The 72,089-nt window shown below is 32.6% G+C and overlaps 1 protein-coding gene across 1 annotated transcript; it reads right to left on the bottom strand.

Annotated features, from left to right (window-relative positions):
- Positions 1-19,095: 19,095 nt before the first annotated feature.
- Positions 19,096-59,085, bottom strand: LOC143058009 (carboxy-terminal domain RNA polymerase II polypeptide A small phosphatase 1-like). Its single transcript, XM_076231472.1, has 8 exons — positions 58,899-59,085; positions 42,013-42,173; positions 41,260-41,364; positions 35,225-35,281; positions 23,483-23,575; positions 22,530-22,628; positions 21,822-21,908; positions 19,096-19,666 (listed from the first exon to the last, which is right to left on the bottom strand). The coding sequence occupies exons 1-8, from the start codon at positions 58,972-58,974 to the stop codon at positions 19,532-19,534; spliced, it is 813 nt and encodes a 270-aa protein (XP_076087587.1). The 5' UTR covers positions 58,975-59,085; the 3' UTR covers positions 19,096-19,531.
- Positions 59,086-72,089: the final 13,004 nt, after the last annotated feature.

Below are 72,089 nucleotides of genomic sequence, written 5' to 3'. Positions count from 1 at the left end.
TTATTTACGTCCAATGAGACGGCAATACTTGCCAAAACTACGCCCGATTGATTGTTGTCGTCTTAAATCAATGTCCAATATCAATAAATAATACATTATTGGTCACAGATAAGGCTTTTATTAGTTTTTTTGTTTGAATTGTTTTACACTGTCATTTCGGGGCCTTTTATAGTTGACTATGCGATATGGGCTTTGCGCATTGTTGAAGGCCGTATGGTGACCTATAGTTGTGAAGAGTTGTATCATTGGCAATAATACCACATCATCTTTTTTATATCAATTGTTTACACTTATACATGTACTTAATTTATTTTTCAATCCAAAATAAGTATCATGCATATTAAAGTTTATCTTGATAAAAAGTTAATCCAATTGATCCACACCAAGGAGCTTTTGCATAACTTTTCATAATAATAAATTACATGCATGTAAATGTAGGCAATTAGTAATGCAACCCAGCGACAAATAAAACCAAACGACATCTAGGAGCTTTATTCAGTCTTCATCAATAGACAAAATAAAGAAGCACGGCCAAGTGTTTTGAGAGTATTATAATTCGGGTTTTTTTTCAACAAAGTTCTGTGTTTTGCACCAGGAGTGAAAATGTTAACGCAAGATAATTGGCATTTTGTTTTTATGTTATGCTTTTACACCACTGTTCTAGGTCAAGTGCTCACACACATGTGTAACCCCCGGCATATTCTGTATGGGCCTGCAGTACATTGGTTTTCGATGGTTTATATCTGTCAGATTTGTTTTTCGGAATTGTTTTTAATATACACCGTTAATTTTCTTATTTGAATTGTTTACATTATTTATGTTGTGGTCTTTTATAGCCTTTGAGGTATGGGTTTTTATCATTGTTGAAAGCCGTATGGTGTATAATTGCTCACATCTATTTTATTTGAACTCTGGTGTATAGTTGTCCCTTTGAAAATCATACCAATCTTTGTAAAATAGAAATCACAACCTGTTTACATACTTAGTCTAGTATAATAATTTTAAAAAAAAACACACATTTCTTATTTATTCCGTATTTTACTTATAACTGGACTTAGTTTTTCTGCTAGATCTTATTTGTCTCACTCTCAGATAATATGATATGTTTAAAGGACTTCGGTCTAAATGTTTCAGCTGCTTTCGGTTCAGTTTAGTTTTGTATTTTGTGTCCAAAACGGACGTTGATTAGAGAAGCTCAAAATCGGACGTCGATTAGAAAATGCCAAAAAAAAATGGACGTCGATTAGACAGGCTTAAAATAGGCCGTCGATTTGGAATGTTATTTTATTGTGACGTCACATTTGGACGTCGATTTGATGAGCGGACGTCGATTAGAGACTGGACGTCGATCTGAGTCTTACATATATATATATATATATATATATATATATATATATATATATATATATATATATATATATATATATATATATATATATATATATATATATATATATATATATATATATATATATATATATATATATATATATATATATATATATGTTTAATGAGAAAGGGCGTCAGAGAGAAAGTAAGACGCATGAAGTAGAAAGAGAAAATTAAATAAGAGATCTTAGAAGAAAAACAAAAAGGGAAATGCACACGGAGTTTGAAAGTTTATTAAATCTACAGATTTGAGGGGAAAGAAAGCAGGTGAAAGATACGTGCATAAAAATATCATATAAATTAATGTTAGCGCATTTTCAAACTTCAGTTGAATAGCCCCTACTTGTAGTATATAAGATAGGCATTCGACCGTACTTGTAATTATGCGAGGGTAATTTTGCACATGTAAGTTAATCCTGTGGCAATATAAGGTTTGAAACCCTAATAAAAAGGTTTTTTTGGAACTATCTTTTCATTTATAGACTTTGGTGTTTTTGAAATTTGCTAGTCTCCTACAAACAAAAAATGGATTTCCTTTTCGGTTCTTTTCTGATTTTTCCTGTGAATTGTCGCTCTTTTCTATAAGTCGTCGGACCTGTTATAAAGATATGTACATGAACGTAAATTCTTGAAAATATTTGTATAATATATAATAAGTGCTAAAATAATCATGACATATCTGATAGTTATAGGTCTATTTCAATTTTAAAATATATCATAGGGTTTGTATATATTTTTAATATTGAGAATGAATTAAAAGGCTAGGGTACTGGATGTGACAGATGCTTAATAATCCTGCGTAAAGTTTCGATAAATTCCCATGTAAATTGCAAGATATATGTTGACGATATTTTGATTGATAAATGTCCGTGTTTTACCATTGGAAACCTCTAAAAATCAACTTAAGTATCAGCAAATAGTACTTCATTACCCTTTCAAATTTTATTGATTTCCATGGATTTTCTAAAATGTATGTTGATTTCAAACTAATTCATTCGTAAACATTGCTTTTTTTTCTGAAGTTTTACTTTTAGCCAGTTTTGATGGAAATCCGTCATAAAAGTAAATTAATTATTTGATATTGCCGGTGACCCCAAATTTTATTTCAATTTTACAAATTATAGACATCAAGCTTTCAAGTCATTAAAAATGAGCAATTTCTGTTCTTTTTTTTTTTTTTTGTTGTTGCTGGGAATATTCAAACAACCAAAGAAATTATATGTCTATTTTCCTTAAATATTCATGTGAAATAATCCTATATGCACCTAGAAGGCGCAAAATCTCCTGGGAGGCCGATGATCACCATTGTATTCTATAAATATCCATGCTAGAAGGCTTAACTTGTAGCACAATACAAAGATTTTTCATCCCCAATCAGACATCTTTAAACCTATGTAATTCCACTCATCCTTCTTTAAATTTTATAAATGAGGTACCAAATGAAAGAAGAATGATTAATCTTTCAAATTGTGATAATTTCATTATGACATAATTATTACATAATTAATTGTTATGTAATTAGTTGCTATATTGTGATGTCCATACTTGAATGAATTTAGCTTCTTTGTTATTCATAGCATCCCAAAATATTTTATAGATTCTTGCACAACACAGTTTGACCTCCAAAACAGTGTCTCAGATTTTTCCTATTGTATTTCATTCTCTCATAAATCTTCAATGAAGTTTGCAACATCAATTCATAAGAGATCACTAAATTCAATTGGGTATAAAATTTGTTCTATTGATGTTTTTGGAAATCTGAGACACAGTTTTGGAGGTCAAGCTGTGTTGTACAAGAAACTATAAAATATTTTGGGATGCTATGAAGAACAAAGACGCTAAATTCATTCAAGTGTGGACATCACAATATAGCAACTAATTACATAACAATTGATTATGTAATAATTATGTCATAATGAAATTATCACAATTTGAAAGATTAATCTTTCTTCTTTCTTTTGGTACTTCATTGATAAAATATAAAGAAGGATGGAATGAATTACATCAGTTTAAAGTTACCTGATTGGGAGTGAAAACATCTTTGTATTGTGCTACCTTAAGTCAACAATGCATGAGGAAAATCTGTCATTTTTTTCCATACACCAAACTACCTTGTTATACATAATATAACATTTAAAAAATGCACAATTATGCATCGTCCATTGTATACACGATGGTTGGACACTTTGTAGGTTAACTTGTGAGAGATATCTCTTTTGCCATGGCATTGTCAATTTGTTTTTGACTTATGAGTTTGAAGGTCGGTCCCTATCGGTCCCTATGATATCGGTATCTTTCGCCTCTGCTATTTTCATATCAAAATACATAAATCAGGCCGTTTTCTTGTTTGAAATGTTTTACATTGTGTCATATCTGGGACTTTTATAGGTAACTATACGGTCTAAATTTTGTTCATTGTTAAAGACCGTATAAGTCTTTGCAACGAAGTCAATTTTGAAATAAAATAATGTATTAATGAAATACAAATATAGAAATGATTCAAATATTGAAATGTTCAATTGTTCGAAAGTTCACAAATTGGCACACGGGCAAGTGATCGTACAGAGTTATATTTTTGGTCTTGACGAGTATGAATTCTGGTGGTGAATGAATTTCTTCGCCGACCACGAAGTGGAATCTCAATTTGTAATTTGTCTTTCCTATTCTTTATAGCGTCTGTGTTCCTGGTATTGTACAAGATTATTAAATGTCCATAGGATACATGTACTAACTTAGGTTTTAGGTTCCGTGTTTGAAACAAAGTTATTATTTGCCAACAGGATACATGTATCAGTTACACTGGAATAATGTTTACAAACGTAACTTTGACAATGTTCACTTCTGTAATTGTTTTATTTATTATACTAGAAATTTTCCAAAGGTTATATATTATGATTGTCAAAATAATTGTGATACCACAAGTATATTCTATTTGTAGTATATTAATTTGATTAGGGACTTTCCTTTTTGAATTTTCCTCGGAGTTCAGTATTTTTTATTTAACTTTTATCTATTAATTAGTTACACATTTGTCGTATATGTAATTAGATAATGTTCTAGTCCACATTAAGTGTGTTACATTTTCTTCCATAGCAATGAAAACGAAAGTTTGGTTTGAAATTTGATGTTCATCATGTTTCCATCTTCCTATATTGAAACAGTTATAAGTATTCTATAGTTTCTTGTCAATGATCTACCGCCACCATCATAATATACAGTTTATAAAATTATATCTCTTAAGGTTGTTCGCTACTCAGTTTCGAAATAACAAGCTTTTCATAATATTATGATATGTTAATATGGGATTAATATAGGAACTAAAAGAGCGAAAAAAATTATATAGGTCTGTGTGCTTGATTTCAAGATATTAGCCATTGAAATTTTAGCGGGAAAATGTTCTCTCTTGATTTTTAAAAGCTTGATTATTGACAAGTTTAAGTTATCAAAAACTATTAGAAATAACAAAGATTTTATAAGACTTTTACAAATGACTTATAAATATATATATGAAAAAGATTTATAAAAAGAAAATTGGGGTTAGTGGGCAAAATATTATAATTAAGGCATTCAAATGGATAAAACCCGAGAATACCGAAAATCTGACAGAAATTCCAAAACATAACAAGCGAACATCCTTGAATATCGAATTATCGGGTAAGAAAAAAAGAAGAAGAAAAAATGTCCTTGACAACTTCTACAATTTTTAGAATCGTTTAAGAATAAACATATAATAAAAACTAAATATGTTTACCAAGTCAGGAAAATGGCCATTGTTATATTATAGTTCGTTTCTTTGTAAGTAATATTCTAATGTTGTGTTCCTGTTGTGTCGTAGTTCTATTTGATGTATTCCCTCAGTTTTAGTTTGTAACCCGGATGTTTTTTCTCAATCAATTTATGAATTTCGAACTGCGGTATACTACTGTTGCCTTTATTTCAATCATTCTTATATGTAATTCTTCACCTACATAATCCTTATAAATAAAAATGATAAAAATCTTTATGTGTTACTTTGTTACCAGATGAGGTACTTGTACTTTATCTTTTCTTTTCGTTTTACTCAATCGTAACACTATAAACATGATAAACAGAGAAATATTATCACAAGCTTCGTATTTCAGCTTTTGAAATTTAACTACGGTTTTTGGCAGTTTGTTTGTGATTATATATGGCATTAGTGACAGCAACAGTGTGTGTAGACAAAATCCTTTCCCTGTAAACTTTTGAATTATTTGTATTAATGGTATATAGTCTCCTAAGCGGAACTATAAAAAGCTATAAAACCAGGTTTAATCCACCATTCTCTATATAGAATGTCTGTACCAAGCACGGGGGAGTCTCTTCCTATATGAAGGTATATACAGATGTGCCACTGGAATGGGGTGCCACTGAAATGGGTCCCTTTTTGACACATCAAATATATCCATGGATTGCGATTTCACCAAGGTTATATGTCAATGGGTCAATAATATTTTTTCATCTTTCGATTAGATTTTGATAACTGAGGAATGTATGAATGGGTTATGATTTTGCCATAAAATATGTTTATGACTCAGAATTTCACAAGATTACAATATATGAATTGGGGTGTTTTGGAAATCCCAGTTGTATTTGAGCTTTTGATTTTACCATTTGATAAGGTACTTTCCGTTTAAAATTTTTCTTGGAGGTTGGTATATTTGTTGTTTTGTTTTTATATAACTGAAAAAATAACCATTGCGTATCATTTTTATAGGTTGCAGTATGTACATGTATCTATTATGACTTCGTGTTTTTAATCATTTTGTTCTTTAACTGACCTCGGATCTTTGAAAACAATGCATTGTTGTTGCTAAGCTCATTTATAGATAATAAACGTTTCTAAAAAATCATTTTCTAAATCTTAAATCATTCTTTTTCTATTATCATTTTAACCTCTGTTGATAAACCTCACAAGTGTTATTTTCATTTTCCATTACTAGTAATACAAAGTTTCATTTTATATAAATTACTCATTTCAATTACATTTTGTTATTATACATGAAGTTCAGATATGTCTCTATCTATCTACCACACAATACATTGTACTTAACATCCTTAAGGGCAAAACATACATTTTCACCATGTCAGATCTATTTTCTGAACATATTTCTCTCTTAATCATTATTCATTATGTAATGAAGGTGTGATTTAACTTCGATAACTATTTACACCACTGGGTCGATGCCACTGCTGGTGGACGTATCACCAGCCACCTTGTACTTGTTTGGCTTTATAACTTTTTTGATCTGAGCATCACTGATGAGTCTTATGTAAACGAAACGCGCGTCTGGCGTATTAAATTATAATTCTGGTACCTTTGATAACTTTTAACTACATTTAACGACCTGTACCATTTTCATTACTTTAAATCACTTATGCTAATCATCCGAAGAAGGGATTGGATTTTAGAAATAAATAAAATTGAGAATGGAAATGGTGAATATATCAACAACCCGACCAAAAAGCAGAAAACAGCCGTTTAAGGCCACCAATGGGTCTTCAGCACAGCAAGAAAATCCTGCACCTGCTTCAGCTGGCACCTAAACAAAAATGTGTACTAATTCAGTGAAAATGGACGTCATACTAAACTCCGAAATATATAAAAGAACTAAAGTTAAAAATCACACAAGACTAACAAAGGCCAGAGGCTCCTGACTTGGGACAGGCGCAAAATCTCAACCCCCTCCCCCTATACCTCTAGTAAATGTAGACTATCCAACCTTCGAACAACTTAAACCAAATTCAACAATTGCTTTTACATCGAAACCTGTGTACGTTTAACTTTATCTACAAGAAGTTCTAATTTATTTCACTTAAGATTTTTAGGTTTAGAATTTTCGAATGTATCTTTATAAAGCAACCCATACTATCATGATATAAACTATCTTTAATGACCCCAAACATATTTACTGTAAATTTATAACTCTTTAAACGAAACACAAGGTTCTTCAAAATGTTTGTAACACATGATTATATTTTTTAAAATATAAATATTTAATCTTGTATCAAAGCTTATGCTATTATTTAAATATCAGCATTTCCTGTGTGGAAGCTTTGGTAACTATGTAACCTCAAGTTTCCAAAATATTCTATAGAAGCACAAACTAAAAAGGTTATGATGCTTTGTAACACCCAAAATACATGTATATGACTCGGAATCATTTTACTGCAATGAAATGTAGGATAAATTTCATTTTTTGTTCGACGCTTTTTCGTATGCAACCGGATGTGACGTACTATGATTTGGTGGTATTACAACTCTAAACTCGCCATTATGGTATTTGTAAATGTTACATTTATATGAACCTTTTATTTATTTTTTCAGGTAGATTTCATTTAAGTGTTCGTGGTCGTGGATTATTTCGGAAAAAGGAGATGAGATTATCTGAAATGCAAAATAACTACCGAAAAAAAGCAAAGCAAATTCAAAAAGCGTGAAGACCATGACAAAATCAAACGCTATACTATATCAAGCAACAGAACGATTGGAAAACGACTGCCTTATTCTTGAGTTGATACAGTAATTGTATTAAGACAATACTAGGTTAACCTGGTTTTATAGCTAGCAAATCTTCTAACTTGTACGATGGTTGTTAGTACCTTTATAAGCATCCATACATACATTGTCACTGGGTAAACAAGAATGTGTCCATAGTACACGGATGTCCCATCCGCGCTATCTATGTTCAGTCAACCGTTTAAATGGGTGAAAATCTCTAATTTGGCATTTAAATTAGAACAATCATATCATAGGGAACATGTGTACTAAGTTTCAAGTTGATTAGACTTCAACTTCAACAAAAACTACATCGACCAAAAACTTTAACCTGAAGCGGGACAGACGGACGGAAGTACGGACCAGAAAACATAATACCCATAAATAGGGCATAACAAATGTAAATTTCATCAGATTTCTAACTTTAAAGACTCGTACCTCCTACAAAAGAAAACAGATAAACATTTCTTTAGGATATGCACAACTACCTAATATGTCCTCATTAACTAATAAGTTTCATGAAATTTTGTTGTGTGGTTTCGGAGGAGCAGTGATTACAAACTGATGCAGTAGTATATGATTGAGTGAAATATTTATTTAACTGCAACCTGTATATATATACAACAAAAACTTGTGGATGAATGGCTTAAGTTATTAGAAGATTCAAACGTTAAAGTAAAGTTATTAAAAAGTAAAATAACAAAAATATCGAACTATGAGAAGTCACCAAAACGGAAAGACTATTATGAAATGGCAAAATCAAAACCTCAAATACATTAAGCGAATGGATAACAACTGTCATATTACTGACTTGGTACAGGCATTTTCTTATGTAGAAAACGGTGTATAAACATGGTTTTATAGCTAGAAAAACCTCTCACAGTTATGACCGTCGCATAAAAACTTCATTATATTGACACAAATTTGTGAACATAACAAACAGACAAGCTAGGTAAAAATGTCAAAAATTGGGGTACAGCAGTCAACATTGATCAGTATAAAAAAAAAAAGCCAATATGTAACAAAGAATTTTCTGCGGATACGATTACAATCCAAGGAAAATTTGGTTATGCATTATTTGTTATTATATTATTATTGCAGTTCATATAATGCAATATTTGGAAGAGGTTCATTCATCTGCAGAGAATACGTAGGATATGCATGTAGATATTAATTGTAGTCAATAGTTGATTTCTCAGCGTTTCTATAATAGACGCAAAATTGCAATTGCAAAGATTCGTTTTTCGATTTGAATGTTTCTATAGCGTCCTCGTTCGACTTCTAGTTTGAAGGAACCCCCTTCTTCTGTCGATTGCAGATTTTTGGGTCCGCGTTAAGTCTTTTCGTCCTATTTATACGACTCGACACAATATTAGGGTTTTAAATGTTTACACATCCTCAACTCTCCAAGGGACGTCGACTTTACCGTCCCAAATCTGTCCGGACGATTCTGCGTAAAATGTAAATAGTGTATATAATGTTGTTGTGTTACGATAGTTAATTTATTGTTAATTTATTTTTTTGGTGGTGGAACTGTTCGACATACGAAAGTATGGTTACCCTATAAAGGGTGTAAAGATCCAGAGAAGAAGAAGTTTATCCTACACAGTCAAACGGACACCCCACTCTGACAAGAGTTGTACTGCCGGTCGGACGTATACTCCATACATGGGTGAAGTGGGCATTTTGGTGCAAGGTGAGAAAAATTTATAATTTCAAAATTGAAATTGTCTCGTTTGTCATATTTTTCTGTTACAGAGATATTTAGTATGTATTACTGGAACCAAATCAGAAATCTTTAAATTGTTAATGGAAAGAACATCATCAATATACCTATTTGTGAAATAAAATGATCTGGCTAATCTGATTACTTGTTTTATTCAAATGACCGATGGAACTCCGACTCGTATGAAAATAAGAGAATGCCAGCCAGGAGAGGCGTACATTTTGTTCCCATATAAGTTCCGACAAACTGCTGACAAATTCTTCTTTGTAGCATTAAACAATTTTCGGCAAATAATCATGAAATATGGAAATTGTATCCCAAAAAAATGAATGAAAGTATGTTGGAAAGTCTTTTGAAGGGTTTTCAATTTTTCATGCGAGATGGTGGGGTAAAAGGTAGAAAAATCAAAGGTCTTGATGAACTTTTTAAATACTAAGGCTTTTCTAGCTCAGACATAGATTACCTTAGCTGTATTTGGCAAAACTGGTCCTCAATGCTCTTCAACTTCGTACTTTATTTAGCCTTTTTAACTTTTTTGGATTTGAGCGTCACTGATGATTCTTTTGTAGACGAAAAGCGCGTCTGGCGAATATACAAAATCTAGTCCTGGTATCTATGACGAGTTTATTGATAGAATTAATTCGGAAAATAAAAGTTTACAGAAGTTCTTCAGAGTTCCTAAAAATCAACTCATAGTAAATGCCACAATGCAAGTTACCAGCATCACAGTATTTTCTGCAATCCCTGTTACTAGGGACAAAACTTTTGTCAATTGAACTACCAATTCCTTAGTTGAACATGCAGATGATCAGGCAATGTACCATTTAATGTAAAGAGTTTATGTATATAATAGAAACAAGGCGAGTCCTCATATTTTTTTAACCATGGAGGACATGTTGTTTGACAAAATCACCTCCTTATCAAGGTTGTATTTCTGTGGGTGATATTAAGTGTGCGTTTATTTATTGCTGAATCTTAGATAGTACACTTGTAGGATTTACAGACACATATAAAAGTATTGCTTACACACATTTCATTTTAACGTTGATGGATAATTGTCTCGTTGGCAATCAAACCAGATCTCCTCTATTTTTCATATTGTTTGAGTTTTGTCCCCTTCCTTCAACAAAAACAATAAAAAAATATTAAATTTGAAAAGCATTGATTGACATTCAAAATCACTCACAAGAAAACTTTGGTAAATTTAAAAGAAATATCTTATGGTTTGGCTAGCCACAAAACCAGGTTCAACCTACCATTTTTTTTCTTAAAATGTCCTGTACCAAGTCAAGAAAATGGCAGTTGTTATCTTATATATATATATTTGTGTGTGTTGCATTTTCATTTGGTTTTTGTTGCACTTCAGTGTTTCTTTTATTTCATTGTTTTTCTATTAAAGTTGATGTGTTTTTTCTATTATAGTTGATGTGTTTTTTCTATTAAAGTTGATGTGTTTTTTCTATTAAAGTTGATGTGTTTTTTCTATTATAGTTGATGTGTTTTTTCTATTAAAGTTGATGTGTTTTTTCTATTAAAGTTGATGTGTTTTTTCTATTAAAGTTGATGTGTTTTTTCTATTAAAGTTGATGTGTTTGACTCAGTTTTAGTTTGTAACCCAGATTTGTTTTCTTTCAATTGATTTATGACTTTGAACAATGGTATACTACTGTTGCCTGTATGTTTTTGTTTTCAGGGATTAATGTTAGATAGCTGTAACTGCATTCAGCCACTTAAATCTTCAGCACTACAGAGAAATAAGGCAATATCTAATTAAAACAAATACACATTTTTATATAATAATGATTTAAGTTTATTTTCAACTGGTATTTTTTCTGAAAGAAAATATTTTCCTATACAGCCCAACACCCACTTTTGGGATTAATTAATACATTATGTATAAAAATTTAAATCATTATGTACAAACAAACAACAACATATGACTGGTTTCTATGGTAACTCCTTCGGAAATAACTAAAATGCAAGTTATGCTGCATTTTATTATGTAACTAGTCAAACTGTTTTTCTGTCCTGAAAGAAGTTCAAGTACATGTATCTGTAATTTGAATGTCTTGAAATAATTCAGAAATTTAAATTATGTGTAGTTTACATGAAAAATCTTTGAAATAACCTTTTTTTAAGGATATAAAGTTGTCGTTCTTATCTGTTATACTTTTACATCAATTACTTCACACACGTGAACTCTTTTTTATGGATAAAACTACAAGTGCTTCATAAGCAATATGTTTCATCCTTGGATGCTGATGTTTAAAATAATAAATGTAAAGATAGGTTTGTGACCTAACTTGAGTCAAAGTTACCTCCCTTGGCTGCCATTTTGGATTCTTTTTTTACTCACCAAATTGAAATGTGCTGTACAAAAACATTTGATAGAGATCCATACTAAATCGCAGTCATTGATTAAGCAAGGCTATACAAATAAAAATTGTTCAGAAAACAACATGTTTACATTTTAGAGGGCCGTATAACAACTTGAATTTGGCGGATTTAAAAAAGTATTTCTGCACATATGGCAACAAAAGGTAAGTAACACTTGCTCAAATTTTGTCAACCAACCCCTATTTTTACAACTGGTGATACATGACTTTATTCTGTGTTTACAGTTTTTTGGTAGTTACCATATAATCCAAACATTACAGTAAAATCTGTGTTAAAAGAAACAAATGCTAGGCTGTAGCAAAAGGAAAAAAGCTTCATAGTTGGCTTACAGTGAACATAAATGAAGTACTTTATGTCTAATCCAGATATCATCAAATCATTTAATCAGAAAATAACTGATGTAGTATAAGCTGTGTATCCATTTACCAAGGTATCTGGAATACCTTAAATTGGTTTCCCTATGTTATCTAATTTTAAAGTTTCAGAGATTTCTGATATGATTTCCTAATGATATTTGATGGAAAATTTCAAGAGTTCAGACAAATGTTCCACATTTTATATTTTAGATAATCTTGACAAGGCTTTCCCAAATACCACTAGTGAGTCTTCAGAAATTTCTGACAAAAGTATTCCAAAAAGCTTCTTAAGCTGATGTATGTGATTTATATCACAGGGTGTCAGAGGAAATTAGTTTTTTATTCTGCAACATGTGCAATAGCTTGCTCTTACCTGATTTTTCCAAAACGATTCCAAAATATATCCCATTTTTGAAGGAACATTAATAATTTTGTCACATTAGATGTTGTGTAGGCCTAATGGTATCAACCTGAATAAAATTTTATCAATTTTGAATATCAAATGGGGAAAAAAAAGTTGCCATATTTCCTTAGATTAAGTTTTGTTATCATAATATCTGGATTACACATAAAATAAATATCTATGACCTTTCACCAACATACTATTAATAAGTCTATATCTTCTATCAACAAAAGTCTATTTAAAAAGGGGGGTTAAAAGGGACAGCCAACATAAAAGCCCTGACTAGATTTCAGTTTTAAGATGCGAAAGGATGAAGTGCCGAAAACAAACATCATGTTTTCATTAATGAAAAAAACATGTCCTTTTTAAAGTGCAAGAAATGAATAAACGCAAACTCAGAATTTATAATAATATAAAAAAATAAATGAATAATTAAAATACATCAATGACTCCTATCTTGTTATGTACTGTTTTCTTCAAGAAGATTTAACATTGTTATCATCATATTTAGATTTTACGAGCAGATCACTACGAGGTGTCCTGAAATGACTTTTGAGCAAATTAAGAACAGGGATTCAAGTTCATAAAAAAATAGTATGGTAAATATTTGTACCATAATTTTTTTTAAAATTCACTGGATTCAATACAATTCATAATAAATGAACCTGAAACTTCGATATTAATATCTGTATTCAAACACACATATTTATGGATTTTTGTCAATTTTGTTTTCATTTTATTTCTCTGTCCTTTTTATAATTTTGAATTTTCTTTAAAGAAATGATGCATCTTCAAACCAAACAGATTTTTTTTTTATAAAACTGAGAGGAAGGTTATCTTGTTTCGCTCCTATTGACTATATTGTTTACAGTAAAATTTCTAATCAGAACTTCTTTATTCAATAAAAAATGAATTAGACATGAGTAGAGATATAAATTTTGGCTGTGTGTACTGCCCAATAAGAAGAGGCAGACATAGTCACATGATGTGTGTACTGCCCAATAAGAAGAGGCAGACATAGTCATGTGATGTGTGTACTGCCCAATAAGAAAAGGCAGACATAATCACATGATGCACTGAAACAAACAATCTATTTACAAGTATACAGGGTATATTCTCTCTATATATATCAAATTATATTCGTTTATGAGCATTCAAGGAAAATCATTAATTGTTCTGTTATAGTGCAATCTATAATTTATTCAAAATGATTTTCAAATTACAAGAATTAATATTTTGGTTTCATATCATATCAATTAATGCCCTTTCTGTAGGTATAAATTTACAATATAAAACTATAAAAGTAACTATCGATTTCTTCATTTTGTGCTTATTTGATATTCTTTAAAACAGAATTAAAATTTCTAAAATGTCTAATAAAACAAGGACAAGGGCGTATCTTCATTTTCCAATGAAATTGGTATATTATACAATATATTTTTAAACATAATTTATGAAAATGTTGATATTTGAATTAACACCATCAACATCCTTGTAACAATTCATAAAATTTCCTTAAAATGCTTATAATTTGAAACTTTATATATATATTTATATAATAATAGTATTATGGACGTAGCAAAAATAATGCTATTTCTATGTACAAATTTCATAGTGATTAACAATGTAATTATATATTTTTACATAAACACTTTTGTTTACATTATCAGCAATAAAAGAGACATAAAATGTAAAACAAACATAAACAAACAAGGAAATAAACAATCATTTATCACGGTTTCCAACTGGTTATGTCACTATCACACATAAGGGGAGATAACTAATCTGAAATGTATAAGGGGAGATAACTAAGCTGTTATACATAAGGGGAGATAACTAAGCTGTTATATATAAGGGCAGATAACTAACCTGTAATATATATAAGGGGAGATAGCTGACCTGTAGTAAAACAAATGATTTGCATACAGACTTCAGTATGTTTAAACATCTTTCAGAAACATAACTTTTCAATCAAGTATTTTGGCCCACCCCTAACTGAAAATTTAAACATGCATGTAAGGGGTGTTCCACCATTATTTGAAATTTTTAAAACTCAAAATTTATCAAGTTTGCTCCATCTCCTGTTCCCCAGCTGTGTTCAAGCTTTGAAGTATTTTACCCTGAATTAAACCAAAAAGTTCTACAAGTACGAAAGTTACCGGAACGAAATGTCTCGGCCAATTCACACTTAAGGTGCTTGCAATGTAAATCTTCCAGCTTAGTATGCTAAAATTTCACATAATTCGAAAAAAAATCTCCATCTATAGACTATACTTAATTTGCAAGGGGTGATTCACATCAAGGTTTTTTTTCTTCTCATTGTTGCAGTTAACTTGACAAAGTTTAAAAAATAATTCAACAATCAATTCTTAAAATAGAATTGCCTTATATATAGGAAAAAAGTATTTTAAATGTATAAATTAAGAAAAGAAAAAAGCTTTTTAATAGAGCCAATAATTTATTGTTTATTTAGTAAATCAATAATGATTGTCTGTAGCGAAAACTAAAAGTTGAAACCAATATTTAATTTTCTAGTAGCAAACTAAACTTTGTTGAAGAACTGATAAATAAAAGTCCTCAGGAACAGCATATCCAGATTTCAACTTTTTTGTTTCTGCGTTTGCCTTAATTTTGAAAGTGAATTTTGATGAAAATCAATTATATTTGATAATAAATAGAGAGCCACACAGTTAATTCGTATTGTATGCATACCAAAATAAAGCCTTCCTTCAAAATAAACAAAATAAAATTTCTATTCCTATAAAAAGTCCAAACATTTTTTTTTTTTAAATATACTAAAAATAATTTTCTCTGGAATATAATCGAAACTAAACGAAGGAAGGAAAAATATAATTCATATGCTAATTAATGTTTAAAGAAAAAATTAATATTGGCAAATAAATTTTATCTGTCAATATGTTTTATACTCAATCAAGTCTTCATGAACTTTTTATTACATTTGTATTAAGACTTCATGCACTTGTTAAATGTAAAATCATAAATATTCCATAAAGTTAGCTATAGGATTCCTGCCAAAAATGTGTGGTTCCTGAAGAACAGTGTCAGATTTTTTTTTATGAAGCATGGATGTCAGACTCAGAAATCAAGTTTATATTTTACTTCATCTTGTAATTGTGGTCTATCATAAATTCACTGCTACTTAAAGTCAAAATATCTATATTTTTTTGGACCATTCTTGGAAGTTACTTAAACTCTGACAAAAACAGGACTAATTTTACATTGTGACCTTGTGCACTCCTTCAGAAAACAAAAAGTTAACACAAAAGTTAGAACAATATATTTTTTCAAGTTTGAGGTATTTTGTGGATGCCATTTTAAAAGGACTCTTAAAAAATAATAAAACTAGGGACTGTCTCAATAGGTCAAAGTTATTTTTTCGAAATATCATCTTTCTTAACAAAGCAGTGTTATCCTCTCCTTAAAAGTTCATGAAAATAGATTTCTTAAACTGCTCTTCATACATATAGAAAATCGATGTCTTAAACTGCTCTCCATACATATAGAAAATAGATGTCTTAAACTGCTCTCCATACACTTATAGAAAATAGATGTCTTAAACTGCTTTCCATACATATAGAAACTTGACAGCAATAGAAATAGTCTTTGCTGATTTTGAGATATTATATTTACATGTACATGATGTTTGAAATCTAACAGTTTCAATTTCATTTCTAATTGATTCAACAATTTTAATTATTGCAAAAAAAACAACAAGTCTAAGGATTTCAATTTCAATTTATGAATGTACCTTTAACAAATATTACAGGCTCGTGTTTAATATTTATAAGATGTGTTCACATTTACGAGATATTTCAAACGAACTTTAAGTCACAAAATGTTTTGTATGAAAAAATCTTAATTCTAATATTAAACTGACATCAAAGAATATTTTTTTCTTGAAAAAAAAATTCAGATAATATTTCAGTATTTTGATATGAAACTATTTCTATTGGGTCTTGTCCACTAAAACATTGAACATGGTAAGGAAAACTATTCTTTCATATTGTCCTGCATACAATTGCATGAAACATATCAAAGAATGTCTTTCTCTCCTTAGTTTGAGACAGTCCCTTATTTTAGTTTGAGACAGTCCCTTATTTTAAATTGAGCCAGTCCCTTACTTTAAATTAAAAACATACAAACAAATATTTCATAAGATAATATTATATACAAAGTTAATAAAAACAACCCATGATAATTTCATATGTTATAAAATGTTACGTTTACAGAGGAAGCTGGGATCTATGTATGGCAAAGCTTTGATCTATGTTGCAATGAAGCCTGAATCTAAGTTATATAGAAGCTTATTTGTTTGAACTACTTAACTCTATACAGATATGTCTCTTAAGGTTATCATTAAACTGATAAAAAAGTTCATTCTTGATGGGCAATATTTTTGAGAAGTTCATAAGGAATTTTTAAATAGGTCTTCATTTTAACTCTAATGTTTCTGTTTAGAAGCTACAAAAATAGTATCTATACAAACCAGATTTTGTTTTCCTTTGACAAGGATAATTCTATAGATTAGTTGGACATTTCAACTAAGCCTAAACAATGCTGATATATTTTTGCCCATTAATTCGTAAGCCATTCTGTTTACACACATCATTTGTTTACAAACAAATATGACAAAGACACCACATAAATGATCGATGAATATAATTTAAGAATTTTACAATCAGTACATAAGGCACCATCATAGAAAAGTAATTTACATATTTAGCAATGGTTTTAACACTTTCTGTTGTCAAATAATGCCACAATTAATCAATTTATTCACACCATGATTTCATTAAAAACAATTTAAATAAGGAAAAAATTTGGGAATATTTTCACATATTAAAAATGTTATTCTGTTCGGATATGGAGAATTCATAATTAATTGTGGCACAATTTGTACAATTCCCAGGATAAATTGAATGTAATCACAAAACATCAATGTAATATTAAAAGGGTCATCTCAAAATTCCTCTAAGGACTAAAAGGGTTTTATCATAATTGTTTTCAGACACAATTCCGTTTAAGAGAACTTGAAAGATGACCTTTTAATACTGCTTATGCTTCCTTCCCTTTCACACCTTGTGACATATTCTTTTAGAGGCAACAAAAAATTTGAAACATAATTTTACACAAAACTACACTTTACCATGTTTACAGCTTATTAGTAACAAAATAAGGTACAGTTTTATAAAGTAATGATCTGCATACATAATTAGACAGAAGATAGGTTTAGAAAACTATCGCATAAGAACATTTCGTTAAAAAATTTATATAACTAAAATAGAAACATTATAAAAACTATTAAAATCACAAATTTGTTGAGGTAAAAAAACATCTTGGTACACTCAATCATCACAACATTCCAGGGTCAAGTGCAGTAAATTCTTAAAATATATTTATTTGAAAAATTATCAAACAGCAGTAAATTCTTAAGAGTATTTCTACTTGTCAAGAAAATTATTATCAATTTTGAATTTTTGTTTACTGGATATCATGGATATGCATTTCTGAAGTTGGAAATTATCATAATTAATATATGCCTTATTTTGGTTGACAAGTTTTTTTTAATTGATAGAGGGTGCACTTTTGATTGATACAAACACTTGCTTAAAGCTATTCATATAAATTTTAGAAAATACTGCACTTAAATTTTAACACACTAGCAATCTGTCAAACAGTGAGGAGCATAGGTTTCCTTCCTGAGACAAACTGTGACACTTAAACCAAGCCTATTTCTGTCACTTCATCTTCAACTCTTGTATATTGTTGTGGAAACTGTTAACTTTTGGGTTGCTGTCTCATTTGCATATATATATATATATATATTAATAAATGGAGAAAAAATAATATAATTAACACAAGCCCTGAAGGATTAATTTGCAATAGAATTATTTTTTTTATTTCACAAAAGCTAGTAATTACAATGCAGAATTTTAGAAATTTGTTTGAGGATACCCCTTTGGCTCATCATTAGATATTGATATAGATAACCTGAATTTGGATTTGGCTTCACACCAATTTTCAAAGCAAATTGGTTTTCTTGTCTAAAGACTTAAACCCTTTTCGAGTAATCAGTAATCAGACAAAATGCTTAACATTGATTTGATCTAAAGAATGTTCTATTCACCGTAATTTGATGTTTGAACTCTTAAAGATGGAGATGAGGCTTGGAAGATTTTGATGGCATATCAATTGTAAATTAACAGCCTTGTTTGTGCCTGATTTGAACATTGAAAACCAGCCTGATATAAGTACAGGAGTATTTCATGTCTCAGGAAGGAATAGCTCTGTTTAGAAGATTGACATTTTCGATGTATTTATCTATGAAATAACATAACTACATCACACGTCACATTTTTTGGCACAGTTTCAGTACCTGTCGCACAGTGTGAATGCACCTCAACATTTTTTAAATAACATGCATTTTGCTTATTGAAGCTCTGTCACATGTCACAACCTTTATAAAATTCCTTTGTCCAATCCCATTGCAGCTTACTATTCACTGCAGAGCAGCTACTTCCTGTGATGGTAATTCTTCAGCAATATATAAATTTTCTTGCATATACAAAACTGAAAATAGCACTCAGTTAATTAATAGTTATCACCATGTAGTTAGGTTTTTCTCCTTGATATTCAAGGTCAATTAGGGTTTATATCCCTAGTAACCACAATTAGGGGTTTCCACCTCTGTAACCAAGGTCAAATTAATTAAATAGCCTATACTAGGAAGAGTCTGTATTTTGTGCATTTCGTAAAAATGTATAACAATTGTCCACTTTTGCTAAAGCCTCAAAAAATGGTATAAGGTCACGTAATTCTGTGTCCTCCATATCATCAAACCAGGACTGTACAGGCACCTGTAAAAATAGGTTAAAGAATGGATTAAACTGAAACAAAACTGTACAGGCACCTGTCAAAATAGGTTAAAGAATGGATTAAAACTAAACCAAAATTGTACAGGCACCTGTCAAAATTATATAAAGGATTACAATCATAGTATGTAGTTACTTGATATAGTAAAAGATCTCTTTTTAATTTGTCATTTGGTCAATTGTTCTATTTTGTTTTTTTTTTGTTTTTAAACCAAGCTTTTTCAGAAACATATATATGTATATATCTGGTTGTGTAGTAGTCATTCTCTAAGTAAGAACTTTTTTATTGAGATAAAGTAACATGATATTGACATCACATTTTATCATGCTTCAGCCAAAATTATTTAGATGTATGGTCACTGGCCTGTTATCTACAAATCTATAATCTTCTGGAGTTATCTCCCCTTCACCTTCATCATGTTTATACATGTATTCAGTGGCAATTAAACTTTTCTATCTAATAGATAAAGATAAAGTTTCAAATAAATTTCTTTGCAAACATCCCTAGACGACTTTTGTATCATGAAATATTTTTTTCTGTTTGAATGGTTGTAATTTTTGGGGCTCTTTAGCATGTTTTGTGTAAGCCAATTGCAAGGCTCCATGTTGAACACCGTACTTTGACCTGTAATGGTTTACTTTTACACATTGTTACATTGATAGAGAGTTGTCTCATTGGCACTCATACCTCATCTTCTTGGTATCTAATATCGATTTGGTAAGATATCAGTAAATTGTATTTTCCTTCACAAGTTGCTTAACCTTGAAACCATTTTATCATGCACACAATTTGACAATATATAAAACATTCCACCAATTATCACAATGTCTGTCTACTACACCTCACCCTCAATACCCAAAACCTCCATTGTCTACTACACCCCACCCTCAATGCCCAAACCCTCCATAAGTATTGACATCATTTAACAATAGGAAGATAAAGAAGCCAGGTTCATTACTAACTTCTAAACATTTCTTTTCATTACCAAAATTTGTTAGATGGTAGATGTTAAAAATATTTTGTGCCTCTAACACAGGGGTTTCATTATCTTTCATGTTGACTGGTACTTTCCACGTTTCTAGGTGGTACTTTTCAATTTATTCCATGAATATCTTATATAAAAATTTCTACATTTAGGCGGTACTTGTCAATAGCATAGGAGGGTAGAAGTACTGGGTACCGCCTCCTAATGAATGGCCTGCTAACAAACTTTTTAGGGATTGACTTCATAAACTAATCCATGAGTCTTAAAATGAGGAAGGAGAACTATCTGCTTTCTACATTCCCCCCCTCCCCACATAACAAATACTCACAGCATTGTCTGGATGGAAGATAAAGGAGACAGGAGAATTATCTACTATCTACTTTTTACACCCCCCCCCCCCACACTTAACAAATACTCACAGCTTTGGCTGGATGGAAGATATAGGAGGAAGGATAATTATCTACACCCCCACTCCACTTTACAAATACTCACAGCATTGTCTGGATGGAAGATATAGGAGGCAGGAGAATTATCTACGGTCTCCTTTATACACCCCCCACTTAACAAATACTCACAGCTTTGGCTGGATGGAAGATATAGGAGGCAGGAGAATTATCTACTGTCTCCTTTATACACCCCCCACTTAACAAATACTCACAGCTTTGGCTGGATGGAAGATATAGGAGGCAGGAGAATTATCTACTGTCTCCTTTATACACCCCCCACTTAACAAATACTCACAGCTTTGGCTGGATGGAAGATATAGGAGGCAGGAGAATTATCTACTGTCTCCTTTATACACCCCCCACTTAACAAATACTCACAGCTTTGGCTGGATGGAAGATATAGGAGGCAGGAGAATTATCTACTGTCTCCTTTATACACCCCCCACTTAACAAATACTCACAGCATTGTCTGGATGGAAGATATAGGAGGCAGGAGAATTATCTACTGTCTCCTTTATACACCCCCACTTAACAAATACTCACAGCTTTGGCTGGATGGAAGATATAGGAGGCAGGAGAATTATCTACTGTCTCCTTTATACACCCCCCACTTAACAAATACTCACAGCTTTGGCTGGATGGAAGATATAGGAGGCAGGAGAATTATCTACTGTCTCCTTTATACACCCCCACATAACAAATACTCACAGCATTGTCTGGATGGAAGATATAGGAGGCAGGAGAATTGTCTACTATCACAACTTGGCTTAGTTCTCTTCCTAACCGACTTAAGTCCTGTTAGTAATAGAAAATTGTACATATTACTTAAATATGCAAATTAAGGAATTAAATCATGTTTTGGTTACAGAAACTATGCTCTGACATGTGTTAGTGTTTGTTTTTCTCATTTAGTTCACATGTATGTTTTCTTTCTTTCTTTCTTTTTTTTTTTTTTTTTATTTTAATATGCCATCTCTATAGGATAGGCATTGTCTTTTTCTTCTTTTGTTAACTACTTTCTTTTTATAACTTCTACTTGATCTCAGAAGCCTGTTAAATTTTTATACAAAGGAACAAAAATATCAAGTTCTCTACTTTGCCATGTATGTAACATTCTATCCCCAATACAAAAATAAATAAATGTTGATACATAGAGATTGCCAAAATTCAAATATGAAACATAACTTTTTATTCATGACTTGTTCTAGCTATTGAATTGCATGTAACATAACTATCCCAGATAGAACAATACTACACATTTGTTGGTGCATAGGGTTTTTCCTGGAAATTCAAATTGTAGGCATAATTTAGGGTTAATTCATGGCTTGAGCCAAAAGAAAGGTCAGCAAATCTACACAGTGTTTATTGATTTCAACATAAAATTGCAATTTTCATTATAATCATGATAATACATACCTTTACATAATTCCCCCGATGAAAGACACATGATTCCCTGAAGAGACGAGACCTAAAAACTCCCCATTTATCCAGTAAATCTGCTACTGGATCCGCATACTGCAAAACAAAAAACTCAACTTTATCAAAATTTTATTTTCCCTTTTTAATTTGATTTTGAAGCTATTACAAATTGAGAATAAAATAGTCCAACAAATGTTTGGTACTAAATAACAGACAAATGTTTAACTAGTCTTCAATCAAACAATCTTTTGAAACATATCCATGAGTAGCTATTAAAATATGAAGATGTATAATGCTACTTTTATGATATTATGTATTTTTCATATCAAAAGACTCATCTTTTCACTGTACAAGTGGCATGAACGACACTTAAATTGATTTTGGTGGTTTGAGGTAGCTGTCGTACTGAAGTTCACTACATACATGACATATATGACATAGCTCCTAATTATTTGTATTTTTAGTATTCATATGAAATAATTAGGGTTACATATTAACCATGTTTTAATTTGGTGTCTAGTCTTGTAATGCCCTGATACCGATACAGACATTCCTGAAGATTTACCTCACGTTCAGGGTGCTCAAAATCAAATGTTAAGAAATATTTAATCCATGCTGAAAAGATAAACCTAACCTATGCAAACTCCCTGTGCCTTATGATAGGTATGCTTGTCTTTATCTTATTTTGTTGTCTGGTGTTGCACTTCTCAAATTTTTTGGGGGTTTTGAAAACAGTCTTAACCTTTTGATAAAATTTTAAGATGCCAAAGTTATTTTGATCACAATATCATTATTTATGCAATGCAGGATCATATGTAATATATATATATATATATAAAATATCCAAAAGTAACAGATGTTAAGGAGCAATTTATCCTAGCAGTAAAAAGGGAACAAAAACCTATGATGCAGTAATTTCAGAACTCCTCTGGTTTCTACATAGTTCTTACTTTTGCTAAACTTGCAGTAAATAACACACATTCAAATAGTTCTCCCATTTTCTTTAGGTACTCATCTACATAAGGCCTCTTTAAAACATATACCTGCAAATAAAAAAAACAAATATGAAATGTTTTTATGTAACTATCGTTTCATATTCAAGTGATTGTCATAAGTAAGTAACCTGCTAAACAGTATGGGTTTTCTCTTTGTTGAAGGTCATACAATAAGTCTGATGGATAGTTGTCTCATTGGTTATTATACCATATCATCTTATTTTTTATCCTGGACAGTAGATAATTTCTATCATCTGATGTCTGTCTCATCTAAATGTTTCTGATATTTGGAGGATTGGTTTTAGACTTTTTATTGTTTCTGTTTTTATTAAAAAAAATTATGGACTTGTCATGATTAACAACTCGACATATATATAACATAGACAGTGTCTATTGCTGAGACAACACATTGCTGTTTCTGCTGGTTATTTTATTGTGTCTTTGGGTTGCTGTCTCCTTATGTAGTTACTGTATACATCACATCTCTACCTCAATCTTAAAATGTACACATCCTATTCATGCTTTATTTTAATGTACAATGTGTATTTTTTAACTGAATCATAGATTTCCTTGGCATGGCCTTATTACAATTATAAACATCCATTTAAATGAAATAATACCCTTTCCTTTTATCCCTATTATCCAAAAAAGAAAGTTAAAAACAACATTTCTCTGGTACCCATTGTTAATCAACAGACCGTAAACCAGATGGGATTACTGTATTATTCAATAGATGACACATTGTCTACTGATCTTGAACAGGGATTTACAAAAGTAACAGGAGATATCTGTACTATACACCACCATATAAAAACAAGATGAACCTTGAGCTATGCTCACTTATGATACCCTACTTCCTGTCAGAATTCCCTTAACAGGAGATATCTGCACTATTCACCACCCCAGGAATGAACAAACAAGATGAACCTTGAGCCATGGTCACTAATTAGACCCCCCTTCTGATTAGTATTCAGTTAACAGGCCTAGCAGACCTCTACACTACATATCACCCCACGATTAAAGTCACAAGATGAACCTTCAGCCATGGTCACTTAAATTATACCCCTCTTATGTTCAGTATTCAGTTAACAGGAGATACACCCCAGGAATGAAGTCACAAGATAAACCTTCAGCCATGGTCCCTCATGATACCCCTCTTATGTTCAGTATTCAGTTAACAGGAGATACACCCCAGGAATGAAGTCACAAGATAAACCTTCAGCCATGGTCCCTCATGATACCCCTCTTATGTTCAGTATTCAGTTAACAGGAGATACACCCCAGGAATGAAGTCACAAGAGAAACCTTGAGCCATGGTCCCTCATGATACCCCTCTTATGTTCAGTATTCAGTTAACAGGAGATACACCCCAGGAATGAAGTCACAAGAGAAACCTTGAGCCATAGTCCCTCATGATACCCCTCTTATGTTCAGTATTCAGTTAACAGGAGATACACCCCAGGAATGAAGTCACAAGAGAAACCTTCAGCCATGGTCCCTCATGATACCCCTCTTATGTTCAGTATTCAGTTAACAGGAGATACACCCCAGGAATGAAGTCACAAGATAAACCTTGAGCCATAGTCCCTCATGATACCATTCTTATGTTCAGTATTCAGTTAACAGGAGATACACCCCAGGAATGAAGTCACAAGATAAACCTTCAGCCATAGTCCCTCATGATACCCCTCTTATGTTCAGTATTCAGTTAACAGGAGATACATCCCAGGAATGAAGTCACAAGATAAACCTTCAGCCATAGTCCCTCATGATACCCCTCTTATGTTCAGTATTCAGTTAACAGGAGATACATCCCAGGAATGAAGTCACAAGAGAAACCTTCAGCCATAGTCCCTCATGATACCCCTCTTATGTTCAGTATTCAGTTAACAGGAGATACATCCCAGGAATGAAGTCACAAGATAAACCTTCAGCCATAGTCCCTCATGATACCCCTCTTATGTTCAGTATTCAGTTAACAGGAGATACACCCCAGGAATGAAGTCACAAGATAAACCTTCAGCCATTGTCCCTCATGATACCCCTCTTATGTTCAGTATTCAGTTAACAGGAGATACACCCCAGGAATGAAGTCACAAGATAAACCTTCAGCCATAGTCCCTCATGATACCCCTCTTATGTTCAGTATTCAGTTAACAGGAGATACACCCCAGGAATGAAGTCACAAGATAAACCTTGAGCCATGGTCCCTCATGATACCCCTCTTATGTTCAGTATTCAGTTAACAGGAGATACACCCCAGGAATGAGGTCACAAGATAAACCTTGAGCCATAGTCCCTCATGATACCCCTCTTATGTTCAGTATTCAGTTAACAGGAGATACACCCCAGGAATGAAGTCACAAGATAAACCTTCAGCCATAGTCCCTCATGATACCCCTCTTATGTTCAGTATTCAGTTAACAGGAGATACATCCCAGGAATGAAGTCACAAGATAAACCTTCAGCCATAGTCCCTCATGATACCCCTCTTATGTTCAGTATTCAGTTAACAGGAGATACACCCCAGGAATGAGGTCACAAGATAAACCTTGAGCCATAGTCCCTCATGATACCCCTCTTATGTTCAGTATTCAGTTAACAGGAGATACATCCCAGGAATGAAGTCACAAGATAAACCTTCAGCCATAGTCCCTCATGATACCCCTCTTATGTTCAGTATTCAGTTAACAGGAGATACATCCCAGGAATGAAGTCACAAGATAAACCTTCAGCCATAGTCCCTCATGATACCCCTCTTATGTTCAGTATTCAGTTAACAGGAGATACATCCCAGGAATGAAGTCACAAGAGAAACCTTCAGCCATAGTCCCTCATGATACCCCTCTTATGTTCAGTATTCAGTTAACAGGAGATACACCCCAGGAATGAAGTCACAAGATAAACCTTCAGCCATAGTCCCTCATGATACCCCTCTTATGTTCAGTATTCAGTTAACAGGAGATACACCCCAGGAATGAAGTCACAAGATAAACCTTGAGCCATTGTCCCTCATGATACCCCTCTTATGTTCAGTATTCAGTTAACAGGAGATACATCCCAGGAATGAAGTCACAAGAGAAACCTTGAGCCATAGTCCCTCATGATACCCCTCTTATGTTCAGTATTCAGTTAACAGGAGATACACCCCAGGAATGAAGTCACAAGAGAAACCTTCAGCCATAGTCCCTCATGATACCCCTCTTATGTTCAGTATTCAGTTAACAGGAGATACACCCCAGGAATGAAGTCACAAGATAAACCTTCAGCCATGGTCCCTCATGATACCCCTCTTATGTTCAGTATTCAGTTAACAGGAGATACACCCCAGGAATGAAGTCACAAGAGAAACCTTGAGCCATAGTCCCTCATGATACCCCTCTTATGTTCAGTATTCAGTTAACAGGAGATACATCCCAGGAATGAAGTCACAAGATAAACCTTGAGCCATGGTCCCTCATGATACCCCTCTTATGTTCAGTATTCAGTTAACAGGAGATACACCCCAGGAATGAAGTCACAAGATAAACCTTCAGCCATGGTCCCTCATGATACCCCTCTTATGTTCAGTATTCAGTTAACAGGAGATACACCCCAGGAATGAAGTCACAAGAGAAACCTTGAGCCATAGTCCCTCATGATACCCCTCTTATGTTCAGTATTCAGTTAACAGGAGATACATCCCAGGAATGAAGTCACAAGATAAACCTTGAGCCATGGTCCCTCATGATACCCCTCTTATGTTCAGTATTCAGTTAACAGGAGATACACCCCAGGAATGAAGTCACAAGATAAACCTTCAGCCATGGTCCCTCATGATACCCCTCTTATGTTCAGTATTCAGTTAACAGGAGATACACCCCAGGAATGAGGTCACAAGATAAACCTTCAGCCATAGTCCCTCATGATACCCCTCTTATGTTCAGTATTCAGTTAACAGGAGATACATCCCAGGAATGAAGTCACAAGAGAAACCTTCAGCCATAGTCCCTCATGATACCCCTCTTATGTTCAGTATTCAGTTAACAGGAGATACACCCCAGGAATGAAGTCACAAGATAAACCTTCAGCCATGGTCCCTCATGATACCCCTCTTATGTTCAGTATTCAGTTAACAGGAGATACACCCCAGGAATGAAGTCACAAGAGAAACCTTGAGCCATAGTCCCTCATGATACCCCTCTTATGTTCAGTATTCAGTTAACAGGAGATACATCCCAGGAATGAAGTCACAAGATAAACCTTGAGCCATGGTCCCTCATGATACCCCTCTTATGTTCAGTATTCAGTTAACAGGAGATACACCCCAGGAATGAAGTCACAAGAGAAACCTTCAGCCATGGTCCCTCATGATACCCCTCTTATGTTCAGTATTCAGTTAACAGGAGATACACCCCAGGAATGAAGTCACAAGAGAAACCTTGAGCAATGGTCCCTCACGATACCCCTCTTATGTTCAGTATTCAGTTAACAGGAGATACACCCCAGGAATGAAGTCACAAGAGAAACCTTCAGCCATGGTCCCTCATGATACCCCTCTTATGTTCAGTATTCAGTTAACAGGAGATACATCCCAGGAATGAAGTCACAAGAGAAACCTTCAGCCATTGTCCCTCATGATACCCCTCTTATGTTCAGTATTCAGTTAACAGGAGATACATCCCAGGAATGAAGTCACAAGAGAAACCTTCAGCCATAGTCCCTCATGATACCCCTCTTATGTTCAGTATTCAGTTAACAGGAGATACATCCCAGGAATGAAGTCACAAGAGAAACCTTCAGCCATGGTCCCTCATGATACCCCTCTTATGTTCAGTATTCAGTTAACAGGAGATACACCCCAGGAATGAAGTCACAAGATAAACCTTCAGCCATGGTCCCTCATGATACCCCTCTTATGTTCAGTATTCAGTTAACAGGAGATACATCCCAGGAATGAAGTCACAAGATAAACCTTCAGCCATAGTCCCTCGTGATACCCCTCTTATGTTCAGTATTCAGTTAACAGGAGATACACCCCAGGAATGAAGTCACAAGAGAAACCTTGAGCAATGGTCCCTCACGATACCCCTCTTATGTTCAGTATTCAGTTAACAGGAGATACATCCCAGGAATGAAGTCACAAGAGAAACCTTCAGCCATTGTCCCTCATGATACCCCTCTTATGTTCAGTATTCAGTTAACAGGAGATACATCCCAGGAATGAAGTCACAAGAGAAACCTTCAGCCATAGTCCCTCATGATACCCCTCTTATGTTCAGTATTCAGTTAACAGGAGATACATCCCAGGAATGAAGTCACAAGAGAAACCTTCAGCCATGGTCCCTCATGATACCCCTCTTATGTTCAGTATTCAGTTAACAGGAGATACACCCCAGGAATGAAGTCACAAGATAAACCTTGAGCCATGGTCCCTCATGATACCCCTCTTATGTTCAGTATTCGGTTAACAGGAGATACACCCCAGGAATGAAGTCACAAGAGAAACCTTCAGCCATAGTCCCTCATGATACCCCTCTTAGTTATGTTCAGTATTCAGTTAACAGGAGATACATCCCAGGAATGAGGTCATAAGATAAACCTTGAGCCATGGTCCCTCATGATACCCCTCTTATGTTCAGTATTCAGTTAACAGGAGATACATCCCAGGAATGAAGTCACAAGATAAACCTTCAGCCATAGTCCCTCATGATACCCCTCTTATGTTCAGTATTCAGTTAACAGGAGATACACCCCAGGAATGAGGTCACAAGATAAACCTTGAGCCATGGTCCCTCATGATACCCCTCTTATGTTCAGTATTCAGTTAACAGGAGATACACCCAGGAATGAGGTCACAAGATAAACCTTGAGCCATAGTCCCTCATGATACCCCTCTTATGTTCAGTATTCAGTTAACAGGAGATACATCCCAGGAATGAGGTCACAAGATAAACCTTGAGCCATGGTCCCTCATGATACCCCTCTTATGTTCAGTATTCAGTTAACAGGAGATACACCCCAGGAATGAAGTCACAAGATAAACCTTGAGCCATAGTCCCTCATGATACCCCTCTTATGTTCAGTATTCAGTTAATGGGAGATATCTGCACTATACACCACCCTAGGAATGATCAAACAAAATGGACCATGAGCTATGGTCACTCATTGTACCTCCCCTCCCACTCCTTCACAGACAGTTTGTGTGATGAATGTGAAAATTTCATATAGATTGTTAGCATAGTCACAGGATAATTTATACAAGATGAACTGTCAGTTATACTTACTTCAATTTCAACCCCCCACCCCCAAAAAATCAATCAAACAGAAAGTTGGTGAGAGATGAATATGAAACTGCATCATAGTGTATAGCATGGTCGCAATATTGTCTCATACTATATAAATCTAAGGCAGTTTGAACTTATGGTCACCGAGATAAATGACACATAAATTTCACACATTGCCATGATATACATGAAATATCTGATGTCCCATTGGTAAAACTTTTTCAGGGCAGTCTGTGCCAAACTGTTTAAGGGTATGTCTGACGGAAAGAGAAATTTGGACTTTTCTACTATATATTCAGCCAAAATATTTTTAAATTTCTGTCTGTCCGAATGATTTTTTGTCTGACATTTTGTCAGTCAAACAGCGTTTGGGATACACTGCTGTCAGAGGGTCAGTCAAATACCCCACTATATTTCTTCTGTGAACTATTGACTTATAGTTTGTATGGTTTATTCCATTAATCTTTGAACTAGTTATGTAAGATTTAAAAGTTCTATTAACTTTACAATCAACCCATTATAGAGTCTTAACTCGACAGACCAAAAACAGTATGACCAAATGTTACAACATGATATTTAAATGTAAAAATCAATTTATTATGTATAGACTTTCACTGTGAAAGCATTTGTATAAATATTGTGTATTCAAAAGACTTTAAATGGATACAAGTACATTTAAACTTGAATATCTGAATAATAAATAACTTCAGATTTGAGTTGTATTATATTTCTGTACCTCATTATCAAGGTATAAAATCTATCACAAAAGTTACAGAATCTGTAAATTACACAAGCATGTGATAAGGGTGAAAATATTTGCATTCTAAATTACTTTTCCTTTAAATACAAATCTTTACCTATGATTTTACAACTAACTTTTCATATTCAAGTTTCTTGAATGCAATCTTTAGATCAAAAATATTAAAGAATAGAGAAATATTGCCTAAAATATAACAATATCTAGCGAAAGTACAAACACTTTTATTTGAAATCGTTAATTGGCTCACAATTTCTGTATTTATTACACTCATTTCATAGAGATGGAAGCAGTTTTATTGAGTGAAGGGAAGGATTCAATTGTGACATAGCTGCTGAAATTTGCTATTGGCAACTTTATATAGGAAGTTGTAACTATTGCGGGGGAGTTTAATGGCCTTGACTACCAACGAGGGACTTGCACAGAGTCTGAAGTGATTATAGAATTTCTAACTACCAACGAGGGACTTGCACAGAGTCTGAAGTGATTATAGAATTTCTAACAATAATAGTCTAAGAACAAGCAAACGTGTCACATTTGAAAATAAAAACAAAAGCTCCCAAGTTTATACTATTGTTGAACGAGTTAAACAAAACTATCCAAAGATTTTTAATTTAGAAATAATTGATGCAAGCTATATATTTTATTGTAGTTTTAACATGGGTAGGCATTATATTCGTGATTATCTTTGCCTGAGCGATAGTCAGTCAAATCAGCAAGGTCCAAAAAAATAAGTTATCCAACCTGATCTAGATACTGGACATTTGTTACTCATTGATAGCACCTGTCACAGTATTAAGTAACGTTTGGACTTGTGCCATGGTTGGGGGTATTTAACCATGATTTACCTGGGATATTTTACACAAGATCAGTCATTTAAACTGTAGAAGGTGGACATGTTCTACAAATTTGTATTGTATATATATAGATAAAAGTGGAAATATTCCAATAGATAAAAGTGGAAATATTCCAATGTCCAGTTGTTCTGTTACAACTGTATATTTCAAACATGTTCTACAAATTTTGTTATTTGTGTTGTACGGTATAGCTAAAGTGGCATAGCTAAAGTGGTATAGATAAAGTGGCATAGATAAAATAACATAGCTAAAGTGGCATAGATAAAATAACATAGCTAAAGTGGCATAGATAAAATGACATAGCTAAAGTGGCATAGATAAAATGACATAGCTAAAGTGGAAATGTTCTTATGTCAAGTTGTTCTCTTACATTTCTTGTAATAGCTTAGAAGATGGCTGAGCACTCAAAAAAATATATTACACATGTATATTACATTTCTTTTTCATTTGTAGACTTTAAGTACAAACATCCAGCATTTGTTACCTTTGAATTGTTTTACATTTTGCTATGTCAGGGACTTTTATAGCTTGCTATGCAGTTTTGCTCATTGTTGAAGGCCATACAGTGGCTTACGTTTAATTCAAAAGATTGGCACTCCTCCATGATTGCTCAACTGTGTAACTGGACACTAAGCAAGCATCAACAATGATCAATAAATGAATCAACCATGAAACAAGCTGTTTTAGGATAGAGTCAAACAAGAATGTGTTTATAGTATACATAGCCCTATCACACTATAATTTTTTATGTTCAGTGGACCCTGAAGTTGGGGCCTAAACTCTTTGGCATTATAATTAGAAAGACCATATCATAGGGAACATGTGTTCTAAGTTTCAAGTTGATTGGACTAAAACTTCATCAAAAACTACCTTGACCAAAAAACTTTAACTTGAAGTGGGACAGACGGATGTACAGACCAACTAACGGACACAAAGACAGAAAAACGTAATGCCCAAAGGTGGGGCATATAAAAACAAGATGTCTGTGTAAGATTTTCCCACTTAGTCAAACAAATAACACTTATGTATCTACCTTTATAGTATTATAGGGAATAGGGAATCATGTAAATTCCAACGTTAGGCCTTGAATCTGCCTAATGTTTATTATCAAATGACAACTTGTATGTACAACATGTTCAAGGCCAATAACAGACAACCATGACTGTGTTGCACTCTTAATATCAAACAAGTATTATATCACCTAATTGACTCAATTATTGTTCTCAGAACAATTTTTTCTGTTTGATATGGTGCTTTTCTTAGATAAATTTGTTCAGCCCTACATAATTTCCTTAAGAATCTTTGTTCTAAACAATACCATATTAATAAATGTTCCTGTTGAAACAATGATTCTACATCCTTTATTTAGTCAGAAACAAGTTCTGTAATACATACACTAGTTTCATTTCCAGTGGAAATAATATTATTAGTTACACAGTGTGCAATTGTCCTAATACGAGAATTTATCAGGTCAATAAAATTCGTATTAGGACAATTGAACACTGTGTAACGAATTTATCCTGATTTTGTTATATTACATATTATTATATTCAAATTCAATTTTAGGACAATATCAATTATATATTTTAGATATTTAAACTAAAACTGTGAAAAAATTTAAAATATTATGACTCAATTTTTTATTTTTTTTTATTAGGTCAATGGTATAAGGGAGATAATTCCAATTGACGTAATAAATAAGGGAGATAATTCCAATTGATGTGATAAAAAATTGTACTGAAATTTATTATGACAATATCTGCCAATCAAAATGCGAGAAATTACTCTTAATCAGGATAATACAGATTATCATCCTTCTCTACGCTTATATCCCCCTGCTCTGTCGCTCCGTAATTCTCGTATCAAGGCTTCAATGCATTATCAGCAATGTCACAAGGTGAAAGGAGAAATTATCAAGCTTGCTTTGGTCAAGTATAAAACTGTCTTATGAAGAGGAAATAGACCAGTAATAGAACAATAAACAGATAACCAGGTTATCTGTGTATAGATATCGTAAAATATCAGCCGCTCAACATAATGTAAAACTTTTTTAGCTTGTTCGCTGCGCTCACTGGCCAAAAAGGTTCACATTGTGGCTCGCGGCTGATATTTTAGGATATCAATGTGTAGAAAACCTGATAATCTATACATATTTTGAAATTATATTATGGAGGAACTTTCACTTCATGACATGCTGAATACCATACACACTAAGTCAGGAATCTGTTGTTCAGTTGTTGATGTGGGTCATAAACTTGTGTTTCTTATTTCTTCTTTTTTATATATAGATTTGACTGTTGCTTATCCTGTTTGAATGGTTTTACACTAGTAATTTTTTTGGGGTCCTTTATAGCTTGCTGTTCGGTGTGAGCTAAGGCTCTGTGTTGAAAACTGAACCTTGACTTATAATGGTTTACTTTTATAAATTGCGACTTGGATGGAAAGTTGTCTCCTTGGCACTCATTACACATCTTCTTATATCTATATATAAGACATATGACCTCTCGTACTTTAAGATTTGTTTTACACTTTTTATTAAGATATTTCAGTGCTGCTGGCTTATTTGCTTATATATTTCATTTCAGCTTGTTACAGAAATATTATTTTGTTAGTATTCAGTCTACAAGAAAAACTTTTGAATCTACAGGACAGAAACTGAATTTTATAAAAATTTTAGTATAGATTGAGTGCGAAGACTTATATATTTAGATATATATAAATATAAATTTTCAACAAATTGCTAATTTTCTATAAGCTTATGAGTAAAACCATGAAATCAAATATCCATGATTTTTTTTTTTTTTATCCATGAAAATTACATGAATTGGTAGCCACAAAAAATAAATAAATCCACAGTAATGAATGTTTTAAAGTATGGTTGGTAAATACACACACACACACATAGTGCTTGAAAATGGACACTTCACTTCAAATACTTCATTCACATACATATATCCTCTTCTACCTAATTCATTCAAAAACACAACCACAAGACTTTATAAAGAGAGTTAAAGAGACAAGTCCATTGAACCTCTTCAAAACCGAATGAAGGAAAAGTCTTAAATAGGTCTAAAACGGTTTGTAAATATGTCATGTGTATTCTTTTGATCAAAACTCACGACCATGGAAAGTAAACATATATTACAAGGTCATCCAGTCATAGATTCATAATGGTACTTTTTATGTTTATTAAACTCAGTCATTAAAAATTTTGTCTGACCTACTTATTATTCCGTTTGAGAACAATTGTATACAAATTATATTTTTACTTTTAACAGTATCTACTTATATATTATGTAACTTGTCCATGCATCTTTAAGATGTGACCTGAGTCATGTCAGTTTACCAAGTATCAAAGTGAGGCTTCATCAGGTCATTTTATACCTGCTGAAGTGTATGTTATAAACTAGATAAAGTAGAATAAAAAAATTGCAGAGCTCTGATGAAAATTCAAAAGGCAAAGTCCTTAATTAAATGGCAAAATTAAAAGCTCTAACACATCAAACAAATGGATAACAAATGTGATATTCCTAGCTTGGTACTAGCTTCTTAAAGTAAGAAATGACAGATATTTTATTTGGGTTTTAAATAGCAGTTTCAAGAGCAATTTCTTACAAAAAACTAAATATATATTTATTATGACACTTTAATAGTTTTGCTATCCTTCTGAAATTTTGATGATTTTATAATCAGAGTATCTTCATGATCTTTAGACATTTTCAACCAGTTACAAAAAAAATCCTGAATTCTCAAGTTGAAAAAGGGTGCTGCAGACAATATAGAATTGCAGACTTTACAGGCTGATTACAGAACTTACTTGATGAACTGTTCCTTCTATTTCAACAGGAACTATAAAATCTGCATTGCTGATTGGCTGAAAAATATACAACAGCTCATTTGTAAAAGTAAGAAAAATGAACAAAACATTGCCAAAAGTCATAGTAGGCACATAGGTGAATAAATCAATTTAACTGCCTTAACACACAGTATAACTAATCGGTCAATTACAGAACATATATATGATAGAATTCTGAAGATGTACATGTAGCACTTAAGATGTTGAAATGTTATTCAAATCAGGATCTTTCAATAAATTTAATTTCCTGGAAAAATCTGACATCACAAAGAAAATATCTTCAATTCAAAATGTTACATATTATAGGGTTATTGCATGAATATTGGGGAATATTGTCCAGAGTAGAATTTTATATTGCACGATCTTTCGAGTGCAATATTTGTTCTACGAGGGACAATATTCCCAAATATTCATGCAATAACCCTTTTATTGTATAGTAATATAGTATTTGAAAGTTAAATTGGTTTAAACTAAGATTTTGTTGTGGATGAAGTCATGAATTTTGAAGATTTATTGCACTAGTGCAATATTAGAATTTATTGCACGCTAAAGTTTGGTTACTTTCTGTGGGAAATATAGAGTGCATTTGTTTCTAACCCGAAATTTTGTCATCGATGACTATCGTTTAGTAAACGTTAAGCTGCTAGAAACAAATACATCGTTTAATAAACTTTATCGACCCCACGTTGTCAGACAAAAATAGATTACACTCACGCACTGTAAACAAACAGGTAAAAGTGCGGGAAATAAATAACCAGGACTTTGCGAAAACAACACGTGCTCGTAATTATTTAAACGACAGATGCAGAAACAAATTTATCGTTTACACGTCTCAACGATAAACGATCAACGACTACGCGACTCTTTTGCGCGTATATCGTTTATGTGAACGACGTCAACGTTGACCAAAAAATGTAAGAAACAAATGGATTAAACGACTACGCGCGTAGTCGTTTACATCGTTTAGGTTAGAAACAAATGCGCTTATAATATTGCTAGGCAATAATATGTGTTTTCCCCCTAATGATCCTAACTAAACTATTGCAATTCAGTCATAAAACTGAAATTGGAATTTTCATCTTTTTTCAATTTATGAAAAATATCTGTAGAAAATGTCTTCCAGCTGAGTGTCCCTTGAAAAATGTGCTTCAGAACAGCCTGACAGCAGTGTATTTCTAACATTCAAGTGGACTTCAGAGGTGATCTCCCATATCACAGCACATCAACACTACACCATACACAGATAGTAATAAATACTGTCTGTCATAATTGTTTTTCCTATATTGTTCTGTAGAAGCTTAATTCAAGTCCTGTGATTTTCTCCTTTGAATTGTTTCATATCTTTTATTCCCCGGGCTTCTTTAGGTTTCTAAACAGTATCAGTTTTCTCAGTGTTGAAGGCCATACCTTGGCTTGACCTATGTTTTTTTACATGCTCATGCTTTGGTTACTGGTGATAAGTTATCTCATTGGAAATCAAACCAGATATCCTTATTATCATACTACAAAAATGTACTAGCAATGACTAGTTAAATAACAAATATTAGGTTTTGCTAGCTTTATGTCAGGTTCAACCCACAAATTTTTTCTTAAAATGTCCGGTACCAAGTCCAAAATATGGCAGTTGACTTGTTATTAAAATCTGTTTCTTTGTATGTAGGCGTATGCTTTTTGTTATAGTCAAGTGTTCCTATTGTTCTGTTGTTTACCTCAGTTTTAGTTTTTTACTCAGATTTGATTTTGCTTATTTTGCTAAATTATGACTATAGACCAGCGGTATACTACTGTTGCATTTATTTACAAAAGGTTCAGAAACCACATGTTCATTGGCCCATTGTATGTGTAATCTTTATCAGTAGATATATATTGATGTGCTTTTTATTCAAAGACATGTAATTTTTATTATCTAGGTCAGTAAATAAGAAACTACCAATTAAGATGATATATATGACAGTTATTCTTTAACCTCTTGTAAAAGTCATCATGGTCATGATCACAGACTGCTCATAAACATGTCAGTTCACAGGCCTAGGAACTATTTTTTATTACCATTTTAATTCATATTATTGATTTTTTTCTGTTTGGCTGAAATCTTTCCATTGATAAAAGTGGTTAAATCTTCTCTTTATTGTTTACATATGATAAAAAAAAATTATCAGCTAGATCAGGTAGATCAAGGTCTATTATGTTTTATTTGTTTACAATTTGGTCTTTTGATATACAGTGGAAATATTCATTTTTATTTATATCATTTGATAGAGAATGATTTGTGTTGTGTATTCAAGTTTAAAGGTGCAAAACTGAAATTTCAATAGGTTGAACATCAATATTAAGGCCTCACCAAACAAATATGTGTGTCTGACAGTCAGGGTTTCTCTTCCTGTTAAAAATTAGGGTAGACAAGATTTGCTCTTTGAATTCATTGAAATTAAGTTTCCCTGCATGAATATATGGTTATCACCTTGAGTTTTGTAACGACTCACTACTAATAGCCAGTGGCAATAAAACTTCTAGGGTATAAGCATTTTGAGGTTAATACCCCTAAACACAAATATTTTTTTCATGACCTTATAATATCCAATGCAATATGATATGATACATAGGTAAATTGCCAACAAAAAATACAGCTGACCAGGTCCTCCCTATGAGTTATCTTTTTACAGTCTATCTCAATATTATATTTAGCATTCATTTTCCATTTCATTATTTTTTTCATGTAATAAAACATAGAGATCACTGTCAGCATTATGCCATTAGCATGACAAAATATCATTTGTTTCACATATTTTGATCTTATTATATATGTCATGTATGTATGTCATTAGAGTCAACATTTCTAACATTATTTAAATACACCAAATATAGATAAAATCAGTATAGACAGCAAAACCAGTCTAAAGTATTATTAACCAATCTACCTGTATATTTATATTAGTCCAAGATTGTTCTGACCTCTGACAACATTTTAGCTTAGTTAAGTGGGGCCATGGGGAGTCAGTTTGATTTTGTTAACGTTTGTAAACACAAGTGGATGGTGGGGGCTTGTTTTAATCAGACCATGGCCAAGCAGGGATGATTCCAGGTGTTTTCAAATGGGTCCCTTGAACATCAAATTGGGAATTTTTATTCTAATTGGGAATTTTTTAAGCATAAAATCTAAGACGAAATAACATTATTTTCCTGAAAAACGGAAAATGTATATTATTAAGTTTAACCTGTACACTGATGTTCATGTAAGTTGTAACATTTTGAATAATTCTGCATGGGCTACTGTTATTACATGAATATCATTAAACATGATGCACTAGTCTATCATCTTAGCTATAGTAATTACCTAGGCCTATTACAAAAACATATATTTCAGCTAACATAAACCACTGAAAAAAATCATTAATCGGGTATTTTTTCAACAGCAGGTCATCTCTATAAATTTACCTGAATTCAAATGGATTTCAAATTGAACTGGTCAATTGTCGAATTCAGAAAAGCAATTACAAAAGTTCATATACTTGATTGATAAGATATTTAAAGCATTGAACCAGTGTTCTTTAAAATTATTTGGATCATCTTCAAAACTTTTGAAATAGTTCAATAATGATGACATCGTATTTCATGAATGGTCTATCATCAACATTATTTAAAAAAAAACGCTCAAACTTTTGTCTTTTGAGGAAATAATTTCTTTTACAAAACAAGTTTTCATCATATATAACCGGCTCTGCTGGGCGATCTGCTTTTACAAGATCGGCGTCCATTAAACCTTATCCATCAATGTTATATCAAAATTTGAATTTGCTCTCTGCCGAGGTCTGCTTTGACACCCATTTTTATCAACCTGCTGGGCGATCTGCTTTTACAAGATCCAATACTCCCATAACATATTAATCAATTGTATTCGGCTGCTAAAATTGTTTCCCACATGTTGACATAATTAAATCGTTGTTACTAAGATGCGATCGTAAACAGCATTCTTATCCGGATTTTAAAACGTTTTGACAACAAACTATGAAAAATTATAGTTGCCTTAATAGGTGACAGAAACTTTTCCGGAAATATCGATTTTTATTTTATTTTCCTGAATTGGGAATTCATTTTCATGTACATTTTTTTGAGGCCGCTGGTCAATTTAAGGGCCGCTTAGCGGCCCTAAACTATATAGTGGAATCATCCCTGCCAAGTCTAACAAAGGCTCTTGGACAGCAGAGCAGGCTGATGGACTTAATGTGTAAATTTATGGAGACAGCAAAGTAACAACATAAATAATTAAATAATTTAGTTTTCAAAATATATAAGACAGTTGTCAAGTTTTGAAACATGCCTGGAGTTTAGAAATTTGAATAAATTACCCCCCTTTTTTTCAGCTGCCACCTCCATCAGGCAGTAGAAAACATGGAAGAGGAGTTATCAATTTTATACAGGAGAAGAAAACCAATTAGATTTTTCCCAATGATGAGCCCAATAAGTATCTGAACAATTTACTTGATGACAACTTTAATTATCCCTATTTGCATCAATGAATGAATATACCAATGTCACCTCTTGCTAAAAATAACCCAAATATCAGAGGCGGATTTAGGGGGTGGCCCCTCCTTTCATGGGAAAATTTTTGAATCACTGAAGCGTGACGGAAACAGTCCCCTCCTAGACAGTCAGTGGGTCCCCACTTATGAAAATTTCTGGATTCGCCACTGAATATTTTTTCAGATATATATGAAGAAATGAGAGCAAAGGGAAAGATCCACTCTGCATATCACTTATAAGGTATAAAAGATAATACATGACAGGACCATAAGTCAGGCTGTTTTCACTTGAAATCACCAACAATCACCTATTTTCAACTCAACAACTGCAAGAGTGATTTTTATAGAACTACTTTTGTGTACAGTATACAGATCTGATTTTTTTTATGTTAAATGTGCATAATTTGCATAATTTGTATCAAACTATCAGCAGCACATGTGAGGCAAGTACATAAATATCGGAAAAATTTATATCTAAATGAGTTAGATTTTCATAAAACTTAACTGATACATTACATATCTAGAAAGCTGATTGATACATATCACTGGCCAAGACATTATGGTTTTGTATGGTTCACTTAACAATTTTTGTATCCTGCCCTGAAGAAAATTTCACTGGACCATAAATTAATATACTGTATACATTTTGTCCAATGTAATTATAATTTGAGTGTGTTTTACTGTGTACTGGTTTGGTACATCAGACATTTGACCTTCAGTGAACTCTGCATGTAGTAATATGAGATACTATTGAAGGCTTAATTAACTGTTAATGAACAGGCCAAATAATAATATATGTGTGGTTCCAGCTACCCTTATTCTTAGTGTTCATAACAGCAATCATAAAGATTTTTTTGTTCATTAAGCACTGTTAAAGTCGAATGTTGATCTCATAGAACTCGATATAAAAAAAAACCAGCATAAAATAAAAACAAATCACTAGCTGCCTACCCTAACCTCTTTTTTTTTATACATATTATTTTATTTGTCCTTCAGTGAACTCTGCCTGTAGTAATATGAGATACTAAGCTTAATTAACTGTTGATGATCATGCTATTTAGAGCACAAGAGATTTTAGTAGGTGATAATTGACTATTTTCATATTACCATCTTTTGACTCCAGATTGTATGATTTATTGACAGGTTACCTTTTCTGTGGTAAGACATCCTGGTACTCTGTCCAATAAGAGCAACCAAAATAAGTACATTTGTAAAATCAAACATATAATGGGTGCAATTTGAGCGGAACTTATACTGTTTTTCAATGATTTTGTTATTTAAAGAAACTAAGACACAATTAATTTTCCCCCCAAAATGCATTGTTTGAAAGTTTTATTTTACTTCTTTCAGTTGCTCTTGGTTGACAGAGTTCCAGAATGTCCAACCAGAGAGAAGGTAACCTGTTGAAAAAATATAAACTTCAGAGTCAAAAGGTGGTAACATGAAAATAGACTATTGACCAGTATAAAGGCTTACCTTAAATGAGCTATGAACTAATGTTTCATCCAAATCTATAACTACACATTTTTTATTTAAATCCTGATTTAAAACAGGCGCTAACAGATATTTTTCTGCATTTGTCTGAAAAGATAGAAGATTAATTATATTAACTATAATCAATGCATCTACATCTATATATTTAAGGGTTATATGCATTGCACCTAACATACACCATATGCATGATGCACAGGAATTACTTTAAAATGATAAGTCCCACATTTAACCCTTAAATACTGTAATAATTTTTCAGAGGTCTGTGAATTTCAAGTCTATCAGTTTTATAAAAAAAAATCCCCTCACACTTTGTTATTTTGCAATCACCTTGTAAAATTTGTATTGATGCAGTTTATAACCCTTAAAGTTGGGTTAGTTGAAATGATAATTAGACTTTCTGTAGCATTTCTGTTGTTTTTTTTTCTACATCAGATTGACAGTTTTCTGTTTGGTTTTTTGTTATAATGTTTGTTGATATCTCCACTTGTTAACCCTTTGATTTCCTTTTTGTTTCTATCACAGGTGGTTAACAGTTTGCAGGGGGCACTTGAGAATATTTGTGATGTTTATTGTGTTGTGCAGTTCAAAATTTTATTTCATTTTTATGTCACCATGGTCATGATGATATTGTGATATTGTTCTTACATGATATTGTAAATGTTAATTATGCATTTAATCGTCTTATGGGTATAGTTTGTGCTTTTATTCAAGTATTATTCTGGTATTTAGTCTTACCCTTGGATTCCCGTTTTCTTCGACCACAGGAGCTTGACAGTTAGCTGTTGGGTTATTGTTATTATTATTATTTCCAAAACAACATAAAATAGAACTAAATATATTGCGGTTTCTTGGTTTTTTCAGTTGGGTATTATTTACATTAGTTGTCGTCGTCGAACCTGCAAAGAAAAAAAATTATAATTATTAACTAATAATTTAATTTTGGATGTAACGCGTCTTCTGATTGGTTGACAAATTTAGTCATGTGACCGTGACGTCATCAACGTTTTTTCATGGTTTTCTATGGTTTAAAATGGAATTTAGAATTAAATTATAAGAAATGACTGTAATATTTTTTCTGTCTAATCGAAATAACATAAAAAATGTGGTGCACACTGTTTAATAACCCGCTACGCGCGTTATTCAGTGTGCACCACATTTTTTATGTTATTTCTTCATAGACAGAAAAAATATTACAGTCATTCCTTAATTGAAGTACAATACACTGATACAATATTGAGTTCTAATTGAGTTAACCTCTTTAATAAAAAAATTATTATTATTATTATTGAAATGACTGACATATGCTGTAACATTTCATATGTTGTCAGTCTGTGAGTAATGTCTGACACAAGTGGTAGAATTATTAGAAATATAGCATTGAATTGATGAAAATGTAGTTTGGACTATCAAAATGCAGATATATACTATACATGTACCAGTAGACATCAGTTGAAGGTTGTTTCAAAATCAAGAAATATCAAATAATATAATTTATGCTCTTATTTAAATTTGCATGGAAATTGGGAATTTGAAACAGTGAGGTACATGTGCAAGAAACTTCAGTTTACAAAAAACTTACATATAGAAATTAGATCTCTGGACATGAAGCTAGTTTACTGTTGTAAAATGATCCTAAGGTCATTTTATTCACAACTAGCTCCCAATAAGAAAATCAGATCATACCATTAAAATGAAATTGCATTTTTCTGTCAGAATTGTTAAAGAGATGAGAAAAAAACTCAAGGAGACACTAGTTGTAGAAATAAGTGGTTATGTCTCCTCAAACATTGCATAATATACCATATATTACATAACATTAACATTCCTCTATGAGAGTCTCATTAGGAAGGAGAACTATAATAGGACCAATAATATAGAAAAGCAGGCCAAAATAAATTTGAAAAAAAAAGGTCAAAAAGGAACACTTCTCTATTACAAATACTTGCCATAAAGTAACTTGAAGATTTCTCGTAAAAATTTCGACAACCCTGACCAACAACCAACATTTTTTATCACCCTTTTCCTCATATTTCAGTCTTTTGGTGCGACTATAATCGTAATGATTTTTCATTAGTCATATTCTCTATTAATATCTCAACATAATAACGTATTTTCTCGATTTTCTGGTCGACATATGGCTAATATTGTTAAAAGTTCAATAATTTAGTTTTTACAGTACAATATGTTACATGTACATGTAATGCACTTACAGTACTTCAATAAATAATAAATACAAGTGTGCAGAGTTTTATAATGTACAGGGTTTTGTTTTGTTGGCCTACATTTAAATACGATAATATCGTATGATGCAAATTAGAGTGACAACAGATCATATATTAAATGTATTAATGAGTATCTGTTGGTCTTTATTTTTAATACAGTTTGGTCCAAGGCATTTGATCACCAAATTTGCAAAGGACCACCACCATTTTGGTATTTTGTAATAGAAATAGAATGGAGGATAAGCTGCTTTTCTTCAGGGACCACCAGATATAAAATGATTTTGAGAACACTGTTTATAGAGCCGTCTTACATACATGTACAAAACTATACATGAATTAAAATTCTGCTTCTTACATGGTAACATCATGTACATTGTAACCATGAACATGTATAAACTATAAATGTGTGTATCAAAATTATAATGATCGATCAATCAAAATTGTAAAGTTGGATCATTAATTTATTTTCCGAAATGAACAGATTTTTCAATATAATCTTTTGTTAAAGCTTTCCACATGACCAGCAAAGGACTTTTCCTAAAAAATACCAAGATTATCATCTTATAACATGTATAAGTGGAATATAATGAAATAATAAAATTGATTTATACATTAACGGTTTCTGATAAATGCACTTAAAACACAATTTAACCAATTTCTGAGAAATTTACAGTCTGACGTTAAAAATAACAACACTCAACTGTAAAAACATCCTTAATATGAAGCTTCTTTCCATATTCTCAGTAGCCAGCACAATATATAACCTTTTCGAGAAAAACATGGTAGTCTTGAAACTTTACGATCACAGTCGAGTCTGTTATAAACTTAAAAGGTCACATAATACAGGGCTAAAATCTGTCTTGTCTGGTCACCTATACAGGGCTAAAATCTGTCTTGTCTGGTCATCTATACAGGGCTAAAATCTGTCTTGTCTGGTCATCTATACAAGGCTAAAATCTGTCTTGTCTGGTTACCTATACAGGGCTAAAATCTGTCTTGTCAGGTCACCTATACAGGGCTAAAATCTGTCTTGTCTGGTCACCTATACAGGGCTAAAATCTGTCTTGTCAGGTCACCTATACAGGACTAAAATCTGTCTTGTCTGGTCATCTATACAGGACTAAAATCTGTCTTGTCTGGTCATCTACTTCTTGACCTGTTGAAGTAATACCTATGCATTTTGAACTTCAATTCAAAGCATACTTGCCTAATATAGGGTCCATTTTCTCTTATCCTTATTGAGGATGATTCTTATTTTCAAGTTTGACTGTATTTATTTAACATTTGAGACATCCCTAAGATGATCTTTATTTAGAGGTTTGACTGTTTTACATTTGAGACATCCTTATATTTATCTTTATTTACAGGTTTGACTGTATCTAACTTTTGGGACATCCATAGGATGATCTATTTTTATATACAGTTTCGACTGTATTTAATATTTGGGGCAACTCTAGGATGATCTTTATATATAGGTTTGACTGTATTTATCATTTGAGATCTAGACTATGTCCCTAGTATGATCTTTATATACAGGTTTGACTGTATTTATCATTTGAGATCTAGACTATGTCCCTAGTATGATCTTTATATACAGGTTTGACTGTATTTATCATTTGAGATCTAGACTATGTCTTTAGTATGATCTTTATATATAGGTTTGACTGTATTTATCATTTGAGATCTAGACTATGTCTTTAGTATGATCTTTATATACAGGTTTGACTGTATTTATCATTTGAGATCTAGACTATGTCCCTAGTATGATCTTTATATACAGGTTTGACTGTATTTATCATTTGAGATCTAGGCTATGTCCCTAGTATGATCTTTATATACAGGTTTGACTGTATTTATCATTTGAGATCTAGGCTATATCCCTAGTATGATCTTTATATACAGGTTTGACTGTATTTATCATTTGAGATCTAGACTATGTCCCTAGTATGATCTTTATATACAGGTTTGACTGTATTTATCATTTGAGATCTAGACTATGTCCCTAGTATGATCTTTATATACAGGTTTGACTGTATTTATCATTTGAGATCTAGACTATGTCTTTAGTATGATCTTTATATACAGGTTTGACTGTATTTATCATTTGAGATCTAGACTATGTCCCTAGTATCTTTATTCATACGGTTTGACTGTAATTAACGTTTTAGATATCCCTTAGGATGGGATCCTTATCACTTTAAATGAATGGTTAAATAATTTCTGTGACAAACCCTGATAATAATTCAACAACTGAATCCAACAATCCGTAAACATGTAAATATGGAGATTTAATTCACTGGCTACAAAGATATTTAAATTTTTAATGTACAATTAAGAAATATGATAGTACAGAATTAAATTGACAATATCTCTCCACTTCCATCAACGTAAGCGTAGATTTATATCAGGTGTAGAGTTAAACTTTACCTTTTTATCTATCCTTCAGGTAGAAAAAATAAAACAGGTTTACTAATTATTAGGTCTGTCTTAAATCCCTAGGATAAACTGGCTTCAGGATTAATGTTTTAGCCGTTCCTGTCTGTTTGACAAGATATGTGGTGGAAAGAACTTAGTATTTTCTGACACCTTTGAAAATTTTAGAATATTATAACTGATCAATGGGCAGGTTATACTTTTAATTCTATTTCATTTTTTGGCAAAAAAATCATGAGATGCATGCAGTTTTGCTTTATAAAGATATTTACTAAGTTCTTACTAAGATATATTTGACTCAAATCAACACAACCTAAATCTCTAAATATATATATTTAAAACAAATATTAAATCAAAAGCTCTATTTATCATATACCTGTGTAGATGATATCATAATAGATATAGGCAGATAAAAATGTAATTTAATTTTTCTTCTGGTCTGTTTGAGATTTACCCAGAGATAATTCAATCATAGAATATTGTAAAATGGACTCTGCTCAGATTTTGCTGCATGTAAAACATTATTTCTAAATACCTGAAACCCCCTTTTTTTGGGAGATGATCAATGCATTTGATTTGGGACATACAAATGTATGGTTGGAATGTTAACACCCCCCCCCCCCCCTTCTTTAAAAAATTGGCTGAATCCACCCATGGTGTATAAATAAAGAGATGTGGTAATAGTTGATTGCCAATGAGATAACTTATATGCACCAGAGTTAAAATGAGTGAGTATAAGAAGGTCTGTCACTACTACTCATTGGAAGGCATACACAATTATCTGTACCTTTGCATATGCATATGGTACATCACATGTACACTGTGACGGTTTCCTTCTGATATACAGACCATGCAAGGGCTGTATAGCCAGTCAAGGTTGTTTAAAACTTTCATTTGTTGTCTTCTGATATATGCAAAAAAAAATTTCCACCAAGCTTATAGTAACTAATAGTCAATCTCAACTGTGCATAGATTTAGTAAATAAAACTAATTCAAATATCCTATACCCATGATACTTGAGTATGATGGGGGACCATCAGGCTTAATTTAATATATTGTTTGTTTCTCTAATCCCTATCCTGCCAAGCCAGGTGTGGGTAGGTAGGTAGGGAATTAATATTATTTTTCCTAAAAGCTTGAACATTATCGGTCGATCCGGCAAGCCTGAAAATCCAAAATGAATAAAATAATATTTGACTTAGTTTTGACAATAAAATTTTACAAGTAGCACCATTTCTGCAGGGTCTGTCGGGATTGGGGAAACAAACAATATTTTATTTTAAGCCTTTTTAAGTTTAAACTTACACTTATCTGGCTACAACTCTGATACATGTATGTTAAAAAGATAAAATCGCTGTCTATATTTATCTATATTATAAAATAATGAAAACAATTGATGACCTACATGTACCCACTTTAAATTTGTATCTTACTGCAACTTGTGTATATTTCAAGGGTCATAAGTGCACAAATGTTACTTTTGTTATTACAAGTTTAAAGACCTCAATTTTACTCAGGCAAATCACCAAATATCAGAATATAAGGAGATCTATGCGGTATGATTGCCAAAGAGACACTTAATGTTCTATTGGAGTCCAAATGAAATAGATAAAGCAACTATAGGTGAATATACAACCTTGAACAATGAGCAAAAATTAAACCTTACAGACAGCTATAAAAAGTCCAGATATGACATCAATCATGTTTATTATTGTTTACATTGGTGCAAAGTCCAGAACTGACAGACTGATACTTACCAGTACATACATGTACAATGATGTATGTTATCCATAATTATATTGAACTGATTTTTTTTTGGTTTTGATGAACATTGTTTATGAATAAATATTTATCAATTAGATTAACAGTATAAACAACATTCAATGAGTCACATGGCCACAACACTGATATTTAATACATTTGTGACCATAGTCAATTACATCAAATGAATAAATCAATTTAAAAATAAGAAAATTCAAAATCAATGCCTATATAAGGTTTTGTAATTCTCTTCTCTTTATTTCTTGGTAATTAACCACCAACCTCACAGATCACAGATTAAAGAAGCTTTCTGCTTTAAATTCTGATTAGAATACAAAACACTTTATTTTCCATTGGGATTTATTTTTAGATTTAATTGAAACAGACAGGGATGGAGATAAACAGATTGAAAGCAACACAATCTGGTTTTTCCAATTTTAAAGGAGTATTTGACCTTTAACATCAGTTTGTGACCTTTATCATCAGCAACTTTACCAATGGAAGGTAATCATTTGTAGATGTAAATATCATATGATTATTATGATATCACCAAAAAAACTCATCAAACAAATGTCTATAGAGGGTTGGGATCCCACTAACATGTTTAACCCCGCCACATTATTTATGTATGTGCCTGTCCCAAGTCAGGAGCTTGTAATTCAGTGGTTGTCATTTGTTTATGTGTTACATATTTGTTTTTCGTTCATTTTTTTACATAAATAAGGCCGTTAGTTTTCTCGTTTGAATTGTTTTACATTGTCTTCTCTGGGCCTTTTATAGCTGACAATGCGGTATAGGCTTTGCTCATTGTTGAAGGCCGTACGGTGACCTATAGTCTGTGTCATTTTGGTCTTTTGTGGATAGTTGTCTCATTGGCAATCATACCACATCTTCTTTTTTATATCTATAGATAATCAAATGTCAGTGGCAGATCCAGGGAGTGGTTTCAACTCCCAACCCCCTGGATTAACAATTAATGTTTTTTTAATGGGGACATATGGTTGGAATCCTCTCCATTTATTCTGGTTTGGGAACGGCTGAATCTAACCCTGAATGTGATTCAACTTGAAGTTGCCAAATTGCCACCATCAATTTGTGATTTGACATTGGCAATTCTTCAAACCGACTTTATAGTTACTTCTGTACTGTTACACCAATTACACCAAGATGTCGTAAATAAAATTGGATTTATCATGCTTTTCAATAACATATGCCATGTCCTAAACTATTGAAAATTATCATTCACCATAATATCATGGTGTACATTAGACACACCCATTGAAGCTCACGCCCACAAGGTGCATCTTATACTTGTTTTGTGCAAATTGACAGCTTGTTTATGAAATTTAATATGATGTATCTGCAAACATTGACTATGGTATAGGTAAAGTAAATTCCCATAAACATAAAAAAACACTAAATGACCACTTTAACAAATTCATTTCTACACAATGGGATAAACAAATAGAAATATTGGTTCTTAAATTACTATTGATTGGACGATTAATTTCATCCTAAATATAGAAATGATTTAATAAATGAATTGAGTGTTAAGGGAGTTAACGTCTATTCTAATCAACTACAATGTAGTTTTTCTGATCATCAAACCTCATAAATACATCTCTATATATGTATTGAGTGGTTCAATAACTATCCACCAGGGAATTTTCTTTATGCTGCCTTTCTAACCTTAGTGTCAGAAATTCTGATATAAAGCTTAACACTTACTTCAATAAAGTCGCTCAAAAAGAGGGTAAAGGCACACTTTGGTAATGAGGGATTTTATGGGGGTAAGAAAAAAGTGGAGAGGTGGGATATAGCTTTTATATGATTTTAAAAAAAATAAAAAATCTGGAAATAATAAGGGAGAAACAAACAAGAAGTAAGGAAAAGTTTCAATACAAACATGAATTCGGAAATTGAGTACCCTTTGTCACACTTCTCTGATAATCTCCAGCAATTAACATCCCTCCCCCCCCCCCTTTCTGGAACATCAAGGCCTATTTATTTTAAATCAGCAGTCTTCATCTGTGGCCTGACAGTCAAACCATACCAAGCTTTTCTATCAGGCCTGTAAGAATTTCTTCTTGAGGTAAAAAGAATCCATACAGCATATAACATTTATTCAAAATTTTCCAAAAATAAAAAAAAATGTGGTACAAATGTTTGTTGACGAAATGACAATTGTGTTGTATTCATGATCATGGCCCATGCCTGTGTTGCACTTGTGAATTTTGATAAAAAGTATTTTTAGGTACATTATTTCAGTTATCACCAAGTTTATCTAGGTATAAGTGTTTCTTACTAGAAATGAACTTATGTTGTTATATGTTACATGTATCAAGTACATGTATGCATCTTTTTACTGGTCAAATTATCATAGCAAAACAAAATAATCTGGGATTTAGAACCAATCTATCTCTTTCTTTTACTTTTGAAGTTCATATACTTTAGTGTTAAGGTTCATTTATGGTTGCCGTAAGGTTAGGGAATGTTCATGATGTTGGAGACTAGGGTTAGGGCTGGTGTAAGGGTAAGGTGTAAGCTATTGGTATGGGTTACCAAATTGGGATAAGGTTTAAGATTAAGGATAGTTTAATCTGGTTATCTATGGGATGGGACACCTTAAGTATCTTTTAAAACAGCCTAACCTATAATGGTTTACTTTTTAAATTGTTATTTGTATGGAGAGTTGTCTCATTGGCACTCACACCACATCTTCCTATATCTATTGAGTAAATTAGGGTCTTGCCAGTCAAAAAATAAATTTCAGCCGAGGCAGTATATATTTAGGATTCAAATAACAGTGAATAATGTCGCAAGCAGTAAATGTAAGTGTACAAATTGTATCCTCTTACACTTCTCTATATATACATTTGTACTTCATTATGACTTGATGTAATGGGAAGTTTTCCAAAACCTAAAAAAATCAAACCACTTTATAGTCTAGCTGTGTCTCTGCCATCAACATACTAAGAATTCCTTAATAGTAAACATTAAGAATCAGGTAAAAAGTGGTTAGATATCATGAGCCAATATCTTCAGCAGGAATCAAAAGGATAAATATGACAATGTATGAGGACCCTCCGGATTAATTGTGAATGTTTTAACATGTTAAAAGGGCATTAGCTACAAATTTGACAAAAACATAAATATGATTTTGTTTCTGTTTCAAAAATTATAAAAGCAGAATAAAGAAATAATATTTTGCTACTAGATGTCAGTTTGGTTAAAGGAGTAAGTTCGGTAAGGGCCATATTTGGCCCCAATTATAAAGTTCATAGTTACCAGACAATAAATGCTTTAAGTTGCCTTAAAGACATGTGAGAAAGTTAAACAGAACTGTTTTTGTCAAAGTTTAATTCTAACACGTTGATTTTTACATCCCAAAAAGATCTAGATAAGGGATTTTTGTGAAATTTGACAAAATCAACTGGATTTCAACCAAATAAAGGACCAGGAAACATAGAGCGCAGGCGTCGACAAGCTTAATATTCAAATAAGACATGTGAAATGTCTTCACAAACATTATTTTAAAAGATCTTTGTTGTCGACGTATGTGCTCTATGTTTCCTGTCCAATAATCTATGGAAATTTAACCATTTTCATTGATTTTTTCGTGAAAAATCAATATGAGTACAACTTGTGACGTCATAATGAAACGCAGAAAAGTGAAATTTTCAATAAAATGGCTTATATCCTATCTAGTCAATGTATTAGCTATAATTTATCGTGATATTGGAAAACAAATCAGAATTTGAAATTTACGCTAAAAAAGGGGGCCATTTTAGGACCTTATCGAACATACTCCTTTGGTCATGATAAGTTTGGCTTGACCTCATGAGGCATGAGGAAGTATGTATGAGGTCAGTAGAAGTAAATATAGAATACATGAGGGTCGGAATGGAAAGTCCTTCATTCCATTATTCTTTAATTCTTAAAATCTTAAATCATGTTGTTCTATTCTTTATATTTATAAATTGACCTATTAAAGGCATTATTCCCAATTCTTTTCTCTTCACCATTTTTTCATCATCTTAGTATAACGTTTTATTCTTTATTCTGTAACTTAAACCCCCATCCTGCCCCTCATACAATGTACATGCACATGTTGTACATGATGATTCTAGTATTACTATTATTTAAGTACCGGTACAATGATCTATCATTAGCACATGATGACCAGAACAAAATGGCCATTGCTACATTTTTTGCAACAATCGACAGACTGATCTGATAAGTACATGTATGTCAGGACGATGGAATTCGTGCAAGCACATCAACCTTCTTTATAATATATACATGCTATCAGATCAATGAACTACTGTCAGTCTACATCAGGTACAACGGAAATGTGGGAAAGTGTAAAATCAGGACAACATTTCAGACTGGACTACCAAGAGGGACTTGCCATGAGAGAAAGTGTAAAATCATTACAGAATTTCAGACTGGACTACTGAGAAGGACATGATATGATAGAAAGTGTAAAATCATGACAGAATTTCAGACCTGACATCAAGAAGAACTTGACATGAAAATGTAAAATCATGAAAACACATTAAACTGGACTACTGAGAAGGACTTGACATATATATGTGAAATCATAACAACTCCCCAGACTAAAGTTCGAGAGGGATTTGACATTCAAATGAAAAATCATGACATTTCAGACTAGAATACTATGAATATCAAGAAAAGAAAACTGTGCATGCTGTGATGGTGATTCATTCAAGTTTTACTTTGGCTTTAAGATTTCTCCAACTACTTGATTTTTTTTTTTTATTATTATTGTTGGTTGCTTTACATCCAGTCACAAATGTTTCATGTATGTTTAGGATGATAAAGCATGACTTGTACACGTCCTAATCTTGTTAACTGACCTAATTTATCTCATTAGAATTGTATGCATGTATTTATTCACCTTGTCACTATACTAAGTCTGATGTTACAATACAGTTGATATTTCTGCTAGTCAGGTTAATAATTTGTTAATCAATTTTCACACTTTCTACATGTACGGTACATTTATATAAAGTCCTCTGCAAATCAACAGATTCCAATCTTAATTTCAGTCCACATTTTATACTATGCCCACATGCACTAGGTAACATATATTTATTTCTTTGCATAAAAACATCTGACAACTATTGCGCAATCATTGTTTGTCAACAAAGTAACCATCTATCATGCACAACACATCAGCTGATTGTTTCTTGTTGATAATATTTGGCAAGATACCACATCTTCTTCTTGTTCTAACGAGCTGGTAATATGATTGGACCAGCATGTCTCTAATAAATACTACCCTGTTACTGTCGCTTCTTATTAATTAAATACAAGGAAAGGTTACACTTTTCATGTAGAAATTTTCTGTTTTCGTTTCTTGTACATGTTGTAGCAATTGTATCTTGTAACACAAAGAATTCTAATTCCTTTTCCGTGTGTTAAAATATAACAAATTGTTGCAGGCAGGGTTCCAGAAATAAGTTCACTGATTGATGTTTTTAAAGTTCAATACCAAGGACTAAATACTCAGACCTTTCAAACCTTAAAAATAACAACACGCTACTGGGTCCTACCTACTAGCATGACTAGAATACAGTTTTTACCCATAATGCAGAAAGACAATCTTAACTTTACAAGCCTATCATTAGGAAATATATGAAGGTTTTAATACATGTACATGTAGATTATACAAATATAGATACATTGTAATTCTGTAACTGTTGATCTTTTTTTAACGAAAAAATAGTTGCAAGACTATAATAGTTTGTTAATAATAATATCAAATCATTAGATAGAGTCTTTAACATAAGAACGACAAAACTTGTGACTGTACAAACTGGCATTCACCCCATTATGTATGTATGTCACATGTATGTATACTTAGAGATTCCACCAGTGTAGACGCACCCCTTGATTGACTGCAAGGGTACAACGGATCCATGTACACTCCCTAAGGATTCATGGAGATGTGTCCTTTACAATATTAACCCACCACCAGAACAATCCCCAACCAACACCACCCAAGGAAGCGTGTAGGACACAAGGAAGTCTGTTATTATGGTGGAGGAAGCCAAAGTACTTGCAGAGAACCACAGAGCTTCTCAGCGGAAACAGACAACCTGAACAGATTTCAGAAGATTGATCTCCAGGTCAAGCTGGGAACAACTTTGATCTACCGAGGCCCCTGAAGTTTCCAAACTAGTTTAAACTCCTGTCTAGATATCAGAGATGTGTGTGGGAGGGTGAAAATCACCCTACTGATGTACTGAAAATTTGATGTCTTGAGTAAGAATAAAACTCAGGACTTGCAGCACTGTAGCCCTCAGTCTTAACCACTAGACCACGAACTCACACAAAAATGATTTGTATGACCAATACAAATCAGTGTATGTCAGATGTTTGTGAACATTTTCAAGAAATTAAATAGACAGAAAACATATAACTTTACTTTGAATCCGTCTGTACAATAGGTAATGAGATTTAAAATTGTTAAAGATTTTAGAGTAATCTCCCCTTACAGGTATATTTACCTTATTATCTCCCCTTGTTGATTTAACTAATGTAAACAAACCAATCAATGTAAACAGAGATCATTCATTAATGTCAACATAAACTGGCTGAGAAATCAATTAATCTTTCCAAAAACACCTTTCATATCAAAACTTTAAGCTGTATTACATATTTTATTTGTACATGAAAAATACATATTCTATTTGTACATGTACATATTATGTGCAGACTGAATAAAATTTACTTACGAACTTGTGATTTTACATGCATGTAGTAAGAGTACCCTTCTTGAGACCAACAAAACATATTATTGTTCATAGATTTGCATAAAATGTAAGGCAAGTTGATTGTGATGTTTATAAAAAAAAAATTCAGTCATGTGTGTAAGTGTTACACTTAACTAAAACGTAAATCCCAATTTTGAAAATTTCCAGCCACTAAACACTTTACTTCTATCATATGTATATATGTTTAGTGAGTACATGAACAAGTATTTTATAATTAAACAAAATAATTACTAAGTGGCACTTTTGGTTAGTTGAATAATATTCAATATTAAAACTGGTGTACACATTGTAAAGTGAGTTGTATATACAGACAAGTCATCAAGTGGATTAGAAATTATTTGTGTTGGATCTATTGTGTTGATCTCTTGATGTCAGGTTTATCTATATAACATTATACTGGACTAGAAATTATTCATAAATTTGATCTATTGTCAGATTGTGTCCAGTAATATTTTTATTTCAGTTTTCTCCATGTCAAATTTATACTGGACTAGAAATCATTCAGGTTATTGCGCTGACAGACCCCGTTGTGTCAGTTTTCTCCATCATGTTCATATTATATGTATACTGGACTAGAATTTACCATTTTTTATAATAGGAATAAAATTAATGGCACCACACAGTACAAGGATATAAATGAGCCTTGATGCCAAAAGAATCCTAAGTAGAACCTAAGGAGCCTGGAGATCAGGGCAAAGATTTAGGATGAAGTTAACTGAGCCTAGATGATCCCAGAACACGAGAGTTGGATCTAGAGCTTATATTAATTAGAAACTGAAGACAAATTTCGTTAAATTTTCAATACAGCCTTGTTTTAAGTTTTAGTGAATCAAGGGGTCAAAAGCTCAGAAATCTGTAATTCCCAAAAATTAAATACTACAGAAATACAAGTCAATTAAGATGTTTTATAGAAAGCAAAAAAAAAAAACACAAAGAACCTGCATTCTTTTCTTCTTTTGAAACATTCAAATCAATTACTTTTTCTTCTATTTCTTGAATAAATATTTTTTTAAATTCAGCTCCTTCTGATTTCTGTCCTACTTAAATACGAAAGAAATGCAAAATGCTTGTTCAGTTATATGGTTAATTGAATGCAATCAGCAAAAATAAGAATTGTTTAATAAAACAAGATTGAAAGTACAAATGTACAAACTATGTTGCTGATGAGTTTTGTAATTTTTGTTTCTGACATTTTGATTGATTGCTCAATCAGATTGCATGCTAAATTGCCATTTATATCTCAATTGTAAAAGTACATTGTAGCAAAAAATACCTACTGATCATTGTAGATTAGGATAAGTTTATTTACACTAGATGGTTAATAAGAGTAAATGGAGGGAAAATATAGTAGACTAATCTCTATATTTTTATGGTTTTAAACTAAAAACATTGGATGTGTTTAAATTTTCAAGTAAGTCCTGTTTCTTGTATCTTATGAATATATATGGACCAAAATCGCAAGTTGATATACAATCTTATAGTGGAGATAAAGAAAGAAAGAGAGAAAAGAAGTTGGATATTGACAGTGTTAAATTTGAAAAAAAATAATTTTATTGATAGTGTCTAAAAACTACAATAAATTATGCCATCATATGGTGCTAAGGCAGGTTAACTTGAAAAAATCTTGACTCAGGCAAAAAACATAGCTCCCTAGACCCTAGGCTACCCCTTGCAATTAAATGGCTGCTCCTTAAAACAGTTCTTCATTGGACGTGTTTATTCAAATGCTAACCAAAAGCAATAAATCTGTTCAGTTATCATTCCAGTATTTTCAAATAGCACCATATTAGATTTGATATTGCACTGGTTCCCTTCACTTACATATATAGCACCAAATTTAATTTATAGGGCATGGACATGGTGCTACATAGATGTAGGGACACGACTGGCTGTTTCAAGTTCAGTGTAACATTGGTTTGTCCCAATGTCTTTCTTAAAAAAAAATAAACTTTTTTTACTGCAAAAACATGAACATGATGAAGTTAGAAGAAAAAACACACACACAAAACTGTCAATATTTGTAAGCAGTTAAAGGTTTATATATTTGGGTACAGATGGGGGAAGGGGTTTGTTCATTTTAGTATTCTATATTTCTTGGGCATTTTTCTCTACTTGATATTGCGATCATGGCTATTGTCCAGTTCTGATAATACAAGTTATCGGTCGTCCAACTGTCTATATCAATCTGCTCAGCTCTTAATAAAACTCCATATCACGGCTTTGTGACGTCAAATACGTTGACCTGGCCTTAATAACTTTGACCCGGACATATCAGCGACGTCATAATGTTTGAACTGACGTTGATAAGTTTGACCCGAACTTATCAAGTCAACTTCCGGTTGCTGTTGAAACTAAGACAATACTTCCAAAAGACGCAAATACAGCCCGATAAATCGATTATCAGCTTATCGGCATATTAATATTGTAAAATATCAGCTGCTCGACATAATATGAAGGCTTTTTGATCTCGTTCGCTGCGCTTACTCGACAAAAAGCTTCATATTATGTCTCGCAGCTGATATTTTACGATATCAACATGCAGACAACCTGATAATCGGTACTTAAATGTCATAAAATAGGACAAAGAGAAGGGGTGGGGATTTAATTACATTGACTACTGGTAACATATGACAGTCCTGCAAGGTTGGTACTCAAGACTAATTCATGCACCATTGTCAAATTATTAAACTTAATTACATTAATTATTGTACCTTCTACAAGTCAAGCTGACCTAAAATTTTATTTAGTTTTAATTTTGTTCACCTTATGAAATGGGTGTTATTCTGAATTTGGATCCTTGAAAATCATGTTTCTCATGTCCTCTTACTTAAATATATTTTGTATTTCGTATATATATACATCATTGTCAACTGTGATACTGGATGTATCACTGATCTACCATTGTCCCTTTGTTCATGTTGTTATTATGTCTTCAAAGAGGGTATGATATTCTGATGTCAAGTTATGAGACAGTGACATGACTTGTTGTGAAGGACACATATTTGACGAAAGAAAGAGCATGGAATTCATATAGATTTTTTTAAGGTCTATAACCACATTTAGGATAGGACACTAATTTGACTCTTGCACACATGTGCATAAATGTTTTTATAACTTCTCTAACTAAACTGCTTCTTTCTGATAACAATAATCTAAAGACCCCCTACTCATCAGTTTCTTTAAGCTTTATTGTATTGCATATGTTATTGTTTATTATGATATTGTTTGTATGCTACTATATATTCTCATAGCAGGGGTGGATCAAGCCATTTCCAAAAGGGATGTTCTAACTATATATATAATGTCCCCATTCAAATGCATGGATTGTCCAAAAAAGGGGGGTTCCAACCCCTGGAACCCTCCCTTTGTATCCGCCACTGCATGGGGCCCCAATTTGGTGAATAAAACTATTCTATTCTATATACAGCTACTCTATACATTTCTATATCTATATAAAAATCCCAAAACATGGTACGATTGCAAATGTGACAACTCTCCACAAAAGACCAAATGACATAGAAGTTAACCATAGGTGCCCAAACCGCCTTCTGCAATGAGCAAAACCAATATCACATTGTCAGCAAAATAGGCAGCCTTGCAACTTTTGTAAAGATTGTCTTGTTATAAAGGTATTTATTATATCATAATATTATAATATATTGTTGTTTATTAATATGATGAATCCAATATTTTAATCAATTAACAAAAAAAAAAAAATTGAATGAAATCTTATTTGGGCATACATGTAACTTGGACATAACCTGATTATCTCCCCTTAACAAAGTTTAGGAATTTTTAAACATGTAGAAATGCACACTACTAGTACAGCAATTTTATCATTTGTTGCATAAATTGTACAATGCCCACAAATCTATTTGTTTGAATTCTATAAAAGATAAGTGATCAGGGCCCTATGTTACAGGAATGGGATAGAAATGTCAACATTTTTTAGTTGGTAAACAGAGAGATGTTACCACCGGAAGTGACATTAATTAACAACCTCCTGTTGTATTTTCACATAAAACTATCAAAAAAGATGTATTAGTTTGTAGTACAAGATGTGTAATTGATTTTTAATAATTGGGATAACAATACTGCTTGTAAAATATAGCCCTAAGGAGCTCGTTGAAACGAGGCGATAAAGTTTTTTGAATTTTTTGGCAGGCCAATGTTTACACGACCTTCAACTTTTAAATTAACAATCTGGGTCATGTGCTTCATGTTTAGTAGTCAAATCAGTAACTTATTAAATATAAATTTCTAAAAACTTTAAAGGTCTGACGTAACGCGTTCATATAACTTGAATTTTACATTTAAAGTATTGGACTATTTTGTTCCGCGTAAGAACAGGTACTCTCATCCTAAATCGCCATGTTGTGGCCACCTCGACGTAAACACTCACCTTTTTCCGATGGAGGAAACGTGTTAAGAAGTTCCTCATCTCGTCCGACTTGAGTAATTATGGACGATGTGTCCATCTAGGAGCTCGGGAAGTTCTTTAAGCGACGACGTTTTTAATGTTTATGTGTTAACTTTGCAAATAAAGTTGTAAACTGTCCACCATGGAAGAACACAACAGGCATCATGGCTTCTTTTCTGCATATTATGAATATGTATGAGATAGATATAAGAAATAGGTCAACTGAAAACTTAATGTTGATTTAGGTTACTCAACTTAGCAATACATTCACATTGTCACATTCCGATGTTTGTTGCCTTTGATTTTACCTTTTTACATTTAATTGAGATTAATTGGGGTAATATATAAATTTAAATAGTTTGCAAACATATAAACATATGTAGAACTGCAATTTGGCGGGATTGTTTTAATTGATAAAAGTACACGAACCGGGCCTTAGTCAGTTAGTGTGGACACAGTATTGTGTGGGACACTTTCTTTTATAATATTTTTGAATTGTATTACGACGTGATGAACTTCTGCCGTTTTATGTATCAGGGAGGCACTTGTAACCGTAAATTAAATGTCATTTTTTTGTCATTTTTTATATCAAAAATGGCACTAGATCAGTGTCATTTGTAAACAATTAAAAATGTATTTATAACTTGTTAATTGAATGATATTGTCATGTCAAATGTGACTTATGACCTTTGGCGCCCATTTACAAAAATACAAGTATTCTTAAGTTCTGTCGCCAGCTGTCGCACTGCAGGTGTTAACGTTACAATCACATTAAGGATCACTAAGCTAAAGTACACCGAGGAGTTAGATTGGTACTAACTTAAGAAAAAGTATAATTTTTCACCCCCTCGACTGTTTAGTTACAATAGTTGTAAAAGAAAAACAATTGTCTGACAGCAATATTTTAAGCGGCCTATATATACCAGATCGTATAAGTTAGAAAGGTTATAATACCCAGGGAGGGGGACTTCCTATATTTATAGTGGTAGGAGTGTGCCGCAAAACAGGGTCCCTCTTTCATGTGCTGTTGGGTCTTTTTTAAACGAAGTATTTTTATACGGCCTAGAACAGACTAATTCCTGGTGCATATTTTCTGAGTGTGTCTATAACAGGGTATGCATTTCAATATTTCTGTATATAGAACAGAGTAGATTTTTCAATGTTTTCTGGTTAGAACAGGGTATGATTTGGCAAGTGCTTTCGGCACAGTAATACTCAAAAAGATTCAGTACCACCTCCCCACCCCCCGGATAATACCACAGATCATTTATTTCGATTTTTCTTTATTCTTTATTTGGGTGGGGGGTAGGGGGAGGTATACCAAATTCCAATTTGAATTTCTATTCAAATGTTTCTTTTAATTTTCTTACGGTGATACACCTGGCCGTCGGTCTGTCGTTAAGATTATCTAGGATGGTTGCTAAATAATTGACAGAATATAAAAAACGGCTTTTACGATCTTTAACAGCATATGGTTATTTTTTAACAAAATTAAAACAATTTCCATTGTACAAATTAGCCTGACAATGTCTAATAAGGCTGCATGTCGGTCTTACGACTCGTAGATAAATAGGGTTCCGAACACATCATCAACGATGATGGTGCAGGTGCTACTGTGTCTGGCAGAAGCTCCCAGTATCTCACAGAGCTTGGAGAAAGGAATTTGGTGTATACTAGTATTGTGTTGCTCTGGTTTATCGTTATTTACGGCACCCCTTGTTCCGCTGTCCCCGTGCAAGTGTGCAGTATATCTTCATTAGATGTCTCTAGATTAAATTTGAGATGGTTTAGAAATCAGGTTTTGTACGCTAAGGAAGTGTTGTTGTACTAGTTGTAGACGAAATGAGTCACTCTGCGCTGTCTTTCGGCAAGATGGTTTGATTGGGCGTCCACCTTTAGGTAGCGTAATCCGGATTGATGGTCAGAAGACCAGTTTCAAGTTTTTGAAATATTTTCTCCATTCGTTTTCCAGGCGGACATGTACGTCCTTCTGCTTACGTCCTATGCATGCTATTCCGCATGTCATTCAAGTCTATTCATACACTAAAAGGCTAAAATCATCATCCATGCATTAAGTGTTTATTAATCATTTTTGTTTTTAGTATCCTACCATAACTTTTGTCTGACTAAATTATTTAAAGTTACTAGTAGGTAAGGGGACGTCCATTTGATATTCTTGGGGGGGGGGGGGGGAGGAGAATTTTGAAAATAAATACCTCAGCCCCTTGATCATTGTTGATAATCACAAAAATAAATGGTTTGTTCTGTGGTAGTTTGAAAATAAATTACCTGACTTGCAATGTATTGAAAAAAAAAAATAACTCAGCAGGTCTAATCGAAAGTATGAGATGGCACCAGATTCTTCATAAATTCATCTTTTTCCCTCCAAAAAAATCGGGAAACCCTTCCCAATTTTTTTAATAATAAAAGTATAAATATTATTTAAATATACTTGAAATGTCTAAAAATTGGTTTCATTTAACTTGAGGTATATTGTTTCAGGAAACCTTACCTGACTTTTATTTTAACAGGGCCGTAACTACATTAAGGCAAATGCCTCATGTAGGAAATTGCAAAACCAAACGCTTGCCAGTCTCCATATCAAATTGTGATCACGGCGAGTGCGCTTTAAGAAGCAAGTTCTGTTTTTCCTCAGACGTAGCCCTGAATTTTTTTGGATCAATGTTTCTTATTTAGTTGTCTTTTGTTAATTGATCCCCCTTCTGTATTCTGTGAGTGTTACATTCATTTTGTAATCTAGTAATTTTGTTATGAACTTGATCATGCACGTGTTTAACAGCCACACTATGTGAATTCCATTTTTGCTTTATCATGCAAATTGGTCTTTTGGTGTTAACCCTAGAAACTTGAATTTATACATTTTGCTTTGAATCCAAAATATGGTCAAAAAATCATTAAAACAAAACTTGCATTTTCAGATTAAGAAAGGGTCTTCGGAACACCCAGAAAGCATGATTTTGCATCATTTGTTCTATAGCTTCTTGGGCCTTTAGTGGCTCAATAACCCTTTAAAAAACTATGTTTGCCGATACTTTTAAAACAGTCTAGCTACAACGAAACTTTAATACTATGAATGTATGCAATACATGTAGATATGCAGTTGAGAATATAAAAGATTAATTTCTGCCCAGGATGATGATTAATTCTGATTAATGGTACTTAATGACTTGACTATACATTTATTATTTATAATATACACAAATCATTTCAAAATTATATGTTTTTCGATTATCATAAATATAGTTGTGAAAATGAATAATCAGTCCCTTGTTTTAATGAAAATGAAAAATCTTGCTTCAATAGTGCAGAAAATGAATCATCTGTCCTCTTAGTTTACAAAAATGAATAACCGATCAAAAACAAATCCTCCTGCCTCCCCCCCTTTCCCCCAGACTTTCAAATGGTCGTCCCCTAACTATCTTGATCGCATTTATCCTTTGAAACTAGAATTTACACAAGGTGTTTAACAACATTGACTACCCACGAGGCTCTCTCACGGTCGGTTCAAAACACAGGCACTCGTCTCAGATTCCCTCCCCCTATATACCTTTGTGTTATATTAAGGTATATAGGATTTTTTTTTCTGAGACAAGTGCCTGTGGTTCAAAACGAAATAATTTAATACAACTATAGAGACATATATATCTATAATACATGACAGTTAAATTAAAAATCTGTTGTTTTTTTTTTTTTTTTTTTTTTTTTTTTTTTTTTTTTGTTTTGTTTTTTTGTTTTTATCTTTTTGTAATCACAGGGCCATGGCCACTCGGGCATTACACGTTTGGACACGCTCATCCATACTTTCATACACCTTTTCTCTGACTATATGATAAGGTACAGCACAAAAAAAATCATACATGCCATGCCATAAATGATAAAGCGAGATAACTCTATATTTATAATTGACACGGGATAGTTTCAGCAAATATAAATTGACACATTACGTCATTAGAGATAAACAAATTTTGTCTACGTGTATAACTACGGGACGCCGAATGGGACGCTTGTGGTTTTGTACAATATTCAATTCTGTCATAACAAAATCATTTTTGTCTTACAAAACTATGTGATACAGACTTGTTTTATGAGAACTTCAATTTTGTGATGACAAAAGTCAATGTTGTCAAAAAGGTATGCAAATATAAACTTATTTGCATACAAAATTGACTTTTGTTACCTGATATGGAAATTAAAACACAAAAGTCAATTGTGTGAGACAAGATTCAATTTTGTGAGACAAAATTGACTTTAGTGAGACAAAATTGACTTTTGTGAGACAAAATTCAATTTTGTCAATGTTGTCAATTTTGTCTCACAAAAGTCAATTTTTGTGAGACAAAATTCAATTTTGTCAATTTTGTCTCACAAAAGTCAATTTTAAATATAGAGTTATTTCGTTTTTTCGAATACAAAATCACAAGAGTCCCATTCGGCGCCCCGTAATAACTACGTGTTGGGACTGGTTGGTTGTTGTGGTTTTTTTTTATGGGGAAATTGTTTATTGATATCTGTGATGGTACATATAAGTTCATCTGCTTTGGTTACATTGTAGATTGAGGATATTGGCGTTAAAATGTAAATCATCCACTTGGTTCAAATGACAAAACTTTCAAAAGTCGTTCACACACGGGTTAGGGAGCTACCATTTGATTTTTATGGGGGGGGGGGGGGGGGGCTAGGATGAAAAATTTTATCCTGCATTTTTTTTTTAGCTGTATTCTCTGTCCTGCCTTTTTATTTTTCACTCTGTTCGGTCCTGCCTTTTTTTTTTTTAGTTTATCCTGACTTTTTTTTACCTAAATTGTCGTCCTGACTTTTTTTTTGCAAGCGTCTCATCCTGCCTTTTTTTTTACTCAAAACTCCTGTCCTGCCTATTTTTTTCAAATTTCATTCTAGCCCCCCCATAAAAATCAAATGGTAGCTCCCTTATGTATCTAATTTTCTTTGCTCTAAAATGTGACACCTTGAATGTGACAGTGAGCAGGAATAATAGCGATTTTTATACATTTTGTCTATTTTGCCGGTCTTATTAAATTCAGATTTTCCCAGTGTATTGATAACGAATATAGAAAGAAATGTAGAGACATGCACACTTTTTAGGTGCAGTTATTAGTCTTGCACAAGAATCATGCTTCACAGACACGAACTTGACACTTTTTGGGTAGAGTTTTTTTATAATAATTTGAATGAAAGACTAAACTACGTTGTCAAAAAATCTTTAAAGTAAATGAACGCCGGAATATTCGGTTACAGTGAGCCAAGGCTCCATGTTGAAGGCCGTAATTTGACCCATTATGATTCACTTTGTACACATTGTAACTTGGATGGAGAATTATCGTATTGGCAGTCATACCTCATCTTCTTATAACTAGTAAACAAGTCAGAATTCGAATTTATATGTTCAAACTCTTTTAGGTCATATTTGTTAAATTGGTAACAACAAACAAAAGAACTACTAGTATGTAAATTGGACCTGCTTTGATACTATAACTGCCCTTGAATTTTTACTGGATAACACTTTTGTTCGTTATGGAGATTCCGTATATCGTCAAGTAATTGGTATTCCAATGGAGATTAACTGTGCACCACTTGCAAGCCTGTTTCTGTATTGTTATGAATTACAATAGTTGACTTAAATCAGCAAATACACATCGAAACAACATCTGATACAAAAATTATATAACAATTTTTGATGTTTGGATGATATTTTGGCTCTTAAAAATGACGACTTTAGTATGTACACTAAAGAGATTTATCCTATCGAACTAACTTTCAAGAAATCTAAAAGCTAATACTAACAGTGAACTAGGATGCTGATTAACTACTGTAAATAGATCAGAGAGACATACTAATTGCATGATACTGATTAAACTACCATAAATAGATAGATCTAGGTGACATACTTTTTGTATGACAATGTTCCACTTCTGTAAATGGATCAGCGTGACATACTTTTTGTATGACAATGTTCCACTTCTGTAAATGGATCAGATTGACATACTTTTTGTATGACAATGTTCCACTTCTGTACATGGATCAGAGTGACATACTTTTTGTATGACACTGTTCCACTTCTGTACATGGATTAGAATAACAAACTTTTTGTATGACGCTGTTCCACTTATGTAAATGGATCAGAGTGACATACTTTTTGTATGACGCTGTTCCACTTCTGTACATGGATCAGAGTGACATACTTTTTGTATGATGTTGCTACACTACTATAAATAGGTCAGAATGACACACTTTTTATATGATGCTGGAAGAATAGTATTGTACCAGCATTATAAAAAAAGTATGTCACTCTGATCTATTTACAGCAGTGTATAAGCATCATACAAAAAGTATGTCACTCTGATCTATTTACAGTAGTGTATCAGCATCATACAAAAAGTAAGTCACTCTGATCTATTTACAGTAGTGTAGCAACATCATACAAAAAGTATGTCACTCTGATCTATTTACAGAAGTGTAGCATCATCTTACAAAAAGTATGTTATTTACAGTAGTGTATCAGAATCATATAAAACGTATGTCACTATGATCTATATACAGTTACCTTTTGTATGATGCTGCTACACTACTGTAAATAGGTCAGAGTGACATACTGTTTGTATGATGCTGATTGAACTACCATAAGTGGAAAGCAGTGACATACTTTTTGTATGATGCTGCTACACTACTGTAAATAGGTCAGAGTGACATATCTTTTGTATGATTCGGCTCACTCCTGTGAATAGATAGAGTGACAAATTTTTGTTTGATGTTGCTACACTATTATAAATAGATCAGATTGACATACTTTATGTATAATGTTGTTACAATACCGTAAATAGATCATAGTGACATACTTAAGAGATAACTGTATTGTATTTGAAGCTTTAAGGAGATCTATTGGAAGTTTTACTGTCGCAAATTTAGTTATCTGTTATCTTCTTTGGTCCCTACATTAGGTGACGTCATAGGTATGCTTCCGACCTTAAACATTAACACCGGGCGTTTTCTGGATTCTGTGCCGCTTAAGAATGTAATAAAATATGATAAAAAGAAGATTTTTAGGTGCAACATGTGAGTTTTTTTTTTGGCTTATTATTGTAGGGATTGCATGTCAATACATTCAGCAATTCAAAATGTCGGCTTCCTTAGTTACGGACAAGGAGATAGAGAATTTTACGCTAACTGTCATCCAATCAGAACCATTGATACAAAATAATTGCATTAGAATTTTGTATGATTCGGCTCACTCCTGTGGATAGATCAGAGTGACATACTTTTTGTATGATATTGCTACACTACTGTAAATAGATCAGAATGACTTACTTTTTGTATGATGCTGATACAGAACTGTAAATAGATCAGAGTGACTTACTTTTTGTATGATGTTGCTACACTACTGTAAATAGATCAGAGTGACTTACTTTTTGTATGATGTTGCTACAGTACTGTAAATAGATCAGAGTGACATACTTTTTGTATGATGTTGATACACTACTATAAATAGATCAGAGTGACAAACTTTTTGTATGATGCTGATACACTACTATAAATAGATCAGAGTGACATACTTTTTGTATGATGCTGATACAGAACTGTAAATATATCAGAGTGACTTACTTTTTGTATGATGTTGCTACACTACTGTAAATAGATCAGAGTGACTTACTTTTTGTATGATGTTGCTACACTACTGTAAATAGATCAGAGTGACATACTTTTTGTATGATGCTGCTACACTACTGTAAATAGATCAGAGTGACTTACTTTTTGTATGATGTTGCTACATTACTGTAAATAGATCAGAGTGACATACTTTTTGTATTATGTTGATACACTACTATAAATAGATCAGAGTGACATACTTTTTGTATGATGCTGATACACTACTGTAAATATATCAGAGTGACTTACTTTTTGTATGATGTTGCTACACTACTGTAAATAGATCAGAGTGACATACTTTTTGTATGATGCTGATACACTACTGTAAATAAATCAGAGTGACATACTTTTTGTATGATGTTGCTACACTACTGTAAATAGATCAGGGTGACATACTTTTTGTATGATGCTGCTACACTACTGTAAATAGATCAGAGTGACATACTTTTTGTATGATGCTGATACACTACTGTAAATAAATCAGAGTGACATACTTTTTGTATGATGCTGATACACTACTGTAAATAGATCAGAGTGACATACTTTTTGTATGATGCTGATACACTGCTGTGGATAGATCAGAGTGACATACTTTTTGTATGATGCTGATACACTACTGTAAATAGATCAGAGTGACATACTTTTTGTATGATGCTGATACACTGCTGTGGATAGATCAGAGTGACATACTTTTTGTATGATGCTGATACACTACTGTAAATAGATCAGAGTGACATACTTTTTGTATGATGCTGATACACTACTGTAAATAAATCAGAGTGACATACTTTTTGTATGATGTTGCTACACTACTGTAAATAGATCAGAGTGACATACTTTTTGTATGATGCTGCTACACTACTGTAAATAGATCAGAGTGACATACTTTTTGTATGATGCTGATACAGTACTGTAAATAAATCAGAGTGACATACTTTTTGTATGATGCTGATACAGTACTGTAAATGGATCAGAGTGACTTACTTTTTGTATGATGCTGCTACACTACTGTAAATAGATCAGAGTGACATGCTTTTTGTATGATGCTGATACACTACTGTAAATAAATCAGAGTGACATACTTTTTGTATGATGCTGATACACTACTGTAAATAAATCAGAGTGACATACTTTTTGTATCATGTTGTTACACTACTGTAAATAGATCAGGGTGACATACTTTTTGTATGATGTTGCTACACTACTGTAAATAGATCAGAGTGACATACTTTTTGTATGATGCTGATACAGTACTGTAAATAAATCAGAGTGACATACTTTTTGTATGATGTTGCTACACTACTGTAAATAGATCAGAGTGACATACTTTTTTTATGATGTTGCTACATTACTGTAAATAGATCAGAGTGACATACTTTTTGTATGATGCTGATACACTACTGTAAATAGATCAGTGACATACTTTTTGTATGATGCTGATACAGTACTGTAAATGGATCAGAGTGACATACTTTTTGTATGATGCTGATACACTGCTGTAAATAAATCAGAGTGACATACTTTTTGTATGATGCTGATACAGAACTGTAACTAGATTAGAGTGACATACTTTTTGTATGATGCTGCTACACTACTGTAAATAGATTACAATGACTTACTTTTTGTATGATGCTGATTCAGAACTGTAAATAGATTAGAGTGACATACTTTTTGTATGATGCTGCTGCACTACTGTAAATAGGTCAGAGTGACATACTTTTTGTATGATGCTGATACACTATTGTAAATAGATCAGAGTGACTTACTTTTTGTATGATGCTGATACAGAACTGTAAATAGATTAGAGTGACATACTTTTTGTATGATGCTGCTGCACTACTGTAAATAGGTCAGAGTGACATACTTTTTGTATGATGCTGCTACACTACTGTAAATAGATCAGAGTGACTTACTTTTTTGTATGATGTTGCTACACTACTGTAAATAGATCAGAGTGACACACTTTTTCTATGATGCTGCTACACTACTGTAGATAGATCAGTGACATAGTGTTTGTATGATGCTGCTACACTACTGTAAACAGATCACAGTGACTTACTTTTTGTATGATGCTGCTACACTACTGTAAATAGATCAGAGTGACATACTTTTTGTATGATGCTGCTACACTACTGTAAATAGATCAGAGAGACATACATTTGTACTTTTTATATGATGTTGCTACCCTACTGTAAATAGATTAGAGTGACATACTTTTTGTATGATGCTGATACACTACTGTAAATAGATCAGAGTGACATACTTTTTGTATGATGCTGATACACTACTGTAAATAGATCAGAGTGACATACTTTTTGTATGATGCTGATTCAGAACTGTAAATAGATCAGAGTGACTCACTTTTTGTATGATGCTGTTACACTACTGTAAATAGATCAGAGTGACATGATGTTGCTACACTACTATAAATAGATCAGAGTGACTTACTTTTTGTATGATGTTTTTACACTACTGTAAATAGATCAGAGTGACTTACTTTTTGTATGATGCTGATACACTACTGTAAATAGATCAGAGTGACTCACTTTTTGTATGATGCTGTTACACTACTGTAATAGATCAGAGTGACATGATGTTGCTACACTACTATAAATAGATCAGAGTGACTTACTTTTTGTATGATGCTGATACACTACTGTAAATAGATCAGAGTGAAACACTTTTTGTATGATGCTGATACACTACTGTAAATAGATCAGAGTGACATACTTTTTGTATGATGTTGCTACACTACTGTAAATAGATCAGAGTGACATGATGCTGATACACTACTGTAAATAGATCAGAGTGACATACTTTTTGTATGATGTTGCTACACTACTGTAAATAGATCAGAGTGACATACATTTGTACTTTTTATATGATGTTGCTACCCTACTGTAAATAGATTAGAGTGACATACTTTTTGTATGATGTTTTTACACTACTGTAAATAGATCAGAGTGACATACTTTTTGTATGATGCTGCTACACTACTGTAAAAAGATCAGAGTGACATACATTTGTACTTTTTATATGATGTTGCTACCCTACTGTAAATAGATCAGAGTGACATACTTTTTGTATAATGCTGATACACTACTGTAAATAGATCAGTGACATACTTTTTGTATAATGCTGATACACTACTGTAAATAGATCAGTGACATACTTTTTGTATAATGCTGATACACTACTGTAAATAGATCAGAGTGACATACTTTTTGTATGATGCTGCTACACTACTGTAAATAGATCAGAGTGACTTACTTTTTGTATGATGCTGATACACTACTGTAAATAGATCAGAGTGACATACTTTTTGTATGATGCTGATACACTACTGTAAATAAATCAGAGTGACATACTTTTTGTATGATGTTGCTACACTACTGTAAATAGATCAGGGTGACATACTTTTTGTATGATGCTGCTACACTACTGTAAATAGATCAGAGTGACATACTTTTTGTATGATGCTGATACACTACTGTAAATAAATCAGAGTGACATACTTTTTGTATGATGCTGATACACTACTGTAAATAGATCAGAGTGACATACTTTTTGTATGATGCTGATACACTGCTGTGGATAGATCAGAGTGACATACTTTTTGTATGATGCTGATACACTACTGTAAATAGATCAGAGTGACATACTTTTTGTATGATGCTGATACACTGCTGTGGATAGATCAGAGTGACATACTTTTTGTATGATGCTGATACACTACTGTAAATAGATCAGAGTGACATACTTTTTGTATGATGCTGATACACTACTGTAAATAAATCAGAGTGACATACTTTTTGTATGATGTTGCTACACTACTGTAAATAGATCAGAGTGACATACTTTTTGTATGATGCTGCTACACTACTGTAAATAGATCAGAGTGACATACTTTTTGTATGATGCTGATACAGTACTGTAAATAAATCAGAGTGACATACTTTTTGTATGATGCTGATACAGTACTGTAAATAGATCAGAGTGACTTACTTTTTGTATGATGCTGCTACACTACTGTAAATAGATCAGAGTGACATGCTTTTTGTATGATGCTGATACACTACTGTAAATAAATCAGAGTGACATACTTTTTGTATGATGCTGATACACTACTGTAAATAAATCAGAGTGACATACTTTTTGTATCATGTTGTTACACTACTGTAAATAGATCAGGGTGACATACTTTTTGTATGATGTTGCTACACTACTGTAAATAGATCAGAGTGACATACTTTTTGTATGATGCTGATACAGTACTGTAAATAAATCAGAGTGACATACTTTTTGTATGATGTTGCTACACTACTGTAAATAGATCAGAGTGACATACTTTTTTTATGATGTTGCTACATTACTGTAAATAGATCAGAGTGACATACTTTTTGTATGATGCTGATACACTACTGTAAATAGATCAGTGACATACTTTTTGTATGATGCTGATACAGTACTGTAAATGGATCAGAGTGACATACTTTTTGTATGATGCTGATACACTGCTGTAAATAAATCAGAGTGACATACTTTTTGTATGATGCTGATACAGAACTGTAACTAGATTAGAGTGACATACTTTTTGTATGATGCTGCTACACTACTGTAAATAGATTACAATGACTTACTTTTTGTATGATGCTGATTCAGAACTGTAAATAGATTAGAGTGACATACTTTTTGTATGATGCTGCTGCACTACTGTAAATAGGTCAGAGTGACATACTTTTTGTATGATGCTGATACACTATTGTAAATAGATCAGAGTGACTTACTTTTTGTATGATGCTGATACAGAACTGTAAATAGATTAGAGTGACATACTTTTTGTATGATGCTGCTGCACTACTGTAAATAGGTCAGAGTGACATACTTTTTGTATGATGCTGCTACACTACTGTAAATAGATCAGAGTGACTTACTTTTTTGTATGATGTTGCTACACTACTGTAAATAGATCAGAGTGACACACTTTTTCTATGATGCTGCTACACTACTGTAGATAGATCAGTGACATAGTGTTTGTATGATGCTGCTACACTACTGTAAACAGATCACAGTGACTTACTTTTTGTATGATGCTGCTACACTACTGTAAATAGATCAGAGTGACATACTTTTTGTATGATGCTGCTACACTACTGTAAATAGATCAGAGAGACATACATTTGTACTTTTTATATGATGTTGCTACCCTACTGTAAATAGATTAGAGTGACATACTTTTTGTATGATGCTGATACACTACTGTAAATAGATCAGAGTGACATACTTTTTGTATGATGCCGATACACTACTGTAAATAGATCAGAGTGACATACTTTTTGTATGATGCTGATTCAGAACTGTAAATAGATCAGAGTGACTAACTTTTTGTATGATGCTGTTACACTACTGTAAATAGATCAGAGTGACATGATGTTGCTACACTACTATAAATAGATCAGAGTGACTTACTTTTTGTATGATGTTTTTACACTA

This window comes from Mytilus galloprovincialis, chromosome 14 (genome assembly GCF_965363235.1).
Source record: "Mytilus galloprovincialis chromosome 14, xbMytGall1.hap1.1, whole genome shotgun sequence".
Classification (NCBI taxonomy): Eukaryota; Metazoa; Mollusca; class Bivalvia; order Mytilida; family Mytilidae; genus Mytilus; species Mytilus galloprovincialis.
This window is presented reverse-complemented; position numbering and strand designations above follow the sequence as displayed.

Excerpts from the sequence above, each read along its gene's own strand:
- LOC143058009 (XM_076231472.1), bottom strand. The coding sequence starts at position 58,974 with ATGGACACATCGTCCATAATTACTCAAGTCGGACGAGATGAGGAACTT. Across the intron at positions 23,576-35,224 it reads TAGAAGGAACAGTTCATCAA|GTATATGTTTTAAAGAGGCC; the intron begins GTAAGTTCTGTA and ends TTTTATTTGCAG. Across the intron at positions 21,909-22,529 it reads ATCGGGGGAATTATGTAAAG|GACTTAAGTCGGTTAGGAAG; the intron begins GTATGTATTATC and ends TATTACTAACAG.